This window comes from Glycine max, chromosome 4 (genome assembly GCF_000004515.6).
Source record: "Glycine max cultivar Williams 82 chromosome 4, Glycine_max_v4.0, whole genome shotgun sequence".
Lineage (NCBI taxonomy): Eukaryota > Viridiplantae > Streptophyta > Magnoliopsida > Fabales > Fabaceae > Glycine > Glycine max.
In genome coordinates, this window is record NC_016091.4 from 28,639,887 (window position 1) to 28,711,975 (window position 72,089).

The following is a 72,089-nucleotide window of genomic DNA, read 5'->3' on the forward strand; positions in this document are numbered from 1 at the left end:
GATGCACTTGCTACGTTGGCGTCTATGTTCCAGCTAACACCGCACGGGGATCTACCCTACATTGAATTTTGGTGTCGTGGCAAACCCGCACATTGTTGCCAAGTGGAAGAGGAACGGGACGGAAAGCCTTGGTATTTCGACATCAAGCGATATCTCGTAAGCAAAGAATACCCGCCAGAGATTGCCGACAACGATAAAAGGACATTGAGGAGGTTGGCAGCCGGTTTCTTCATGAGCGGAAGCATACTGTATAAAAGAAATCATGACATGACACTCCTGCGGTTTGTGGATGCCAAGGAGGCAAATCACATGATCGAAGAAGTCTATGAGGGCTCGTTTGGAACGCACGCCAACGGACATGCTATGGCCAGGAAGATCCTAAGAGCAGGTTATTACTGGCTTACCATGGAAAGTGATTGTTGTGTCCATGTGAGGAAATGCCACAAATGTCAAGCATTCTCAGATAATGTCAATGCCCCACCACACCCTCTGAATGTCATGTCCGCCCCTTGGCCTTTCTCCATGTGGGGAATAGATGTCATCGGGGCCATCGAGCCCAAGGCCTCGAATGGTCATCGCTTCATCCTCGTAGCGATAGATTATTTCACCAAGTGGGTCGAGGCGGCTTCATATACCAATGTCACGAGGAATGTGGTGGTCAGGTTCATTAAGAAAGAGATCATCTGCCGATATGGTTTGCCAAGGAAGATTATCACGGACAACGGCACCAACCTGAATAATAAGATGATGGCGGAAATGTGCGATGAGTTTAAAATCCAGCATCACAATTCCACGCCCTACCGGCCAAAGATGAATGGAGCCGTGGAAGCGGCCAATAAGAATATCAAAAAGATTATCCAAAAGATGACCGTGTCATACAAGGATTGGCACGAGATGCTCCCCTTCGCGTTGCACGGTTACCGGACTTCAGTGCGAACGTCAACTGGGGCAACGCCGTTCTCGTTGGTATATGGGATGGAGGCTGTGTTACCATTTGAGGTAGAAGTCCCGTCATTAAGGATCTTGGCAGAATCCGGATTAAAGGAATCAGAGTGGGCTCAAACACGCTATGATCAGCTCAACCTCATTGAGGGTAAGCGCTTAACGGCCATGAGTCATGGGCGCTTGTACCAGCAAAGAATGAAGAGTGCATTCGACAAGAAAGTACGCTTACGCAAGTTCCATGAGGGAGACCTTGTGCTAAAGAAAATGTCCCATGCTGTCAAGGACCATCGAGGGAAATGGGCCCCAAACTACGAAGGGCCTTTTGTTGTGAAGAGGGCTTTTTCCGGAGGAGCCCTGGTGCTTACCAACATGGATGGCGAAGAGCTACCTTCACCCGTGAACTCTGATGTCGTCAAACAATATTATGCTTAGAAGCTGGGGCAATTAAGGATGTCGCTGCGTGTTCTTTATCTTTATGCGTTTTCTGGATTTCCCCCAGGGATTTCCTGTCTGTTGTATCTCTCGTTACAATCTTTCAAAGAAATGAACGTGGATTCGAGGCTTTTAGTCCTCACGTTAGTTTCACACCTTGCGTTAATCTGTGATCACCTGAGCCCTTCCGCTCAGTTCATGGGATCCCCCAAGCGCTTAATTAGAATTGAACCTGAACCAACTTTCCCTAAATTTGCTGCATTTGAAAACATTCATGCATACGCATACGCATGTATATTGTTGTGGTAAAACAGGGGCAGGATCACCTTGGGCTACCTTCTGAGGTAGAGACAAAACGTGAGCGGCGGAAACCAATCAAGGTAGGGTAATGACGCGGTCAAGATTGGCCATACCTGGTTGTTTATTACTTGCAGGTACTTAAGGACGGATGCAAGTGGGGATGGGGTCACGACCGACCGATCGTTGCCCCTTCTCTGTGCGAAACAAGCAGAGAATGTCGCTGCAAGGCAGCCCCGTATCCTTTGTATTTTGCAGCTTTCTTTTACTATTTGTTTGTTTTAAAAAGTAAAAAATAAATAATCAACGCCTAATTCTAACCTAAGTAAGTTCAAGTTAGGCAAGATGCTAATCCATGAGAAGGGAGGGGACATGGTTAATGTTCCCCTCAAAAAACAAAAAAAAAAAAAAATGTGCAGGTTAGCTCGCCTGGGCGAGCCACCCCTGCACCAAATTATAAGAATGACGGAAGGGGGGCGTTTTTGCATTCAAAAACTTCTTTTCCCCCCTTTCAAAAGCCATACCCACGGGATTGACGAGTTTGCAGCCCTAGGGTCATCCTTTTCCGCATTTTTTGATTCCGTTTTGCGCTTTTGTTCATCACCAACAAGTAAGTGTTCCATCCCTAAGCTTTCTAGCTTTTCATTGGTGTATTTTGATCTCCTTTTGGTGCTCTAAATTGTGGGAGTATGATCAAATATATAGGGCAATTTTGGTTTGTTTTCTTGCTTGATTAGGTTGAATTAGGGGTGTGTATGGGATGGCCCTAGGCCTATAATGCATTTTGGAACAATGGGACATGCCACATTGTCCCCGTTCTCTTGCTATTGACGCCTAAACGCGCGCCCACCAAGTGTTCGGTGAAATGCCTCAATGGCATTAGCGCGTGACTTTTGTAAGGAAACAACCCATGGGGCAGTTTGGTTTGTACACATTTTCTTTTTTTTGGAATATGTATTCATTCCTGAAAAAGGCTAGAGTAATTGCCCCGTATATATCCTAGGCCTAGGAATTAAAATTTTATGCAAAAAGAACACAAGAGGAGGTGCATATTGGGTAAAGTTACCCTTTTTGGCCAGCAATCAGCTATGGGCCATGCTACAATAATTTCCCTACGCCTAGATGTTTAGGAATTTTGCTCGTCATGAATGTGTTGGTTTAGAATAGGTAGCAAAATACCTTTGGCAATTTACACTTTGGGTATGATAGCAAAATACTTGGATGTATGTACATATAATTTTTGGTAGTCAAAATGTCTCACAAAAAAAAATATATATATAAATATGTTGCATGTTATGTAAAGAAAATACATTACAAAAAGACTATATACCTTTTAATACAATTTTAGTCAGCAAAGGAAAATATACTTGAATTTGCATGCGGCTTTAGGTAGCAAAAACTTGAGAAGAGCATGAAATGTAGCACTTTATTGTGTAGATAGTCAATATTCATCATGAAGTTTGTGTATGTATAGGTGTTAGAAATACCAAGATGTGCACATGTGCAATTTTTGGTACCCCAAAATGCTTTGAGTATGCATGTATGTAAATTTAGCCAAGGAGATGTGTGTGATGTAAGTAACAAATACACCTTGGAAGTACATGTAAATAATCTAGGTAACGAAGCTGCCTTGATTGTATATGGGTGCATTTTTCTTAGTTAACAGAATGTCTTGTGCAAGCGAACGTTCGTAAGGAAATATGCGCATAAGCTTGCTCTAAATTTACATTGATGTTTATGGGAAGAGGTTGTACGCCATTTTTGTTTTAAGAGTAGTGTCCCACTGGTAAAACTAACTTTCCAAATGTTTGCCTTCACAGGAAATGGCCCCAAGGAAGCTTGCCTCAAAGAGGTCCAGGAAGGACAAGGCAGCCGAAGGAACTAGTTCCGCTCCGGAGTATGACAGTCACCGCTTTAGGAGCGCTGTACACCAGCAGCGCTTCGAGGCCATCAAGGGATGGTCGTTTCTCCGGGAGCGACGCGTCCAGCTCAGGGACGACGAATATACTGACTTCCAGGAGGAAATAGGGCGCCGGCGGTGGGCATCACTGGTTACTCCCATGGCCAAGTTTGACCCAGAAATAGTCCTTGAGTTTTATGCCAATGCTTGGCCAACAGAGGAGGGCGTGCGTGACATGAGATCCTGGGTAAGGGGTCAGTGGATCCCGTTTGATGCCGACGCTATCGGCCAACTCCTAGGATATCCGTTGGTGTTGGAAGAGGGCCAGGAATGTGAGTATGGCCAGAGGAGGAACCGGTCTGATGGGTTCGATGAGGAGGCCATCGCCCAGCTGCTATGTATACCGGGGCAGGATTTTGCCCGGACTGCTGCAGGGAGGCGAGTGCGAATCATGCGCACCAACATGACCACCCTGACCCAGATATGGATGACGTTGCTCCTCAGCAACATCCTGCCCACCGATCATAATTCCGACATTCCCATGCCGAAGTGTCAGTTGGTGTACGCCGTCCTGACACGAATGAGCATCCATGTGGCTCAGTTGATCGTTGATGCCATCTATATTTTTGCAGGTATGGCGCCCACTAGGCACCCTTTGGACCCAGATAAGTCCAACAGGGCCCTGGGATTCCCCGCACTGATCACAGGACTCTGCCAGTCGTTCGGAGTCCCCGTTGCACCTACCAAGGTGATTCGGCCGCCCATCACCCGGGCTTTTATTGAGAAGTACTGTACCCAGAGACAGGCTCAGGGTGATGCTCCACAGGCCGCAGGCGCGCCACCACCACCTCATCAGGCTGGCCAGGCTGGGGCATTTGACATGGAGCAGTATTTACGGCATTTGGTTCGCCAGCAGGCGGCCAACCACCGAGCACATGTACGGACCCATGATTGTCTATACCAGATGAGCCTTAGCATGCAGAGCCAGGGCTTCACTTCTTTTTCATGCCCTACTCCAGACCAGTTCAGGGCAGAGGTTGCATGGCCCGGAGATTGGCCCGAGGCCCAAGCAGGAGAGGCACCCCCAGGAGCTCCCGGCGATGGAGAAGAGGCCCACGAGGATGAGGAGATGGCCGATTTGCTTGACTTCTTGGGAGGGAGTGGAGATACGTGACTGGGACATCCCCAGATTCATGTTTTCTTTCATATTTCTTTTGTCACTTTTTATTCTATGTTATTGTTTTGACTTGAGAGACTAATGTTTGTTTTTGTTGTCATTTGTACAGCGCATACATTTTTGTTTAGATTGTTGCGTTAGTGTTTATATATCATTACTATTGATGATGTTTGAAATTCTGGAACCGTGTAGAGTTCTTCGTTTAGGAACATCGTCCAAAAAATAAATGTGTAAAATAAACAAAAAAATCATGATAAAAATAAAAAAAGAAAAGAAAAAATGAAATGAATGAAATGGAAAAGAGAACAAAAAGGAAAGGAAGAAAGCAAGTAAGGAAAAAAGTGGAAAAAGAGAAAATAAGTTGTCTAGCTAAAAACCGACATGCTTTTGAAAAGAGACGATTTCCAACTTTTCTTTGGAAAAAATTCATTCATTGATCATAACCGATTTTTGAAGAAAAAACGTGTCTACACCTGAAGGGTGAATGCTGTGAAAATTTCCCCGGACGCCCAAAATGACTTGGAGGAATGCACAAATTGATAAAAGAACATATTTTGGAAACATTGGGTTGACTAAAATAGAGGAAATGAGTCCTGAGCCCTAGCATCACATGACCATAAAAATTTGACACTTGAGTGTCCGCATAGGTGCATGCATGACCAGTTTTGCATAAAATTTCCAAATCATCATTTTTGCATTTGTGTCATGGAAATAATGTGGGGCATCCCTTTTATCCTTGAACCAAACCAAGCCCTGACATGTATCATGTCTAGCCATTCTACGAGCTTTGAGCCAAAATCCCGACTCACCATAAACCTTGACCCAGGGTGAGAATGTCAATCCTTACCCTCGGAAGCAAAAAAGAATAGAAGGGAAATTTCCAATCAAAGAAAAAGAGAAGGAAAATTTCCAATGAAAGCAAAAAAAAAAAAAAGAAAAGAAGAAGAAGAAGAAGAAGAAGAGAAAAGAAGGAAAATTCCCCAATCAAAGAGTGGGAGAAAGCAAAAGAAAAGAAAGGAAATTCCCAATCAAAGAATGGGAGAAAGTAAAAAAGGAAGAAGAAGAAGGAAAGAAAGCCCCTGATCGGGGATCGAAGGAAAAACAGAAGAAATGTGTAGAGAGGTCTTTGGACCGGACAATATCTGAACAATACAGAATTGTCACCAAATAAACAAAAAAGAAAGAAAGGAAACCACGACCTAAAATGGTCTTCTCCCTTTAATTGCCAACCAAAATCAGTGCGCTAGCGACTTTTTCGCCCCACACTAAACAAAAACAGAAAAGGAAAAGCCAACAAAAAATCAAAAGCCAAAAACACACAAAAGCCGAAAAAAAAAAAAAAAAAAAAACCGCCAAAAGAACCCATTCCCAAGGGAAGTCCTATTTGATCCATGATCACGCATGTAATTTTTGATTTGATAGGAAATAATTTGCAAAGTCAAGTCATGACATATCTATGGTTCGGAATTAGGATGAAACACTTACCTGTGCGAGATTGATACACTTTGAGTGGATTTCTTCTATTTTTGTCAAACCCAGTGTTTCCTCTAAATGGTCATTTAGAAACAAAATGCTAACATCCAAAATCTCATTTATGGTTATGGGAGATTTCATCAGCAGACTCTCCTTCCCCGGTAGACGCATTGTTTTTCACTCAAAAAAGCATATGCTGCTCTAAATCAGTTGGAATATTTGTCTCTTTGCTAAAGCATGTTGCATTTTAGTGGAGAAAACACCGAGACTTTTTCAAGTCTCACAAGTTATCCAGAACTACGTAGGTCTGAGTTCCTCATTAGAGGATACGTAGGAGCAAGAGCCTCGCTTTTGTCGACCACACCGCCTTTTGTTGCCATGACCCAAGAGCTGGTAGCCCGCGGAGACACCTTACGGTTATCCGCACCTCGTCATTCAGTGACCCCAAGTGTGATTGATGAGCAGAGGCCAATGTGGTCATCTGCGCCTTTTCCGGAGATGTCAGCATTTTCCGATGGAGACCTTTCAAGTCTCACAAGTTATCCAGAACTACGTAGGTCTGAGTTCCTCATTGGAGGATACGTAGGAGCAAGAGCCTTGCTTTTGTCGGCCACCCCATAATCTTTGTCATACTGACCCTGAGGTCATGTGACATGCACCCTTGTATCATCCAGAGGCGGCGGGCCCGATGATACGCGGAGATACCTTACGGTTATCCGCACCCTTTTGTCATCCAGAGGCGGCGGGCCCGATGACAAGCAGAGACCAAGTTTGGTCATTCTGCACCCTTGCATCATCCAGAGGCGGCGGGCCCGATGATACGCGAAGATGCCTTACGGTTATCCGCACCCTTTTGTCATCCAGAGGCAGCGGGCCCGATGACAAGCAGAGACCAAGTTTGGTCATTCTGCACCCTTGTATCATCTAGAGGCGGCGGGCCCGATGATACGCGAAGATACCTTACGGTTATCCGCACCCTTTTGTCATCCAGAGGCGGCGGGCCCGATGACAAGCAGAGACCAAGTTTGGTCATTCTGCACCCTTGTATCATCCAGAGGCGGCGGGCCCGATGATACGCGGAAATACCCGAGTGGTTATCCGTATAAACATTCTTTTGCTATCTGTAAGACAGAACGCTTGATAGCATGCAGAGGCTGACATAGTCTTCTGCACCTTTTGTTCCTCCGGGAACAGCAAGTCATTTACATGCGGAAATTTCATGGTCACCCGCGACTCTCGTCAACCGAGAGGAGCGAAATTAGTGTCATACACTAATTTTCGTCCGGGTACCTTTGCTTGATGACATATGACCTTTCTTTGGTCCTTGTGAGGTGCTTGGCACCCATCATTAGGCAATTTGTGAAAATCCGGGAACGACAAGTCATGGTCACCCGCGACTCTCGTCAACCGAGAGGAGCGAAATTAGTGTCATACACTAATTTTCGTCCGGGCACCTTTGCTTGATGACATGCGACCTTTCTTTGGTCCTTGTGAGGTGCTTGGCACCCATCATTAGGCAATTTGTGAAAATCCGGGAACGACAAGTCATTTGCATGTGGAGATTTTATGGTCACCCGCGACTCTCGTCAAATCGAGAGGAACGAAATTAGTGTCTTATCTTTACTTTCCTTTTATCTCCAATAAAAGACAAGTAAAGAGGGGCAACTGTCATACCCTAATTTCGTCTAGGGACCTTTGCTTGATGACATGCGACCTTTCTTTGGTCCTTGTGAGGTGCTTGGCATCCATCATTAGGCAATTTGTGAAATTCCAGGACATGCCGAAAAACCAAAAAATATTGATGCACAATCCGTAAGTTTCCGTGACACACCGGAAATCAAATGGAAGCATCGTTGCATAATTAAGTGAGGTTCCGTAACATTCCGTAAGTCAAAAGGGGGATGATTATGTAATCCGCAAGGTTCCGTAACATTACGGAAAGAAAACAAGTATCGTTACGAAATTCGTAAGTTTCCGTAACTTTACGAAAAAAGAATCACCAAAAAAAAGCAGAGGGGGGTGTACTTAGTAAAAATGGGGGTGCAAATAGCACCCAGGCCCACTTGGGCCCTCCAGAATATTCCTCCAGAAGGCTGTTGCTTCTGGAGGAAGCAACCTGGCTCGCCTGGGCGAGCTGGGCGGCAACCACCTCCCCTATTTTGCTATAAATTGGGGAGGAAGTGAAGAAGAAAAGGGTTCAGCCCCTTTGGCACTTCTCTCTCTTTCGAATTTGCTTGGAAAAATTGTTTCCGTGAAGAAAATCTAAGCCGAGGCGCTTCCGAAACGTTTCCGTAACGTTTTCCGTGAGGAATTTCGCAAAAGTTTCAGCCGTTCTTCGACGTTCTTCATCCGTTCTTCATCGTTCTTCGATCTTCAACGGGTAAGTACCTCGAACCAAGCTTTTCGATTCATTCTATGTACCCGTAGTGGTCCACATTGTGTTTCGTGCATTTTTATTCTCGTTTTGTTTACTTTTTATACCCCCTCTTGACGTGCTTAAGCCATTTTACTTAAGTCATTTCTCGCTTAACTAAAAAAATAAAATAAATTTCCACCGAACGTTTGAATTGTATTATCCATTAACTTCGGTTAAAATGAATTCCGACCATTCGGTCGTGCCGTAACCACGTTGGAAATCAAAAAAGAGGTAAAAAATAATATAATAATAAAAAAAACATCTTTTAGTAAAATAAAGCGGAAAATCAAATCGGATGTTTCCTCTTTGGGATTTCTCATTCTTAATCGAATTGATTAATAACTAAAGTGAAACTAAGGCTAAAATTAACTCGCCTAGTCAAGCTCGTCCATAAAAAATAGGTTTTTGAAGTTTGTCATTTCAATTTCTCACTAAGTAAAATGGATCATTTTTTAAGGTCCAACGCCTTAAAATGATCACCACTTAAGTATAAAAGAATCATTTGATAAAGAAAGAACTACGTAGGTCTGATTTTCTCATCTCAAATTGAGGAATACGTAGGAGCAAAGGGAAACACCCTTGTCGACCACAAAAAGAGAAAAAATATCAAAAGGGTATAAAGGATATAAAGACATAAAAAGGGAACATAAAAATCAAAGTCACGTTTGCACATTCGATTAAAGGCTTCCGTCCCTCGGGACGGACGTGTGGGGTGCTAATACCTTCCCCGTGCGTAAATACAACTCCCGAACCTTTCACTTAAAAAATTCGTAGATCGCGTCTTTTCCGGTTTTTCCGACGTTTTCCTCAAATAAACGTTGGTGGCGACTCCGCGCGTATTCCTTTCGTGGAACACGCATCCCGCGAGTCTCGCGTCGCCCTCCCGCCGAAGGGTAGGTTGCGACAGTTTCCACATTGGAAGGAAGGCAAGGAAGGAGTTCTTTTCTCGTGTGGGGACTACCCTAATGTTCCACTGATAGGGACTAGGGGTTGTATTAATTATAATCCCGCACTCACTATAAGACAGCTAGGGTATCCCATGAGGGGAGCGCCAACCAAAGAAAGTCTCTCACCTTTCCTTGTGAGGGATCTAGGCACGCAAGGTCTCAAGGTTATACAAAGAATCCACAAGGCGTGGAGGAGTCCGTTGAAGAAAGACAAGGAGCTTAGGGGCATCCGAAATGGCGTCATCGGAGGTTATCATGGATGGCTAAGAATTCATGCGTGAGGGTTAGATTGGCTCTCCAAATTGAAAGTTATCGATGAGGAGAACTTCGAAGCTCCGAAGGAAGATGAAGAAGTCCGAGCTCTAAATTTAGAGTTAGGGAAGGCAAGACTCGCCAAGGAGAAGTTCAAGTCAGCTGCTACACACATCCGGAAGGAGTGCACTGAGTTACAAGAGGAAAACGCGGCCACTGCAAGAGCCCTTGAACAAGAAACCAAAAGGGCCTGCAAGGAGGAATATGGCCGAGAGAAATTCCGAGGAGCATTGTGGGGTAGCAACAATGAGCTCAAGCTTCGAAGAGAGGAGAGAGATCGGTCACGGGTTCATGGCATGATCTTAAAAGAAGAGTTAGTTGCTTGCGCGAGGTCCAAAAGGAGTTTGGCTCAACACTTGGAAGCCACGGAGCAAAGCATGCTAGCTATCATAGGGAAATACAAGGAAGAATTGAACCAGTCCATGGCCCATGAACAAAAGCTAGTGGAGGATTTTGCACAAGTGTATGCCAAAAAAGAAGCAAGAGGGAGGGTGATTGATGCACTGCATCAAGAAGCGACTATGTGGATGGATAGGTTCGCCTTGACCTTGAATGGAAGTCAAGACCTCCTGCGTCTATTAGCCAAAGCAAAAGCCATGGCCGAAGTGTGTACGGCCCCCGAGGAGATTCATGGGCTAATCAATTACTGTCAACACATGATAGATTTGATGGCCCATATAATTAGGAATCGTTAGGTTCTCTTGTAACACCTTTTGTATAATCTTGGCTAGATGAAAGCTTTGTTCTTTTTATAAAATGAGAAGTTCTGAACTCATCATGTTGTCTAAAAAACCTTGGGGTGGATCCAAGTGCTCCGATCATCCATTTGCATACTCGTGTTTTGGTGGCATACACCGTTGTTATTTCTTTAGGGATTTCATCATAACTAATAAAACACCAAGGCACCCCTATAACACTCGATCCAGAAAAATGGATAATGAAGAGGGCGTGCAGGAACAGATGAAGGCCGATCTATCGGCCTTAAAAGATCAAATGGCTTCCATCTCAGAGGTCATGTTAAATCTTCAGAAAACCATAGAGGATAAAGCCACCGCAACCACCTCCAGTACAGTTAGGGAAGCGAAGCCGGTGCTGCAGCCCGCCTTGAATCCGGGCCTAGACAGAAACACGGCCGTGTTCAGTCGAAGGTATAGTCCGCAAGCTTATCCTTATGGTCTGCCTCCGGACTTCACCCCCGTGCCACCCCGAAAGAGTTAAGCCAAGCCCCTACTTTCGAGGGACAACTCCCACCTTATGAAGACTATCCCGGGCAAGACAATGAGGAAGGAGATACCCATCTTGGCCCCCTGCTCCACCTCAAAGATCCGTCCCCCCACGAACTACCCCAACCAAACATAGTCCGCCATATCCCGGCTTCACCCACACCTGTAAAAGAATCTGTTCCCTTCACGGAAGATAAGGGGAAGATGGAGGCGCTTGAAGAGAGGTTAAGAGCAGTCGAGGGCCTTGGCAATTACCCATTCTCGGATTTGGCAGATTTATGTCTCGTGCCCAACATCGTCATCCCTCCCAAGTTCAAAGTACCAGACTTTGATAAGTACAAAGGTACGACATGTCCAAAAGGGCATCTCCGGATGTATTGCCGGAAGATGGGGGCGTATTCCGCGGACGAAAAGTTGTTGGTCCATTTCTTTCAAGACAACTTGGCCGGGGCAGCTGTAGCATGGTATACCAATCTGGAAGCTTCCCAGATCCGATCATGGAAGGACTTGGCAACTGCCTTCATTAGGCAGTACCAGTACAATACGGACATGGCTCCTGATTGGAACCAGCTTCAGGGTATGACTAAACGAGAGCATGAGTCCATTAAGGAATATGCCCAGAGATGGAGAGATCTCGCAGCCCAAGTCGTACCGCCCATGACGGAGAGGGAGATGATCACAATTATGGTAGATACGTTACCCACGTTCTACTATGAAAAGCTGATAGGCTACATGCCAGCTAACTTTGCGGATCTCGTCTTCGTCGGAGAAAGGATTGAATCCGGACTACGAAAAGGCAAGTTCGAATATGCTGCCAATATGGCCCCCAACAACAACAGAAGAGCCCCAGTAGTGGGCGCAAGGAAAAAGGAAGGGGACGCCCACGCGGTCACCACCGCCCCAACATGGATGAAAGCACCCCAAAATATCCAAAGCTCATACCAGCCCAATCCCCCAAATTTTTTTATTCGAGCCGGGAATTCCCTCCTGACTCAAGTAAAAGGACCACCCGCGGCAGAAAGAGCGCCGGCCCAACGCACAGCTCCAGCCGCACCCCGGCCAGTTAATAATATAGCCCCCAGCGTGACCTATAAATATGCACAGCACCCGCCCCCGAAAGACAACTTCCCTCTTATTCCCATGGCATACTCCAAGTTATGGCCTTCATTATTGGAGAATCATTTGGTGGTGGCCATTCCCGGGAAGGTTCTCCAGCCACCCTACCCCAAGTGGTATGACCCGGGTGCCAAGTGTGTGTATCATAGTGGAGTTCTCGGGCACAATATTGACTCTTGCATCCCGTTCAAGTATAAGGTGCAGCACCTGATTAGTGCCGGCTGGCTATTGTTTCAGGAGGAAGGCCCAAATGTTAGAACCAACCCGCTAGCTAGTCATGGAGGGGCTAGCATGAACGTCGTCGAAGAGGATGGGCCATCGCGAGCAAAGAGATTAGGAGAGGTAGCTACTTCTAGACGCTTCATCTATCAATCACTGCAAGCGGCGTGCATGGTCTCCCGTGGCGGAGGCGAAAGGGACGAATGTTTGTTTCACCTCGGGGAGTCGCACGACATGGAAACCTGTCCCGCGGTAGAAGAATTGCTTCAGCGGCTCATGGATTGCGGGCAGCTTGAAGTGTCCATAGGAGGGAGGGAAGAACCACAAATTTGCATGCAGTCGGAAGAGAAGAAGGTTCCTCTAACCCCCAAGGCCCTAGTGATATCCTTTACTAGGAAAGGGACCGGCTCCAAACCCATATACCCCCGGATGATGCCCAAGCCAACGCCATTTGCATATCAAAGTAATAAGGTCGTTCCGTGGAAGTATACCCCTCCCGCGTCCAGCAAAAGAGTTGCAACCGAAGTTGACTCCCTATCAGCTAAGGTAACAACATCACCGGCCTCAGTGGCGTAACCTGCAGTGGTCGGGTGTTCGCTTCCCCTCACCCGGCGGAATTGCCCTCCAAAGGGAAAGCGCCCATGGTCCAAGAGCCCACAGACATAGCCACCCCCTCGAAAGAAGTAGATCCTCCAGTAGGAAGAGGGGCCGAAAAGAAAGAAGGTCTTCAAGGAAAAACAGTGACCTTGGAAGAGGCCCAAGAGTTCCTCCGCCTCATCCAACAAAGCGAGTTTAAGGTAGTCGAGCAACTGAATAAAACTCCAGCAAGGATCTCTTTGCTTGAACTACACATAAACTTCGAGCCTTATCGTGCGCTGCTGATGAAGGTCCTTAACGATGCCCATGTAGCACATGATATCTCAGTGGAGGGTTTCGAAGGCATCGCTAATCATATAACCACCAACAACTACATCGCGTTTGCGGAAGAAGAGATTCCCGTTGAGGGGAGGGGACACAACAAGGCTCTACATGTGTCGGTGAGATGTATGGACCACGTTGTCGCAAAAGTACTTATCGACAATGGATCGAGTTTGAATGTAATGCCGAAGACCACTTTGGAAAAACTTCCTTTTAGTGCGTCACGTTTAAAACCGAGCTCGATGGTGGTGCGAGCCTTTGATGGTACTTGGCGGGAAGTAATGGGGGAAATCGACATTCCCATTCAGATAGGCCCCCACACTTGCAATGTGGTGTTTCAAGTAATGGATATAAATCCCGCCTATAGCTGCCTCTTGGGAAGACCGTGGATTCATGCCCTAGGAGTAGTCCTATCAACGCTTCACCAGAAATTGAAGTTCGTAGTGGGTGGAATTTTAGTGATAGTGTCGGGTGAAGAGGACATGTTAGTGAGCTGCCCTTCCTCCGCACCGTACGTAGAAGTGACAGAAGAATCGTTGGAAACGGCTTTCCAATCCTTTGAGGTTGTGAGCTGCGCCTCTGTGGAACCAAGTCCGTCGCTACCTTCTCTCTCCAAAGCGGCCATAATGGTGGCGCGCGTTATGCTCAGGAACGAATTTGAGCCTGGAATGGGTCTAGGCAAAGACTGCCTCGGGAATGCCGACGTGGTCAATATCAAGGGAAATCCATACAAGTATGGATTAGGGTATGAACCCGGGATGCTGGGGAGGAGGAACGTGCCGTCAAGATTTCGGGCGGATAGGGTATGGCCCGGCCGTATTAGCCAGTGTTTCACCAGTGCTGGAATGGTGTCCGAGGAGGAGGTGGCTGCAATAGAAGAGGAGTTCCCTCAAGACCCACCAAGTTTTGTGCAACCATGCCACCCCGATTCCCAAGTGGGGAACTGGCGTGTGATAAGCCAGTCAGAAGTCTATACCGCTGATTCAATGTAATTAGAGCCTATAGATTTCCTTTCTCTTTTGTTTTGTGAAACCTACCTTATTAAATAAACAAAGAGATCTTGTTTCATCTGTTCCTGCAGCACCACCCTTTCTCATATCATTTTGCATGTTTTTGTTTCTTTTGCCTTGTTTGGTATAGATATGAGGGTCGATTCGTTGAGGATCCTAACAACGAGGGTTTGACAATCGATTTCGATCGAGATATAAGCCAAACGATAAACGAGGAAGAGGAAGAGGACGTCCTGTCACCAGAGTTGGAGAGGTTGGTCGCTCAAGAAGAACGTGAAATGAAGCCTCACCAAGAAGAAACCGAATTGGTAAACTTGGGGACCCCGGAGGAAAAGAAAGAGGTAAAGGTAGGAACCGGTATGACCGTGCCTATCCGCCAAGGCTTGATAACCCTTCTTGAAGAGTATCAAGATGTCTTTGCGTGGTCGTATCAAGACATGCCCGGTCTGGATTCCGACATTGTGCAGCATAAGTTGCCTTTGAATCCTGGGTCTTCTCCGGTTAAGCAAAAGTTACGAAGAATGAAACCCGAGATGTCTTTAAAAATTAAAGAAGAAGTAAGGAAGCAGTTTGATGCAGGATTCTTAGCTGTGGCACGGTACCCGGAGTGGGTGGCCAACATTGTCCCAGTCCCGAAAAAGGACGGCAAGTTTCGAATGTGTGTAGACTACCGGGACTTGAACCGGGCCAGTCCAAAGGACAATTTTCCCCTGCCACACATTGACATATTGGTAGATAATACAGCCAAGTTCGCCCTTTTCTCATTTATGGATGGTTTCTCGGGGTATAATCAAATAAAGATGGCGCCCGAAGATGTAGAGAAGACCACTTTCGTCACCCTATGGGGGACATTTTGCTATAAAGTGATGGCCTTCGGGCTGAAAAATGCTAGGGCAACCTATCAACGTGCCATGGTGGCGTTGTTCCATGACATGATGCATAAGGAAATAGAGGTCTACATAGATGACATGATTGCCAAGTCTCGGACTGAGGACGAACACCTTGTCAATATGCGTAAGCTGTTTGGAAGGTTGCGGAAATACCTATTAAAACTAAACCCAACCAAATGCACCTTTGGGGTGAAGTCGGGGAAGCTGCTAGGATTTATCGTAAGTCAGAAAGGGATAGAGATATATCCCGAGAAAGTGTAGGCCATCCTTGAAATGCCGGAACCCCGCACGGAGAAGCAGGTTCGGGGGTTTTTGGGCAGGTTGAATTATATCGCGAGATTTATCTCGCAACTCACCCCTACCTGTGAGCCCATTTTTAAGCTTTTACGTAAGAACCAAGCGGTCCTATGGAACAGTGACTGCCAAGAGGCCTTCGAGAAGATCAAACAGAGTCTCGCGAATCCCCCGGTGCTCATGCCACCTGTAACAGGAAGACCTCTTTTCCTGTACATGACCGTGTTGGACAAATCTATGGGGTGCGTGTTGGGTCAGCATGATGATTCTGGGAAAAAGGAGCAAGCCATCTACTATCTGAGCAAGAAGTTTACCGCATGTGAGATGAATTACTCAATGTTGGAAAGGACATGTTGTGCCCTGGTATGGGCATCACATCGGCTTAGGCAGTACATGCTCAGCCATACCACGTGGCTTATTTCCAAAATGGATCCCGTGAAATACATCTTTGAAAAATCGGCCCTCACGGGACGAATCGCTTGGTGGCAGGTATTATTATCTGAATTCGATATTGTTTACGTCACCCAAAAGGCGGTAAAGGGAAGTGCCTTAGCAGATTATTTGGCCCAACAACCCCTCCAGGATTATCGGCCGATGCACCCCGAGTTTCCAGATGAAGACATCATGGCCCTGTTTGAAGAGAAGCGGACGCACGAGGACATAGACAAATGGATTGTTTGCTTCGATGGGGCATCCAATGCTTTGGGCCACGGAGTAGGGGCATTCCTTGTAGCCCCGGATGATCAGTGTATTCCTTTCACGGCTAGGCTAGGTTTTGATTGTACCAACAATATGGCCGAGTACGAGGCATGCGCCCTCGGGGTTCAGGCGGCCATTGATTTTGATGTAAAACTACTCAAGGTGTATGGAGACTCAGCTTTGGTCATACGCCAGTTGAAAGGAGAATGGGAAACTAGGGATTCGAAGTTGATACCCTATCAAACTCACATCTTAAGGTTAGCCAAGTACTTTGACGACATTTCCTTCCACCACACACCTCGGGAAGAGAATCAAATGGCTGATGCATTAGCCACCCTGGCATCCATGTTTCAACTCGCCCCACACGGGGATCTGCCGTACATCGAATTCAAATCTCAAGGCAGGCCGGCATATTGTTATGCAATAGAGGAAGAGCGGGATGGGAAACCATTGTATTTCGACATCAAGCAGTATGTCGAGAACAAAGAATACCCACCAGGGATTTCCAACAATGACAAAAGGACGTTGAGGAGGTTGGCTACTGGTTTCTTTGTAAGCGGTACTATCCTTTACAGACGAAACCATGACATGACCCTCCTACGATGCGTAGATGCCAAAGAGGCAAACATCATGATTGAGGAGATCCACGAGGGTTCCTTTGGGGCACATGCCAATGGGCATGCTATGGCCAGAAAAATCCTCAGCGCCGGCTATTATTGGCTCACCATGGAAAGCGATTGTTGCGCTCATGTCAGGAAATGTCATAAATGTCAGGCATACGCGGACAACGTCAATGTTCCGCCACATCCTCTGAATTTTATGTCCGCCCCTTGGCCTTTTTCTATGTGGGGAATAGATGTCATTGGGGCCATAGAACCCAAAGCGTCGAATGGTCACCGCTTCATTCTTGTGGCGATAGATTACTTCACCAAATGGGTCGAAGCAGCCTCTTATACTAACGTCACAAGGAATGTGGTAGTTAGATTCATAAAGAAGGAGTTGATTTGTCGATACGGACTCCCCAGGAAGATCATTACCGACAATGGCACCAATCTGAACAATAAGATGATGCAGGAGATGTGCGAAGACTTCAAGATCCAGCATCATAACTCTACCCCTTATCGGCCAAAGATGAATGGGGCTGTAGAGGCTGCGAATAAGAATATTAAGAAGATTGTTCAAAAGATGACAGTGTCATACAAAGATTGGCATGAGATGTTGCCTTTCGCCCTACATGGATACAGAACCTCGGTGCGAACTTCTACTAGGGCAACGCCGTATTCCTTGGTTTATGGGATGGAAGCAGTGCTCCCATTTGAGGTAGAGGTTCCTTCTCAGAGGATAATGGCGGAGTCAGGCCTAGAAGAGTCAGAGTGGGCTCAAGCACGCTACGACCAACTTAACCTTATTGAAGGTAAGCGTTTGGCCGCCATGAGCCATGGGCGTTTGTATCAACGAAGGATAAAAAACGCATTCGACAAGAAGGTATGCCCGCGCAAGTTCAACGAGGGGGACCTTGTGCTGAAGAAGATGTCCCACGCTGTTAAAGATAATCGAGGCAAGTGGGCCCCAAATTATGAAGGGCCTTTCGTGGTGAAAAGAGCTTTTTCTGGGGGTGCTCTGATACTCACCCACATGGATGGCGAAGAATTGCCTTCGCTCGTGAACTCCGATGTAGTTAAACGATATTACGCTTGAAGTCTGGGGCAATCGAGAGGACCATTGCATGGTCTTTTAATTCTGAGTTTTTGTGCTTCCTGGTTTCCTCCAGGGATTCCCTTCCTCTGTATTTGTCTTGTTCTTTTAAAAAGAGGAAAAGATAGGCGAGGTTTTAGTCCTCCCTTTGGTTTCAAACTTTGTGTTTTAGATTTGTTATAAGCATGAGCCCTCTTCGCTCGGTGTATGGGGTGCCCCAAACGCTTATTTAAAATTGAACCTAACCAGCCTTCACTAAAATAAAATCATCGCATTAGAAACATTCATACATGCACATGCACATGCATATCTTGTGATAGTAAGGAGCAGAATCATCTCAGGTCACAGTTAGAAGTCAAGACAAGTTGACTGCGGAAATCAACCAAGGTAAGACGATGAACGGACACGATTGGCCACGGATTTTGTTTCCTACTTGCAGGTACATGGGGACGGATGCAAGTGGGGATAGGGTCACGACCGACCGATCGTTGCCCTTTCCCGGCGCTAAACAAGCAGAGAACATCGCTGCAAGGCAGCCCGGTATCCTTTGCATTCACGGTTTCTTTTACTATTGTTTGTTTTAAATAAGTAATCAACACCTAATTCTAGTTTTAGTAGGTTCAAGTAGGCAAACGCTAGCCCGTAAGGGAGGAGGGGACATGGTTAATGTTCCCCTCAAAAAAAAAAATATGGCAGGTTAGCTCGCCTGGGCGAGCAACCCCTGCACCCAAATTATGAAAAACGAGGGAGGGGAACGTTTTGGCATCCAAAAACTTCCCCCCCCCCCCCCTCATTCAAAAGATAAAGAACACGAAGGCTTGCGGTTTATTGCTCCCCTAAGCCACTTTTGATCGCGTTTTGCTTTCGTTTTTGGTGTTTCTATTCACTCCAACAAGAAATGGCCCTGAGGAAACTTGCCTCAAAGAGATCCAGGAAGGATAAAGCGGCCGAAGGAACTAGTTCCGCTCCCGAGTATGATAGTCACCGCTTTAGGAGCGCTGAACACCAGCAGCGCTTCGAGGCCATCAAGGGATGGTCATTTCTCCGGGAGCGACGCGTCCAGCTCAGGGACGACGAGTATACCGATTTCCAGAAGGAGATAGTTCGCCGGCGGTGGGCATCGCTGGTCACCCTCATGGCCAAGTACGATCCAGACATAGTCCTCGAATTTTATGCCAATGCTTGGCCAACAGAGGAGGGCGTGCGTGATATGAGGTCCTGGGTAAGGGGTCAGTGGATCCCGTTTGATGCAGATGCTATCGGCCAGCTCCTAGGATATCCTTTAGTGCTGGAAGAGGGCCAGGAGTGCGAGTATGGCCAGAGGAGGAACCGGTTCGATGGGTTCGATGAGGAGGCCATCGCCCAGTTGCTATGTGTACCGGGGCAAGATTTTGCCCGGACTGCTGCCGGGAGACGGGTTCGGATCATGCGCACCAACATGACCACCCTGACTCAGATATGGATGACTTTGCTGCTCAGCAACATCCTGCCCAGCGATCATAATTCCGACCTCCCCCTGCCGAAGTGTCAGCTGGTGTACGCCATCCTGACGCGGATGAGCATTCATGTGGCTATGTTAATCGCTGATGGCATCTATATATTTGCAGGTATGGCGCCTACCAGGCACCCTCTGGACCTGGATAAGTCCAACAGGGCCCTGGGATTTCCCGCCTTGATCACAGGACTCTGCCAGTCGTTCGGTGTCCCCGTCACACCTAGCAAGGTGGTTCGGCCGCCCATCACCCGAGCTTTTATTGAGAAGTACTGCATGCAGAGACAGGTCCAGGGTGATGCACCATAGGTCGCGGACGCGCCGCCACCTCATCAGGCTGGTCCAGCCGGATTGTTTGATACGGAGCAGTATTTGCGGCATTTGGTTCGCTAGCAGGCGGCCAACCACCGGGCACATGTACAGACCCATGATTGTCTTTATCAGATGAGTGTCAGCCTGCAGAGCCAGGGCTTTACTTCTTTTCCGTGCCCTACTCCGGACCAGTTCAGGGCAGAGGTCGCATGGCCTGGAGATTGGCCTGAGTCCTAGTCGGGAGAGGCACCAGCAGAGGCTCCCGACGAGGCAGATGAGGCCCGCGAGGACGAGGAGATGACCGATTTACTTGATTTCTTAGGAGGAAGCGGGGCCACATGATTGGGAGATTCCTTGATCCATATTTCTTTTTGTTTCCATTTGTTTTTTCTGTACATATCATCTTCTTTTTGTTTGACTAAGGGACTAACGTTTGTTTCATGTTTTGACTTTTGTTTTGTACATACATATCGTTTGAGTTTGTTACGTCGGTACTTGCTTCATTGTTGTCAATAGTGTTTGTTGAAATTCCGGAACCGTGTAGGGTTTTTCATTTAGGAACGTCGTCCTAAAAATAAAATGAACCCAAAATCCTAATAAAAAGAGAGAAGCGTTGTGAATAAAGTCATGTTCATAAAGAAAAGAAAAAGGTTTTTTATTTATACATGTATGTGAAAGCAAAATGTTTATAGAAGGTTTTTTGTGTAAATGATGCGTGGAAAGGAATTCTTGTGTGTGTAAGTAACAAGTGTATATGAAGGAACTTTTGTGTGAACCATAAGTGCGTGTTGGGAAAAATGAAAAAATCTTTGAATGTAAATAGGGTTTGCATATAGACCGTGTGACGTAAAAAGAAGAGTTCTAATGCGTGTACATAAAAAGTTTGTCATATAGATGTACAAAGGAAGGTTTTCCTCATAACGGGCCACAGGTGTATGATTTTAGTGAACATATATAAAAATAAAACAAAAAAGTAAAGAGAAAGAAAGATCGCGAAGGTCGACATGTTATAGTTAAGAAGTATAAATCATTCGTAAAGAGCAAACGCATCTTCTGGAAACAAGGGACTGATGCTAAGAGTTTATTTTCCAGAATGAACCGAGATAAGAATGGATGAATTCATTGAACTGATAAAAGAACATAATTTGGAAATGTTGGGTCTGTCTGGGTAAATTCCCAACCATAGTGTCACAATGCCATAAACGGGATGCTTGAGAGCCCACCTGGCTGTAGCCATGACTAATTTTGCACGTTGTTTTCAAATCATCATTGTCACGCGTGCCTTATGGAGTGATAGGGGAGTTCGGCCCGAGACCAACACCTTGACACCCAAATTTGTTTCGCCCCAGATATCAAGATTGGGTTCCCATAATAAAAGACCCCGTTGAAACACAACCTTAGACCTTTTTGAACCTTGAAAGGAATCCTCATTCTTTCCCCCGAAGCAAAGGACAGCGGAATCTCCTCAAGGGAGAACAAATAGAATGCTAAACCCGATTTCCCAAAGAAAGGGATGGGGGAAGGAAAAGTGAAAAGAAAGAAAAGGAAGAAAGAAGAAGAAAAAAAAATGAAAATAAAGAAAACAACAGAAGAAAGGAAGGAAGGATTCCCGATCGAAGATCGAAAGGAAGTGAAAAGGGGAAAAGGAGCAATTCTCGATCAATGAAGGAAAGAGGGCAAAAATTCTTCAAGCCAGATTGCCACTCGAAATCATTTTTCGACTGGCAATATCCCACCCCACATGAACAAAGAGGAAAAGACTGAAACACCCAGCTTCCTCTCCAAAAACACTACCCTCAAGAAATTCCTATTGGTCCGTGATCGTATGTTTGATCTTTGATTCGATAGGAAGCCGTTTGCAAAATAAAGTCATGGTGCAGTTATGGTTTGGGAATAGGATAAAACACTTGCCTTGTGAGTTTCATACACTATGAGTGATTTATTTTCAGCTTAGTCCGATGTTTCCCCTGCATGTTCATTTAAAAGCTAAAAGTTGACATCCTGCCCTTCATTCTCGGTTACAAGGAAGATTACCCTTGGCACAAGTATATTGTTTCTCTAAGATGTGGTGCTCTCGCGAATGATTTATTTTTCTTTGCAAAAAGCATGTTATCCTTTTAAGTGGGATAACTCGGTGGACCGTTCGGTCCCGCCATCACCCTTTTCCGGAGCCACATGAACGTTATTGCTTAGGGCTGTTCATGTGTCCTCCACCTTCGAGTTTGGAGCTGTGTTTCATGATTGCCTAAGTGAGGACCCTCAAGGCAATCCTCCATTCTCACCCTTTTTCGAAGCCACATGAACGTTATTGCTTAGGGCTGTTCATGTGTCCTCCACCTTCGAGTTTGGAGCTGTGTTTCATGATTGCCTAAGTGAGGACCCTTAAGGCAATCCTCCATTCTCACCCTTTTTCGGAGCCACATGAACGTTATTGCTTAGGACTGTTCATGTGTCCTCCACTTTCGAGTTTGGAGCTGTGTTTCATGATTGCCTAAGTGAGGACCCTCAAGGCAATCCTCCATTCTCACCCTTTTTCAGGAGCCACATGAGCGTTATTGCTTAGGGTTGTTCATGTGTCCTCCACTTTCGAGTTTGGAGCTAAGTTTCATGATTGCCTAAGTGAGGACCCTCAAGGAAATCCTCCATTCTCACCCTTTTTCGGAGCCAGATGAACGTTATTGCTTAGGGCTGTTCATGTGTCCTCCACTTTCGAGTTTGGAGCTGTGTTTCATGATTGCCTAAGTGAGGACCCTCAAGGCAATCCTCCATTCTCACCCTTTTTCGGAGCCACATGAACGTTATTGCTTAGGGTTGTTCATGTGTTCTCCACTTTCGAGTTTGGAGTTGTGTTTCATGATTGCCTAAGTGAGGACCCTCAAGGCAATCCTCCATTCTCCCCTTTTCCGGAGCCACATGAAGGTTATTGCTTAGGGCTGTTCATTTGTCCTCCACTTTCGAGTTTGGAGCTGAGTTTCATGATTGCCTAAGTGAGGACCCTCAAGGCAATCCTCCATTCTCACCCTTTTTTTTCGGAGCCACATGAATGTTATTGCTTAGGGCTGTTCATGTGTTCTCTATTTTCGAGTTTGGAGCTGAGTTTCATGATTGCCTAAGTGAGGACCCTCAAGGAAATCCTCCATTCTCACCCTTTTTCGGAGCCACATGAATGTTATTGCTTAGGGCTATTCATGTGTCCTCCACTTTCGAGTTTGGAGCTGAGTTTCATGATTGCCTAAGTGAGGACCCTCAAGGAAATCCTCCATTCTCCCCTTTTCTGGAGCCACATGAAGGTTATTGCTTAGGGCTGTTCATGTGTCCTCCACTTTCGAGTTTGGAGCTGTGTTTCATGATTGCCTAAGTGCGGACCCTCAAGGCAATCCCCCATTCTCTCCTTTTGCGGAGCCCCATGAATGTTATTGCCTAGCGCTGTTCATGTGTCCTCCCTTATCAAGCGCGAAGTCTCTGGTGACTGGGAAACACGTTATTCTGTTGTTTTTCGGATCGGTTCCTTCGCCAAATATGTTTATATGTGTATATGTATATTATGTTCGTTATTCTTGTTGTTGTTTGTATTTTGCTTTGTGCAGAAGAAAAAAAGAAGGAGTAGAGACGAGAGTCGTCGTCACAGAAAGGGCAGGACGGACGAAATCAATGTCCTATCTTTGCTTTCCTCTTATCTCCGATGAGAGGTAAGTAAAGAGGGGCAACTGTCATACCCTAATTTCGTCCGGGGATTATTACCTGATAACATGCAACCTTTGGTTAGCCGCTTTGAGATACTTGGCGTCCTTTTTTGCACAATAAATGAAGTCCCAAGACGTCTCAGAAATCAAAAGGAAGCAGGCTTGCGCGATCCGTGAAATTCCGTAATGTGGCGGAAGTCGAAAAGAGGTGTTTTTGCGCAATCCGTGAGTTTCCGTAACTTCTTCGAAAGCTAAAAAAGAGTAAATACATAATCCGTAAGGATTCGTAACCTTGCGGAAGGAAAATAAGTATCGTTACGAAATTTGCAAAGTTTCGTAACGTTACGGAAAAAGAATTACAAAAAAAATAGAAGGGGTGCATTTAGTAAAAAGGGGGGTGCAAATAGCAACCAGGCCCACTTGGGCCCTCCAGAAGATTCCTCCAGAAGGTTGTTGCTTCTGGAGGAAGCAACCTTGCTCGCCTGGGCGAGCTGGGTGGCAAGCTTCTCCCCCAATTTTCTATAAATAGGGGGAGAAGTGAAGTAGAAAAGGGTTCAGCCCCTTAGGCACTTCTCTCTCTCTCGAAATAGCTGAGGAAAATTAGTTCCATGAAGAAAATCCAAGCCGAGGCGCTTCCGTAACGTTTCCGTGAGTAATTACGCGAAGATTCTCAACCGTTCTTCAAGATTCATCGTTCGTTCTTCGTTTTCTTCAGTCTTCAACGGGTAAGTACCTCAAACCGAGCTTTTCAATTCATTCTATGTACCCGTGGTGGTCCACATTTTGTTTCATGTATTTTTATTCTCGTTTTCATTTACTTTTTATACCCCCTTTTGACGTGCTTAAGCCATTTATTTAAGTCATTTCTCGCTTAATCTAAAAATAAAATAAATTTCTACCGATCGTTTGAATTGTATAATCCGTTGATTTCGGTTAAAATGAATTCCGACCGTTCGGTCGTGCCGTAACCATGTTGGAAATAAAAAAAAAGAGGTAAAATAATAATATAATAATAAAAAATGACTTTTAGTAAAATAAAGCGAAAAAAAATCAATCGGACGTTTTCTCTTTGGGATTTCTCATTCTTAATTGAATTGACTAATAACTAAAGTGAAACTAAGGCTAAAATCAACTCGCCTAGTCAAGCTCGTCCACAAAAATAGGTTTTGAAAGTTTATCATTTCAGTTTCTTACTAAGTAAAATGGATCATTTTCAAAGGTCCAACGCCTTTAAATGATCACTCTTCAAGTAAAAGAATCGTGTGATTCACCCTTAAGAAAGAACTACGTAGGTCTGATTTCCTCTTCGATGGAGGGTACGTAGGAGCAAAAGCCCTGCTTTTGTCGACCTCAAGAAAATAAAAAGAAATAAAAGGTAACATAACACAATTCCACAATTCTAAAAAATAGACTGTTGTCCTTCGAGACAAACGTGAGAGGTGCTAATACCTTCCTCAAGCGTAAATATAACTCCCGAACTTAGAATTTTCATTTTGACCGGTTTCCTTCGGTTTTTCCGACATTTTCCACAAATAAATGTTGGTGGCGACTCCGTGCATCTTTCCTCCTTTGGAAAGCGCACCCGTGAGCCTTGCCCTCGCTCGCCCGCGAAGGGCACATTGCGACACCTTAAACAAAAGATTTCAAAGGACTAACCGCCTGGGATATCTTTTTTTTCCCCTTCACAAAGTTTTAAAGGACTAACCGCCTGAGAACTTTGTCTTAACACATTGGAGGGTACATCCTTTGTGGTACAAGTAGAGGGTACATCTACTTGGGTTGTTGTAACTGAGAATAAGAGAGGGTACATCTCTTGTGGATTAGTTCAAGTGGAGGGTACATCCACTTAGTTGTTCAAAGAGAACAAGGTAGGGTACATCCCTTGTAGATCTTTGCTTGTAAAGGTTTTTACAAGGTTGAAAGAAATATCAAGGACCGCAGGTCGCTTGGGGACTGGATGTAGGCACGGGTTGTTGCCGAACCAGTATAAATTCTTGTGTTTGTTTTCTTCTTCCCTACACTCTTTAATTTCTGTTGTGCACTTTAATTATCGCTTTTACTTTTAGTTAACTTTCTATTTTTGTTCTTTACTTTCTTAACATTATAGTAAAAACCTAATTGAATCTAGTAACATTAAGAAGGATAGATTTTTAATTAGTAAAGGTTCATTAATAATTAATTCAACCCCCCCCCCTTCTTAATTATTCCGAGGCCACTTGATCCAACAGACTTGGGAGGAGATTTTGATACCAAGAAAAGCACCACAGGCTACATTTTTACTTTGGGAGGTACTGCTATGAGTTGGAAGTCTAAACTTCAACATAGAGTTGCTCTCTCAACCACAGAAACCGAGTACATAGCTATCTCAGAAGCAGCTAAGGAGATGATTTGGCTAAAGAATTTTCTCAATGATTTAGGGAAAGAACAAGATAATGCTTCAATGTTCAGCAACAATCAAAGTGCTATAAGTCTTGCTAAGAATCCAGTCTTCCATTCTAGATGCAAGCATATTCAATTAAGATACCATTTTATCAAGGAGTTGATAAATGATGGAGACTTATCTTTGCTGAAGATCTTAGGATCAAAGAATCCAACAGATATGTTGACTAAAGTTGTTACAACTGACAAGCTGAGGCTTTGCATTGCCTCAGTTAGCCTTCAAGAATAATTGAAGATGAAGGCGCTACACTAGGTAAAGAGTCGATGAACTCATTTCTTACAAGGAGCTGCTAGAGTTTGGAACTTAGACGCCAAGTGGGAGAATTGTTAGAGTTTTATGGTCTAAGTTCCTTTGTCCCACATCACTTGGTTTGTAAAAACTTGTGTCTCATTAGTGTTATATATAGAGATACCTTGTAAGCTTTAAAATGTGCAAGTAATAAAAAGTTCTCTTAGTGTAGCCGTAGACGTAGGTACATACATTGTGTGCAAAACCATGTTAAAACTTTGTATCTTCTCTCCTTTCTCCTTATTCCTTTCTCTTCTTCTTATTGCTCTATACAAACAACAAGGTTAGGAACTTGGACAAGGTTATCTCTGTACTCCTTTTGAAGTATCTAAAACTTGTATAATGGTCCCAATTTGTGGTTCCAACATTAATTCTCTTAAATTAACACAAACAGTACCTAGATTAAAACTACCCCTGCACCAAATAGATTCAACATGTCCCACCAAAATATTCATCAAATACTCTAGTTAACTCCAAATATTATGGGATCAATTCAGTTAACAAGAAGACATTTGAAACTAAATTACTATAAAAGGATTTAGCTTAACTCAACCACAACAGCTTAACTCAAAATCATAGGATTTAAGTCATTCTTTCACTCCTAACTTCCTTCCTATTATTTAGATGGAAAAGCATGGTTTTATTCAGAGACACCTAGGGAAATAACTAAATCAAGGAATCAAGCTTTGCATACCCTATACACTTCACCTTCAATGAAATTCACAGAACACTTAATGTACACATGCCTAAGAGTCTAAACTTTCACATTCCTTACATTAGTGATTCATTAACATATAAATTGATTGATTCATTAAGGCACTCATAGAGCATTAATCAAGTTAAATATCCAGCAAGCTATTTGTCTGGAATCACGAAATCATAATCTGCAAGCCACATGTTACATTGTTGTGCTTCTGACATAGTAGGCAAGTGTACCTAGTCTAGTTTGTAGAAAAGAAATAGTAAATATTAAGAGTTATTGTATCCACAAAGACCATGTGTAACATAAAGGAAATTAGCAAATTTTACACCCATTCGTTGCAGCGAGTGTTCAATTCGCTATGGCAAATGCATGGTGTTTTAGTTTTTAGAGAAACAATATTTCGCTGTAGAGAAACAATATTTCGCTGTAGTGAGGCGTCAATTCATTATGGTATAACTAAACTATTTTTTGGTTTTCAAACACAACTTTTGGAGTGAAACTAAAATCAAATAGATCAAAATGTTACTCAGATGAAATATGTAACATGCTAAAAGTATTATTGTAATTATGATTATGATTCTAAATTATGAAAATTTAAAATATTTATACAACAATCTTATGTGAAAGCTAACATATAAATATTACAACTTGATTCCACACATAATATAAATACAACTTAAATATATAATAACTAAACTACATCTTCCATGACAAGGCTACATGCTCCAACAACACATCACTTGTTTCCTAGCTAAAAAGGAGAGAACTTAAAAGGGGTGAGACATAATGTATAAGTGAGTGTTATAGGGACTATAAGGTTGAAAAGTTTCTAGTAAAACTACCAAACTTTTGTGCCTTGAAAAGTTTCTAGTAAAACTACCAAACTTTTGAATGATAGTTAATTTTATAGCATTTTAAGTTGTGAAATAATTGTTTTTGCGTGTGTGATATCCTTGAATGGATAAGTGCTCTAGAATTTTAATTCTAGGCTTAAGAAGATGTGTTTTAAGACTAAAAAGTCTTGGTCAACATCTAGTCAACTAGTCAAAGTAAAGGAATCTTCTTATTAAAGTCATTTTCATTATGCAGTTTTTTAGGTTAAAAATTATTTAAACATTGATAAATTTTTTAATTATAATTAAGAAATTCATGTTTTTATTTCAACAGAAATGCAAGTAATAAATTCTCCTTAAAATATTCAGTCGAATTAAAATCTAATTTTTAATACTAATTTTTTCAATCAAAACAAATATGTTAACAATTTAAAAAAAAAACAATTGTTTAAAATAAAATTATTTTTATATTAAAAAAAAAAACTAAAACAAGCGATGGAATAACTTGTTGCCATGTAATGTAACCGGATAAATCAACTTTTAACATACGAACAGCTACTTGCTTGAGGGAGGGAATAAAACCTGAAATATACTCTTGTTCTTATTGGATATCCTAAAATACCCACGAATATTCTCTTCCTAGCTACCCTTATATGACCCAAACAAGTCCCCCCCCCCTCCCCTCCCTCTTTCCTCCTCTTTAATTTAACCCCACCATTTCACCCTTCTTTCACTACCATCCATATATTCACATTTTTCTGAAACTTTCTTTCTTGTCATCACTTTCCTTAGTTTTTGTTAAAACATGAAATTCGGAAAGAGCCTGAGCAACCAGATCGAGAAAACGCTGCCCCAATGGCGTGACAAGTTCCTGTCCTACAAGGAGCTGAAGAAGAAGTTGAAGCTCGTGGAGCCCAAACCCATTAATGGCGTGGAAGAACGCCCCACCAAACGCGCAAGGCACGAGGGAGACATCATCATCATGTCCAAGGAGGAAACTGACTTCAGGAACTCCATCGAACAAGAACTCCACAAATTCAACACCTTCTTTGTCGAGAAAGAGGAAGAATGCATCATCAAATTGAAGGTACCATTCATTTTCTTTTTAAAGTTACATTTATTTTGTTACGTTGATATTATCACCATTATCGTCAATTTTATTATTAACTAATATCTTTCAGAAAATGTGATTAATTCAATCACATTTTTTTCTTATGTTAGACTTGAACAAATTTAAGGTTACATTTTAGTATTACTATTACAACTAAGAATTACTGGTTTTAATTTCTGCACATACATTAAATATATGTAGGACTAAAACATGTAGAAGCTAAAATAAAAAAGGACTCAAACATAAAAGATTATGTATATGTGTATACGTATAGTAATTAAACATTATTTGTTGACAGTAGTAATTAAACATTTATTTAACAGTGTTTTGATTTTCTTTTTTCTTATTATATAATAAGTAAAGGCTTTGGAATCTGATGCGAATATACCCTGCATAAAACCGCTATGCTATTTCAAACAAAAATTTATTTGGAATCTGATGCGAATATACCCGGCATAACCGGCTATGTTATTGAAGACGCGTCTGTTACTGACGGCGACGCTAACTTTATAATTTACTAATGAACCATCAATCGCGGTTATCTCTGTTTGCGTTGCGTCACAGACTAGAATATTAAATGCGCTAGCTAGCTACCTAACTTACCTAATGTAGTCAACATTAACAAAAAAAGGTAGTAACATTTTTTTCAATTCTAGGTAAAAGATTAATTTAGTTATTTATTACACCTCTTTTCCATTTTTTTTCACCTCAAAACAATTTATGTTTTATAATTTCAAAAGAGTCTGATTAACTTCCAAATATGATCTTATTTAAGTATCTATCATTAGGATAACTTACAATTTTGGTGCGCGAGTAACAGTTTGTTGTGGTTGAAATGTGCAGGAGCTACAGGATAGGGTTGCCAAAGTAAAAAATTCTAATGAGCAATTGATGCAAATTCGCAAGGAAATTGTGGATTTCCATGGAGAGATGGTCTTGCTCGAAAACTATAGTGCCCTTAACTACATAGGTACGTTCAACTATTAATATTATGTATTCAAATTAGATTTCCGGGACATTATTTATATTTTTATTGACTAATTATAATTGTTAATTTATTAGTTTTTTGGTCAACAATTAGGATTGAACCCTAGGCTTTTCTCTCATTTTCTTCTTTTTTAACCACCCAAACAATCTTATATCCCCAAACAATTAGGAACAAAACTAGAATGTACCAACCATGAAAATCAACTGTTAATAAACAATCACAGTGGACAAAGTATAGATGAACATGAATATATATAGGGAACAAGTCCTGGGCACTATTTATAGACTTCTGAACTGTTGCTTACTATGGAACTTACAGTGTGATTCAATACAATTGAAAATGTAGTAAATCAGAAGGGAAAAAAAAAAGATTCATTTACCCTACCTTCAGGTTTTCGTTTTCTATTCATCCTGAAAATTCTCTTGGCAGCTAGGTAAATCCATGAATATGCTTCCATTTGAATGGGACATCTACTTGGAATATTTGTATTTTCTATAGCAAGCAATTGAATTAGTTCTTGAAAGATAATACCTCCTCTTCTATAGTAGTTGTATTTACACCCATTGTCTTTGAGTATCCATTTGGTCAGTCAAGTTAGTCTTTCAATGTGTATTATTTAGTTGGTCAAATTAGTATTGAGTTTTTGATGTGCCTACTGATTTGAACAAAAAAGATACAAATTTATCATGCACAATTTTCATCACTCAATGATTAATATGGTTGAACTAATATCTTTGGACTAACTTGACTATTTTCTAATGTTTTAAATTGAGCATTCCTCCCTTTAGATATATCACTTGAGTGACTTCTTATTCTTCTGTCTACTTTGGTAAATCCAATGCATGTGTCCTCAAATATTATAAGTAATTATCCTAATGAATTCCACAAATATTCCCTTGTTGTAAAGTTTACAAAGATCACATCACCTAAAACTAAAAGGCACAGCAGTTGAACACACCAAATTGATATTCTCCCTTTAAAATTCGAAAATGCTCCTATAACCTAAGGCATATATAATCCAGATGTTTTTGTTAGGGTAAGAAAAACTGTTATTTAAGATTGAGTAGCTTTATAGAGATATGCCTAATGCCTCTGTGACCAGTCTAAAGTTGATATTTTGTGCTAAATTGAAGATTGATTCACCTAAGAATTAAGATTCACATCAGCAACTAATATATCTAAGTATTTCTTCAATTTTCCGTGTACAGGATTAGTGAAAATACTAAAGAAGTATGACAAGAGAACTGGTGCTCTCATTCGCTTGCCTTTCATTCAGAAGGTCTTGCAACAGCCTTTCTTCACCACTGACCTTCTATACAAGCTTGTGAAGGAGTGTGAAACAATGCTTAACCACCTTTTCCCGGTGAACGATCCTTCGACTTCTGGCGAGGCACCTCCCCAAGCTGAGGAGGGATGTGATGCTTCAACTTCAACCAGCACAAAGAGTAGTGATGATCTGCTGATGCCTAAGGAGTTAGCAGCAGCCAACCATCACATTGAGAGCCTTTATATGAAGAGTACCATTTCAGCTTTGCATGTTTTGCAGGAAATTCGAAAGGGAAGCTCAACAGTTAGCATGTTTTCATTGCCACCATTGCAGATAAGTGGCTTGGAAGAAACATGGAACAAAATCCCTATTCTGGAACAAACAGCCAAGTAATGTGCTTGATTACATTGGGGATTGAAAACTAGCTAGTTTTAGTGGCTTGGGAGTTTCACCTTTATTTTATTTTTTTTTACTTTTCAAAATCTAGCGTCTCTCTTTTCTGGCATGCCACAGATAACAACACAGATGTAAGATGCTAAAGATAGTGAAAATAGTGAGATTATAGAATTATAGGCTTAATCATATAAGAAAGAGCAAAACACTCTTTTCCAACTTCGAGTCATGTGCAAAAAATGTCTCTATACTTTGAAGCTCACATACACAACACTTTTGCTAAACTCCACAAATTGATATGTACTGAAAGGTTGCAGACATGTCTCATAGTGAGACAGAATTCCTTGCACTTTGCCCCGTAATAAAACTTGAAGTTGATAGAAGTTTGTGATGTTTTGACATTTTGCTAGCCTAATAAATTTATTGTTATCGGTTCCTTCTGAAATCTTTGCAAGCATTTATCAATTGTTTTAGTGTAATGACAAAATGTCGGTTCATATACATGAGACAGAAAATGGGCAAAAAGTGCTACGATATAAGGCGAACTAAAGATTAAGGCACTCTCCTGGTGGATCATACATTATAGTGACATGTGCAATTGCTATTAGCGATCATGACATATATATTTAATTATTTCGTTACCTAAATAAAATATCATTATCATCTATAAAAGAAAAATAAAAAAGAAAAGCTATGAGCTTATAATTGGACGAGAAGATCATTTCATGGATCATCAAATAAAAGAAAAAACCTGTTCTCTTTCTCTCTTCTATGTTAGAATATTCTGTGGTGCGAGAAGCATATAGTACGTGAAGATTTTGTAGATCATAGATATATTAATAGACATCGTGAAGTTGATTTTATCTTTTGTGATGACACACAACTGCCATATGTAACTTATGTAAAAGACCATGGAAAGACAAGTCGGGGTTTCGGACTAGATTTGAGAATTTAATTAGTTAAAAAAAACTATTTATAACAAACGAGATTCTTGAGTTCATAAACTGGTGAGGAGTGTGCATTTTTCATACGTAGAGAAGGAACTCTAGAAGGAGAGAACAGATAAGAGCATTCACTAGGGTGCTTTTGCATGTGGCTGTAGACATCTTGATTGCTTTCTCTTGAGAGCGCTGAGAATTTTTGGAGTGAAGAGTATACATGGTGGTTTAGAAGTTAACTTTGAGGCACAATGAAGAAAAAATGGAGGGAGAGATCAGAGATGGAAGAAGATGGTTCCTTGCTTTGTTATTTTATGCTTTAGAGCAAAGTAGTTCTCTTTTTCTTTGTTCTCCGTGTGTGCAGGTGTGTAACTGAATGATTGGAGATGGTAGAAGTGATTGATAGATGAAGGTCAAACTCACATTTAAAGAAGTTTGATAATGTCTCGCCATCTTTTGTCGAGTTCCAAGTTGTAACAACATTTAGATGAAGTTGATTTGACAGCATAGTAAGCAGAGTGTTTTAGTTACTGAAGATTGTGATGCCAAAGATCACGAACAATCGGAGTCGAACAATGACTTCAACCTATGGTATGCGTTAACGCTGTCCTAATTCCTAAAGGATTTATCTGCATGATATGCACAAGTCTACTAAAATATGGACTTTTCAAAGTTAAATAGTATTTGTAATTGTAAAATATGCACAAGTCTTAGTAAAAGTGATTTTTGTAGGTAATAGTATATATCAAACTGTAAAATCCCAATTTTTAAAAGAGAAATTCTACTGTATCCTTATAAATTTAGAAGTTTTGAAACAGTTAAGTTTTAAATCAATAGTTGGGCTTCTTCTTTTCTCATTCTACATCTTCTAGTTTTCATAATAATTATGGTTCTTAATTATTTGCACTATTGGTAAGTTATTCATCCTTATTCCTTGACCAATTGTGTCGTCATTTTGTAAATCACTTGGTTGCTTGCAAAAAGTGATTCATCTAGAGGACAATTTGATGTTGGGCCGTCACAAGAGCAAGGATCTTTGGGCCATGTGAGACCCAAAAGGAAGAGAGTGTTGCTAGGTGCACCCAGCATTATTGCTGGTGCACCCAGCATTCTTGAAAAATGTCAAAATTGTCCTTGCTTAGTTTTCCACTTCCGGATCAGCTTGATCCGTAAGAGGAAAAAAAATTATAATATACTTTTAAATACAACATATTTATTTCTAATATAATTAAATCTATTTTTTATTTTATTAAATATAATATATTTATAAATATTGATTTATTATAAATAATTAATTTTTTAATATATTTTTTTTTAGAATAAATTTGTTTAGAAAATGATATTAAAATACTTACTCAGTTCCATTATAATTATTGTTTACGGTTATTTTATACATATTAATAAAAATCAATAAATACATAAAAGATGATATTATAAAGAATTAATCATATCATTATTAATATTTATAAAGAATATAAAAAAATAATTAGTATTATATAAAAAATTAAAATACTAACTATTTTACAATACATTTTTTTACATGATCATTAGTATAAGTGGGAAAATTATAATTATAAGAGAATTTAAAAATATTAGTACGTTATATACGATCTTAGATAACGAATGATGTCCATTTTTTGGTTAATTATTTTTTTTACACCCTTTTCAACTTCTTTATTTCAATTATATTTAAAGTTATAACACACGTGTATATAGACACAAATGAAATACACAATCAATGAAAATAAATAAAACTAACATTAGTAATGAAAATAAATAAAATCAACAATACTCATGAAATGAGTTAATGTACAATATCTGCATATACAAGGAATATCAATGTAAAATATGTATATAAACTAAGTCTGATCAGTGCGCCGCCTGCGTCTACACCTAACGTATACTAGATGGTCTTGTGTGACACTCCTGGCCAATCTGAGGCATTCTTCAATCACCTCATGTGTCGATGAGCCAGGAGTGACCACCCCTAGACTCAGATGGCGCTCCAACCGCTCAGCAATGTCATCACAAACTTCCTGTTACATACAAAACAAACTAATTACACAAATTATTATGCAAATATTGAGGTAAATGACGTAAATTATTAGTATTACTTATCACTGCATGTCTGGGCTCCTCCGTAGATGTCGACGATGCTCCTGGCTCCGGCACGCGAGGGATATCTGTCTGCGGGGCCTGAGGGACGACTCGGGGCTGCGGGGCATGACCATGAGGCAGAGGATCTACTGCGTGGCCTGGTGTCATGAAAGGATGGGAGATGCGGAAGAACCAGTCGATGTAGTCATTGAAGCACGCCCCTGCCACGACGCACACCTCACCTGTAGGTACAATATGATCCTCGTAGTGCATCCACCTGTCATGTATATCATCATACGAGACCCATGAATCGACAGGAGGAGCAGGAATGGTCTGCGTGTAACCAAACTGCCGCACGACCCTCTCTGGTCGGTAATACACAGCAACAGGCCCCCAGCGCAAGAGACCGGAGTAGCATGATCTGACGTGGAAGTCCCGGACCTCCCGATGCTCCCCATACGGGATCCAACAGACATCCGAAATCCGGAGTCGGTCCAGGCGCTCCCTATACGACGGCGTGCGAATGCTCTTCACGGTCTTCTTCGTCGCAATCGACCTGCACGCACGCGGAGAAGCCTCGTCGTAGTCCTGATCAGCGGTGGACTCTGCAACTGAGGGAAAGTGCTCGTAAATCCAGCACTACATATGTAACATTCAAATTATAAACATTAATAATGAAAGTGTAACAAAATTTAAAGTTGAACATTGTTTAGCCTAAATGAATGAAAAACATATTTGTTACCTGCAGTAGTGTGATGTAACCGCCAAGCTGTCGACTGTGGCTCATGGATGCATCGTTCAGCTGGTCGTACATATGAACCAAAGCAGCCACTCCCAAACCGTACCTATCTGTCATACTGAGGTCCCGAATGGCCTCCAAGTAGACAACATGGACATTGGTTGCACTCTTGTTAGCAAACAGAGTGCAACCCAGCAGGTGAAGAAGATATGCACGAGCCGCAGCTGTCCAATGACCTGCCTGGCATCGGCACTGATATACATCACGTACCCATTGCAGGCGTACGTATGGTCCGCGACATTGGACTGTCTCAGCCTTAGCAGACTCTGGAGACACCATCAGCAAGTCCACCAGCATCTGAACCGCATCATCCACGTGCAAGGGCTCAAATGCGTGAAATTCGCCTATAACGGGAAGATGAAGAAGAGAGGAGACGTCGTCCAAAGTGATGGTTAGCTCACCCATCGGGAGATGGAAACTAGACGTCTCCCGGTGCTAGCGCTCCATAAACGCGGACAAAAGTCCCCGATCGCCGGTGTCTACCGAACACGCAATCAGAGGACTTAGTCCTGTACCGGCGATGAGTCCCTCAATGGCAGGGACAGGCCTACCTAAGCCATGGACCTTCCTCCCATGCGAGGATAACTTCAATTCAGGACGCTCCTGAATTGAAGTATAAAAGGAACGCAAAATTCGTTAAAATTATCATTTAAAGGAAAACTAATAGTATAATTTACAAGTAACTAAAAATAAATAGTATAAATACCTCTCCCGTCCATACGCTGCAAGCAACGTGATCCGCATACGCTATCAGCATAGATGGGTCGCTCCGACCACCCGGAAATCCCTGAGGCTGATCCTCAGTCGCCTCTACGCCTGCGTCTGCAGGAATGTCCTCCACAACAGCTGGTGCCTCCATCGGGTCATCCTGAATGTCTGGGTCAGGGATGATTGGCTCCTCAACGTGATCCGCAGTCACAGCGACTCGCTGCCTCCGTGCGGATGCAGTAGGTCGTCGACACTGTGGACCATCATTGGAATCATCATGATCTCCTCTGCCCACACCTCTACGAGTGACCTGACCTAAGGCACGACCTAATCCTCTGGTCCTAACCATGATCTGCAAATGAGTACCGCAAAATCCATCACTCATTTCATTTTCTCAAATTTCATGCGTCTAACGCATATAGGACATTGATTTGGGACATCATGGTTTTGGTTGTGTTCGTCTCATTGATACTAACATCAGTAGAGTATGGACAATTTAATTCTGGCCAAAGAAGGCACAGAATTCAATGGATCAAAGAATTTAGGACTTTGTTGCGAGAGTTAAGGGTAAAATTTTCCTTATGAGGATTAAATGGATTGTTTTATAAATGTCTCCATGCATTAAATGGATTGAATGGATTGTTTATCTCTTCATTAAATTTTCCTTTTCGTCTATAACATTAATTATATTTGTGTATCAAGACTTTGATTGGCCAATGTTGAGCCAATCAGGAAGAGAGAATTGACATGTAGAATGATTTATTCCATAGGTGTTGAATGAATTCACACATGGGAAGCAGGAACGGTTCAGGTTATGAAGCTGAAATGGTATCCATATTCTCTCATATTGAGTCCCCTGACAGATCACTTCATGACCATGTAATTGAAGCTCTTGGCAAGCTCACTGTTGAACAAGGAATTCCTTATGTTAAAAAAGTCATGAGAAATTAAAACAAGTTTTCATTTGTTGCTAAGAATGTTTAGTGTAGCCCAAAGTCAATTCAAGGATCTCGAGGTTGTGATTAAATTTAAAGTCCCTTTTATTAATTGAGAATTTTTGTTTTGTTTCTCTACCTTTTATGTTTTCAGTTTTTCAAATTTAATTGATGATTATGATAGGGTTTTGGGAATTGAATTAATATTAGCATTAGGTGATAGAATGGTTGCTTAATTGATGACCAAAATGCTTATTGCTCTAAAGTTTGATATAAAACCATTTGTATGGAATAGTTGGTTCATCATTTGTGATATTATATTATAGCCGACCATGTGGCTTAGAGTTCTAAATAACTTAAGGTTTTGGGATAGTTGGTTCATGATTCCAAATGCATTTCTTCACATACAGGCTCAGAGGTTCTAAGCAAACTACCATCATGCCAAATTCCCAGTTCTATCATGGAAAATTCCTATTTCCTAGTTTAATCCATTAATTGCAAGTATTTGCATCTATCTAAGGTATGAATTTAGGTAGAAGAAGCTGCAGATTGTTATTCATTGTTGTTCTCCTCTAATTTGGATTTAGGTACAAGAAGCTGCACATTGTTATTCATTGTTGTTCTCCTCTAATTTAGGTACAAGAAGTTGCAGATTGTTATCTAAGGTATGAATTTAGGTACAAGAAGCTACAGATTGTTACTCACAAGTATTTGCATCAATCATATTGGTCATAACTTAGTTAAAGGAAGTACATGGAAGTTGGCTTATATGGAAGCACATGGAAGTTAGCTTATAGCGATATCAATCATTAGCATACATTCATGGCAATTTGTATGAAACAGTAGATATTCATGACACTATTTATCAAATATTTAGCATACATTCAGAGGTATCAAATAATATTTGGCAATTTTTGAATTAAAATCAAACTGTGAGTTTTACGGATCAGGTGATCCGTAAAGCTCCCAGCGATTTCCGACAGTGTTTTCCGCCATCGCCGACAACATTGGAGCAAAAAAAAGTCAAGTTCACGGGCCTGACCTCGACGGTGGACGCAGGAAGAAGAAGCAGCAAGAAGAAGCAGGAAGAAGAAGACGCAGGAAGCTTCCTCGCACCACCACCGCACCTCCTCAACGAAGAAGAAGAAGAGCTACAAAGAAGACGTAGGAAGAAGAAGGCGCAGGAAGAAGAAGTAGCAAGAAGAAGCAGGAAGAAGAAGAAATGTGATGAAGCAGGAAGATGAGGAAGATGAAGAAGCAGGAAGAAGAAGGAGAGAGCTGATCCGAAAGAAGAAGAAGGGAAGCGCAAATGTGGGGAGGGAGAGAGAAAGGTTATGTTTTTTTTTTTTTAAATTAACAAAGGGCATTTTTGCCTTTTCACACTAATTGCTGGGTGCACCAGCAAAACTGCTGGGTGCACCTAGCAGCACTCAAAGGAAGACTCTACAATCAGTGTGGCTTAGGAACTATGTTTAAAATTATTATTTCAACATTTTTATTAAAGTGGATCATTATTATTTCAGTTATGTTGATGTTTGTTGTTGTTGGGGTCCTGATGCAAGCTCCATTGGAGCTTGTAGGCCTAGGATCTTCTTCATCAATGGATTCCTTTGCTTCTTGGAAGATAAATGGCAGCGGAATGGAGAAGGAAGAGAGAGAGGAGACGCCACTTCAAGGAGAAGATGAGTCTAGAAGAAGCTCACCACCATAGGAGGCCATGGATAAGAGCTTGGAGGAAGAAGGAGATGAATGAAGGGAGAGAGAGAGAAGAGCACGAAATTTTGTGCTCAAAAGGAGCTCTGAAATCTGAAGTTAATATTCAAATGATCAAAGTTGAAAAAAATACACACACATGACCTCTATTTATAGCCTAAGTGTCACACAAAATTGGAGGGAAATTCAAATTTCACTTGAATTTGAAATTGAATTTGTGGAGCCAAACTTTGGAGCCAAAATTTCACTAATTATGATTAGTGAATTTTAGTTATGGTTCAGCCCACTAATCCAAGATCAATTACAAGATTCTCCACTAAGTGTGCTTAGGTGTCATGAGGCATGAAAAGCATGAAGGACATGCACAAAGTGTGACTATATGATGTGGCAATGGGGTGTAGTAAGCAAATGCTCACCTCCCCCTCTAAAATTTAATTGGATTGGGCTTCTACCAATTCAATTAAATTTATTTCCAACCACACACATCAAATATCCACTTAGTGCATGTGAAATTACAAAACTACCCCTAATACAAAAACTAGTCTAGGTGCCCAAAAATACAAGGGCTGAAAAATCCTATATTTCTAGGGTACCCTACCTACAATATGGAGCCCTATATACAAGGACCAAATATAATGACATCCTAGTCTAATATGTACAAAGATAATTGGACCCAACCTTGGCCCATGGGCTCAGAAATCTACCCTAAGGTTCATGAGAACCCTAGGGCCTTCTTCAGCAGCTCTAGCCCAATCTTCTTGGAGCCTCTTGCTCATGGTTCTAGTGATTGGTCCCTTCCTAGGGAGGATTGCATCATCCCCTCCCCCTTGAAGAGGATTTGACCTCAAATCTGTTAGTTCTTCCTCCTCAATATCAGCTCCACCTGCAAAAGGAGTTAAATCAGAAATGTTAAAAGTGGTGCTGACTCCATACTCTTCTGGGAGGTCCAACCTATAGGCATTGTTATTGATCCTCTCCAAAACCTGAAAAGGTCCATCCCCTCTAGGGCTAAGCTTGGATTTCCTTTTAGTAGGGAATCTATCCTTCCTAAGATGGAGCCAAACCCAGTCACCCTCATTAAGAACTAGCTCTTTTCTTCCTCTATTGCCTTTAGTTGAATACACCTTTGTTTGGTTCTCTATTTGGTTCTTAACCCTCTCATGCATCTTCTTTACAAATTCTGACCTAGATTCCCTTTCTTTATGTATAAAAGAAGTGTCCAGTGGGAGGGGAATGAGGTCTAACGGTGTTAGGGGATTGAACCCATAGACAACCTCAAAAGGGGACTGCTTGGTGGTTCTATGAACCCCCCTGTTGTAGGAAAATTCTACATGAGGAAGATACTCATCCCAAGACTTATGGTTGCCTTTCAGAAGAGCCCTTAAAAGGGTGGATAAAGACCTATTCACTACCTCTGTTTGCCCATCAGTTTGTGGATGACAAGTGGTAGAGAAAAGAAGTTTAGTTCCTAACTTAGCCCATAAGGTTTTCCAGAAGTGGCTAAGGAACTTAGCATCTCTATCTGACACAATGGTCCTAGGCAAACCATGGAGTCTCACAACTTCCCTGAAAAAGAGTTTTGAGATGTGGGAAGCATCATCCACCTTGTGGCATGGTATAAAGTGTGCCATCTTGCTAAACCTATCCACCACCACAAAGATAGAGTCTACACCTCTTTGGGTTCTAGGAAGCCCAAGGACAAAGTCCATACTAATGTCTACCCAAGGTGCAGATGGGATGGGTAAGGGTGTGTATAGCCCATGAGGCATCACCATAGACTTGGCTTGTAAACAAGCCACACACCTAGTGCAATGCTTATGGACATCTTTCTTCATATGGGGCCAATAAAACTTTTCTTTGAGTAAGACAAGGGTCTTGTCTATCCCAAAGTGGCCCATGAGCCCACCCTCATGGCTCTCTTTCACAAGTAATTTCCTAATGGATCCTTGGGGTATGCAAAGCTTTCCCTCTTTGAACAAATACCCCTCAGCCAAATAGAATCCATCTTGGGCCTTTTTCCCACAACTCTCATAAATGGGAGAGAAATGTTCATCTAAAGCATACAAGTCCCTAATATTATCAAATCCTAAAATTCGAGCTCCTAGGGAGCAAAACAATGTGTGTCTCCTAGAGAGGGCATCAGCTACCACATTTGTTTTTCCCTTTTTGTATTTGATAACATATGGAAATTGCTCTAGGTACTCTACCCATTTTGCATGCCTCTTGTTTAACTTGCTTTGCCCTCTAATGTACTTAAGTGATTGATGATCACTATGAATGACAAATTCCTTGGAAACAAGGTAATGTTCCCAAGTTTGGAGGGCTCTTATTAAGGCATAAAGCTCTTTATCATAGGTGGGGTAGTTGAGGGTGGCACTATGAAGTTTTTCACTAAAATAAGCAATAGGGTGCCCACCTTGTAACAATACAGCTCCAACTCCCACTCCAGAGGCATCACATTCTAGCTCAAAAGTTTTAGAAAAGTCAGGAAGAGCTAGAACAGGTGCCTTAGTAAGCTTTTCTTTGAGCAAAGCAAAGGCTTGCTCTTGTTTTTCACCCCAGGTAAATACCACATTCTTCTTCACCAGCTCATTGAGAGGTGATGCAATTGTAGAGAAATTAGGAACGAACATTCTATAGAAGCTTGCTAACCCATGGAAGCTCCTAATATCTCCCACACTTTTTGGGGTGGGCCATTCTTGGATGGCCTTGATTTTCTCAGGGTCCACTTGGACCCCATTTCTACCAACTACAAAACCTAAGAAAACTATATTATCTACACAAAAGGTACACTTCTCTATATTTGCATAGAGGGTGTTTTTCCTAAGGACTGAAAGAACTTGTCTGAGATGTCCTAAGTGATCATCTAGGCTCCTACTATACACTAAAATATCATCAAAATAAACAACTACAAATCTACCTATGAAATCCCTTAAGACATGATGCATAAGCCTCATAAAGGTGCTTGGTGCATTAGTGAGCCCAAAAGGCATCACTAGCCATTCATACAAACCAAACTTGGTCTTGAAAGCAGTTTTCCACTCATCACCCTTTTTCATCCTGATTTGGTGATAACCACTTTTAAGATCAATTTTTGAAAAGATATTGGCACCATGCAACTCATCAAGCAGATCATCAAGTCTAGGAATGGGGTGCCTATACTTTACAGTGATGTTGTTGATGGCCCTGCAATCTGTACACATTCTCCACGTACCATCCTTTTTGGGCACCAACAACACTGGCACAGCACATGGGCTTAGGCTCTCTTGGACCCAGCCCTTCTCCAACAATTCTTTAACCTGAGACTCTATCTCCTTAGTCTCCTGAGGGTTAGTCCTATAGGCTGGCCTATTAGGAAGGCTTGCTCCTGGGACTAAATCTATTTGGTGTTCTATTCCCCTTAAAGGAGGTAACCCAGGGGGTATCTCTTTGGGAAATATATCACCAAATTCATGTAAGAGTTCTTGGACCTTTGGGGGTAAGGTCTCAAATGTAGGAATTGTGGCAGTGCTAAGGGATGTTTCCCTTGATAGGAGAAGGTAGAAAGATTGTTTAAGAAGGAGTGCTCTTTTAATATCACCTTTTGTTGCAAAATGATTTTCCTTCTTAACAATCTTCTTGGAGGAATCCTTTCCCTCTTTTTCCTTCCCCCTGGCCTTTGAAGACAAGACCTTACTATCCTTCTTTTTCTTTTGTTTTTCTAATTTTTCTTCCTCATCCCTCTTATCTTTCATAGTTAGTTGATCTTTGGCCACCTGTGAAGGTGTTTGAGGATGCAACACAAATTTAGTGCCAAGATGGGTGAGGCTAATCTCATTAGTTAGGCCATTATAAATGATCTTCCTATCAAATTGCCACGACCTTCCTAACAGAATATGTCCTGCCTCCATGGGAACTATATCACAATTAACTTCATCCTTATATGTCCCAATGGAGAAAGGTACCTTCACTTGTTGGTTAACTATCATTTCCCCTTGCTCATTGAGCCATTGAAGTTTATAAGGTTTTGGGTGGGGAATGATAGTGAGGTTCAACTTGGAAACTAATCTTGTGCTACAACAATTGCAACAAGATCCACTATCCACAATGAGAGAACAAGTTTTATCTAAAATTTTGCATCTTGTATGAAAGATGTTCTCTCTTTGGGATTGAGATAGATCACAAGATTGACCTCCAAGGAGCCTTCTAACCATTAAGAGGTCACCTTCTTCATGAGGGTAGACTTCCTCACTAGACTCTTCACCCCTTACTTCATCTTCACTTCCACTAGAGGAAGGGCAAGAAGTAGTCTCCTCTTGACTACTATAAATGTCTTGACCCCTCATGATCATGGTTTTCTTTGTGGGGCATTGAGAGGCAATGTGACCTCTCCCAAGACATTTGAAGCATTTAATGTTGCTAGTCCTTTCTTGGGAACTAGTCTTAGGGGTGTATTTCTCTATGGTCTTACCCTTATCTTCCTTGGGTTTTGAAGGTGCAGCCCCTAAAATTCCATGGGATTGGTCCTTCCTTGGATAAGAGTGAGAGCCATAAGATTTTGAAGAAGGCTTTCTTTTAAGTTGTTGCTCCACTCTTATACAAAGTTGGACTAGCTCATCTAGGTCCCTATATGGAAGGAGTTCAACCTTGTCCCTCACTTCCATATTGAGCCCACTAAGGAACCTAGCTATGCTTGTTCTTTCCTCCTCCCTAAGTCCAGCTCTTAAAAGGAGTAGTTCCATTTGTTGTCTATATTCTTCAACACTCATACTCCCTTGTCTAAGCCTTTGGAGCTTGTCCATAAGCTCCCTTTCATAGTAGGAGGGAATGTGCCTCTTCCTAAGGGCACTCTTAAGATCATTCCAATACTCTACTGGAGGATCCTCATGAATCCTTCGTTCTTTAACAAGGGAAGTCCACCAATAGAGGGCATACCCTTGAAAGCTAAGGGTAGCCAATGGAACTTTTCTCTCTTCGCTAATATGATGGCAAGCAAAGAGTTGTTCAACCTTCATTTCCCAATCTAAGTAGGCCTCAACATTATCTTTTCCGTGGAAATATGGGAGGCTAATGTTAACCTCTTGAGGCCTTCTATCCTTTTCTCTTCTTTGGGAGTGATGTTTAGTATGTGAACTATGACGCCCTCTATAATAGTCGCTAAGTTCTTCACTTAAACTCTTGCAAGAGTCATGACTACTATAGGAGGCATGTTTTTCTCTTTTCATTTCTTTCATTATTTTTCTTCTTTCTTCCTCTCTTATTTTCTCTCTTTCATCTTGACTTATTTCTTCCACTCTTTTTTTACCTTTTTCTTTTCTCTCTTGTTTTTCTTTCCACAACTTAAGGGATCTCAACTCATCTAATATCTTATACAAGGGGTCCTTAGGAGTAGAACCCTCACCATTAACACTAGATGAAGAATGAAGACTCATGTTGGTTCCTAAGTTATGGTTCTTTCTTGTTGGGGGTTTGAAAAAAAAGGTAAAAGAAACTATGGTTGAAACTAGCCAAAATAAACACTAAAAAAGGTGTGAAAGATAAGGTAAAAACTAATTGGTAAAAGGAAAGCTATCTAGGCGGTTTGACAATGGAGGGTAAAGGAAATAAGCTATGAAAGTAAGCAAGAAATTAAAGTGCAAGAAATGCAAACTAGGCGGATCCTAAGAGTGTTTGGATGACCTCATTTAAGGTTCCCAACAAAACACTCACTATCCTAAGGGAAAATTGCCTAAAATTATTACACACAAATGGAAGTAGGGTGACCTAGCGGAGGCTCCCAACTTACTTCCAATGAAAGGCCTTTTTGTTACAAAATTTGAAAGCAAAGCAAATTGCCAATTACAAAATTACAAAGAAAAAAGTCCTCAATTGTGGTGGCTATTCTCTCTTTAGTGTTTCACTCAATTTGGAGTGCTTCTTAGTCCAATAGCTCTTAAGGTGGTTGGCCCCTTGCTTCTTGACTCAAATTCTTCAAGATATGGCACCAATCCTCCTTTCCAATTCCCTATATGGCAACTCACAAGCAAGGAAACAAAGAGACAAGCAATAACCAAAGACCAAAAAAAAATGAAATGAAAGCTAAACCAATAGAGTTTTAACAAGACAAATTTCCAAGGATTATTCAACAACTAAAGCAATGAAAAGCACAAAAAAGCAAGCTAGGACTCAAAGAGAAACCTAGAATGGCTCTAGAGTAGAGTAGAAAAACTCTAAAAAAAAAAAAAAAGACTCAAGAAACCTCTAGTTTTGGCACTTGTTTTCACAATAATTTTCAATTGAAATTTAAGAACTAGGATTGGTATAAAATAGGCACCAATTATAGAACAAATTTTGAGCCAAAACAACAAGCACACTTTCCTTTCACTTTTCTTTTTTTTTTTTTCCCTGGACACTGATTTTTCTGCCAACTTGTGAGATTTTTCTTATTTTTTCCTTTACTCAAAATCGCTTGGTTCTTTTTTATAATTTTCTTCCAGATGTATAGAAAATTCAGTAAAAGTTTCAGCTCAAAAAACGTAGTGACCAATTCCCAGTAATTTATACAAGTTCGTATGTTCAAGCTGCCAGCACCAGCGATTTCAACCTAGAAATCAAGAGTAGTGTTTATGTTGCTTAAGGCTTGGATAGTTACAATTTGTGTTTGCTTATGCTCAATTATCTTGAATAACACAATTAAAGAGAGCTTAAGACTTATTTTGATTCACAAATCCAGCCACAACTCAGCACCACAACTCAACTTCATCATAGGCATCATGTAGGAAACTTAGAAAGCAAAAAAAAAGTTCAAGAACAAGACTACTTCTAGGAATTGATTTAGAACATGTTATGAACTAAATAACATGCATGAATTAGACTCAAAATTCAAAAGATAGGCTAAGAATGACAAGAATACATGAACAAATGTATCTAGAATTCAATTAACAAAATAAAATTCAACACAAACTTAGAACATAATGTGACAATTACTATGACTAAACATGACTCTAAGACAACATGGATTAAGTGATTTACACTTAGATTTTTGTGTTTTTTTTTTCTAATCAATATTTTGGAACAAAATTTAGATCTAAAGGTTCAGCACAAGAATATTATGAATGAAAATTGATAGAACCTAAAATCAACACAAAAACAAGATTCAAGAGTAGATCTATAAATTTTGAACCATAGAAATGCAAGAACAAGTGTAGATCTAAGATTTAATCGGTTAATTTTTTTTTTTTTGAATCTACTCTAAACAGCACCAAACCACAAGACAATGGAGGATATACATGGAGAATAAGATGAAGAACAAGGAATTAAAGAGAATTCACCGAACAAAAAGATAGAGGAAGCAAAAGAACATCACCTAGATGAAGATGCTCTTGATACCACATGATGCAAGCTCCATTGGAGCTTGTAGGCCTAGGATCTTCTTCATCAATGGATTCCTTTGCTTCTTGGAAGATAAATGGCAGCGGAATGGAGAAGGAAGAGAGAGAGGAGACGCCACTTCAAGGAGAAGATGAGTCTAGAAGAAGCTCACCACCATAGGAGGCCATGGATAAGAGCTTGGAGGAAGAAGGAGATGAATGAAGGGAGAGAGAGAGAAGAGCACGAAATTTTGTGCTCAAAAGGAGCTCTGAAATCTGAAGTTAATATTCAAATGATCAAAGTTGAAAAAAATACACACACATGACCTCTATTTATAGCCTAAGTGTCACACAAAATTGGAGGGAAATTCAAATTTCACTTGAATTTGAAATTGAATTTGTGGAGCCAAACTTTGGAGCCGAAATTTCACTAATTATGATTAGTGAATTTTAGTTATGGTTCAGCCCACTAATCCAAGATCAATTACAAGATTCTCCACTAAGTGTGCTTAGGTGTCATGAGGCATGAAAAGCATGAAGGACATGCACAAAGTGTGACTATATGATGTGGCAATGGGGTGTAGTAAGCAAATGCTCACCTCCCCCTCTAAAATTTAATTGGATTGGGATTCTACCAATTCAATTAAATTTATTTCCAACCACACACATCAAATATCCACTTAGTGCATGTGAAATTACAAAACTACCCCTAATACAAAAACTAGTCTAGGTGCCCAAAAAATACAAGGGCTGAAAAATCCTATATTTCTAGGGTACCCTACCTACAATATGGAGCCCTATATACAAGGACCAAATATAATGACATCCTAGTCTAATATGTACAAAGATAATTGGACCCAACCTTGGCCCATGGGCTCAGAAATCTACCCTAAGGTTCATGAGAACCCTAGGGCCTTCTTCAGCAGCTCTAGCCCAATCTTCTTGGAGCCTCTTGCTCATGGTTCTAGTGATTGGTCCCTTCCTAGGGAGGATTGCATCAGGTCCTTAGTGGGCTTTGTAATGTGTCTTACCCTAATATATGAACCACTGTGCATGCGAAACTATGGTAATGAAAAATGATGAATTAAGTATTTCCTTTAATGTTCTTTGACGTCATTTATGTAGGGTTTCCCTTTGCTCTTGGTTTCTTAGTTTAGTAGTAGAAGTTGCCTAACAAATTTGGTGTTTTCATCTACATACTCAATGCCTCCTCGACCAAACAAGGAAGTTGATGACCCTCTTAAATCCATACATGAACTATTGGCCAGTATACAACTACAATTAGCTGCCCAAGATGATCATCAAAACCCATAGCCATTTCCCACTAGTTATGTGCCTTTCACCACCACCCATAGCCATTCCCCACCCATTTCTTCTTTTATGGCCAATCTCCCCCTGTTATCACATCTTTCACAACCCCAAACACCACACCTGTTTCCCAAATTGTAAAATCCTTTTTTTACATTATGTCGACCTCCACACCTTCCATATGCCCCCCTGAGCTACAACTAGATGCATTTGATGGCTCATATCCTTTAAATTGGCCATTTCAGATAAAACTACATTTTTCCTCTATCAAATACCCATTGATCAATTCCTTTACATGGCTTATTTCTATATGAAGGGTGATGCACTTAGCTGGTTCAAGTGGATGCACCAGTATTCATAATATCCAAATTGGGGATCCTTTACTAAAGCCCTAGAATTACGGTTTGGGCCTTCCTCTTAAAAAAAATCACCAAGACAATTTGTTAAAGTTACAATAATGTGGATATGTGAATGATTGCCAAACTACCTTTGAGAAAAATTTGTAACCAAATTGTGGGCCTACACCATGAGGTTATTTTAAATGGCTTCATCTCAAGACTTCTCCTTAAAATTAGGAAGGAATTATCCATTCATTACCCATTTTTATTGCTCAAGAAATTGGTTTACCCAAACTTATTGAGTCCAAGATTAAGGATTCGAGAACCAAACCAGTCCACTACAACCATACCATCCAAATCCGCCACACATTTCACCTAATCCTATCGAAACATTTTCTTTCACGTCCAAACCTGTCACTTATTCTCCTAAGATACCCCATTAAATATATTAATTCTGCCCAATCCCAAGATATGCGTGCTCCGAGCTTATGCTTCAACTATGATGAGAATTTTTTTTAAAAATGACATAATTGCAGCCATAATCATTTCCTTTTACTCCAAATTGGGGATGACAACAATTCCCAAGTTGACGAACCTACACCTCCTAACCCCCCTCCCATTGATGATATTACCCAAGCTATCCATTTTCACCTATCTCTACAGGCATTTACATATGTGCCTTCCCTTAAAACCCCCAAATTCTAATATTCTATTGATAATCTCATGTTTACTATTTTAATTGATTTAGGCAGCTCACATAACATCATTTAGTCAACAATAGCTCATCACCTTCAATTATGTACCACCTTAACCTCTCCATTTTCAATTATGGTTGGCAATAGTGACCATATCCAATGCTAAGGTATTTGTCCTACTATTCATCTTCGTTTACAATAGGCCATTTTTCAAATACCATTCTACTTACTACCTATTGAAAAAGTTGTGGTTCTTAGTATGGAATGGTTGCAAACCTTGGGTCCTGTCATAGTTGAATTTTCCATTCCTCGCTTTTCTGTTACCCATCAAAATGCTAAATTCACTCTTCAAGGTGACCCAAAGTTACTACCCACCCCTACCACCTATAATCAGCTATGTCACTTACACCACAATGACTTTATTGCTTCTCTCCACCTCATAACCTTCCACTCTGTTGACCACCAGCGTTCACCCAACCTACCCAATCATTCCATCACACATCCTAATTCATCTTTACACTCCTTACCAGCCTTTATTCATGACATTATCGTCACCCATGCCTCCATTTTCAACAACTTTGTGGATTACCGCCAACCAGACCCCATGATCACCACATGCCACTCTTTCTAAAGACAACCCTAGCACCAGTCCTTTTTCATCAACAATCCTTTTGTTTAGAAAGAAAGATGGTTCATGAAAATTTTGGGTTGATTATCATTCTTTGAATGCAGTTACTATTAAAGATTGTTTTCCCATTCCCACTATAGATGAATTACTTGATGAGTTAGGTGTTACTACTATCTTTATTGAGATAGATTTGTGCTCGTGTTATCATTAAATTAGGGTAGTCCCTCAAGACACCCACAAAATGGCTTTTAGAACTTCAGATGGTCTTTACAAGTTTCTGGTCATGCTATTTGGCTTGACTAGTGCACCATTGACCTTTTAGTTAGACATGAATGATATACTTGGGCCTTATTTGGGTTGATTAGCAATAGTATTTTTTTTATTTTTGTGATATTCTTATTTATAGTCCTACTTTTTTTGCGCATTTAGATCATTTAAAATTAATTTTTAACTTACTACTCACAGTATTTTTCTAAATTCTCTAAGTGTACTTTCGTTGTAATTACAATGCAATACTTGGGCCAAATAATTTCATTCAAAGGTGTGGCCTCTAATTCTGATAAAGTGCAGGCTATCCTAGATTGGACGGAGCCACATTCTGAAACAACTACGTGAGTTTTTAGGCTTGATAGGTTTTTACAAAAAATTTGTCTGTCACTATGTCACACTCGTCACTCCTATCAATGATTTCCTCTATTCAACTACTTTTACATGCAACTAAGGCCTTTACAAATTTAAAAAAAACACATGGCAAGCCTTCTTGTCCTCACTTTACCCATATTTCCAGAATTATTCATGTTGGAAATAGATGCCTCTATAACGCTTGTTGGAGTTGTGTTGTCTCAAAAAGGTCATCCTCGTGCCTTCTTCAGTAAAAAATGTCATCTCCAAGCCTTTTCGATTTACATTAGGGAGATGTATGTCATAACTAAAGCTATAAGGAAATGATGTCAATATCTCTTGGGGAGCCATTTTCACATTTATACTAACAAAATAAAACCCAATACATTGTTGTCTCAAACAATACAAACTTCTAAACAGTAGAAAAGGAAAACTAAATTACAAAGGTTTCAATTTGAAATTTTTTACAAACCTAGGAAAACAACTGTGGTTAATGATGCACTATCACACAAATTTTCAGAAGAGACTCCCTTATTTGCTTCCCTTTCCTCACTAGTACTAGATTTGATCTCTACCTTATATCAGTGCTTTGCCACCTCAAAAATAGGGAAGGAAATACTTAGAAAATTTCAAATAGATGACTCTCTTAAGGAGGTTTATACTATTACTAATGGGTTGCTCTATTACAAAGATATAATCTTTCTAATTGATTATTCAAACCTACGCAAGATCCTATTTTTCAAACCTATTCATGATTAAGGCCTACTATGGCATGCATTATAGCTTCTTTTTGCTGGCTAGATTTATACCAGGATGCAAAAAGGTACATAAAAGATGCTCCATTTAATAAAGTAAGTAGTACATTTAAAAAAGGTTGTTACAACCTCTACTTATTATGATCCAAGTCTGGGAAAAGTTAAGTATGGACTTCACTACTAACCTTCCAAGTTCTTTTGGTCATAGTGTGGTACGGGTCGTCTATGGAAGATTTACAAAACATGCCTATTTCTTAGCCTTGCCATCACAATTCATTGCTCTAGTCATTGCTAAGTGTTTTTCTATGGAAATATGTCATCTCCATGACATGCCCAAGTCTATTGTCTTTGACCGAGACCTTGTTTTTCCCAGTGATAATGACTGTCAAATTGATTCAAAATAAATAAAACATGGAAATTCTACAGTACTGGATTAACCTAGGTCGAGTCAGAGATACGATTCAATATGCTTCTTATTTTAATTCACTTATAAATAACAAGGAAAATTTCAACAAACAGTTGGTAGGCACTGGAAAGAAATGCCAAAACACAAAAAAAAAATGAGAAATCTAAATTGAAACAGAATTTAAGTTGCATAACACAAATAGAATTGCACAGACAGGTTGTAGAAAAAATTCAAAATCATCAATCCTATTCACCAAACCAATGCAAACGAATTATCATAGTTCTAAAGAGAATGATCATGTTATGAAAGTCCAATCAATGCCATTAGAGTTAGTTCAATCGAATTAATCCCTGAATTCATTGAGATCGCAAATTAGTTGGAATATAATCCAAACAACCTGTGATTAAATTTTGAAATTAGGAAATGAATCGATAACCTAATTAGTTTTCAATCCCAAGCCTATTCATAATCATGAAAATCGAAAATATGATTGAAGAAAAAGATGACATTCACATAGAATTGAAATACTAAACCAGAACTCAAATTCAACCTTACTTGGAGTGGATCCTAGGATTGATTGAGTGTTTAGCCTCCCATGATCATCACTATTGAAATTTGTGCAAGAAAAAGGAAGAACAAAAGTGAAAAGAGGGAGAAAAATGAAGAATAGTTGAGAGAAAAAGAGAGAAAAGATTTTGATCCTAAAGCTTGCACAACAAGTAACTAAATTTGTTTTTGTATAAAATGAACTAACTAATTAACTAACTTCCACTAATATATACAATTACTACTCAGAAGGAAGGGATGGGCCTTGATTAGGCCCATATAATCAACCTAATTAAACTAATTACACAAAGAAAAACCCTAATTCGCAGTCCAATTATTCAAGTGTAGAGGTTCTGACTTTCAAGCTCAACTTAACCCTCGAAATTGCTGAATTGGCCCAAGCTTATTTGTGACAAATTGAAGATGTCTTTCTTAGCTTTCCAGGGACTACTCACATGCTCCATTGGGAGTTCTGTATTGTCCTATAGGCGTTGCACAAGGAAGATAGATCAAGTAAGCACAAAAATCCAAAAATAGAACACAATTATCAATTAAGCTCAATCATTTTCCTAAGACCAAAACTAAGTTAAAGTGAGAAAATAAGGGTCAAAGAGAGGTCAAATAACCTAAGAAGAATAGAAAAATATTAAACTACAAATTCTCAATCAAATTCCCCCACACTTTATCTTTTGCACTCCTGGGCAAAACTAAAAGAAAGACTAAGAAAAAGAAATCAAACTAAAAAAATAACCACAACTAAAAGAATGTATGAACAAGACACATATATTTTTCAGTGGATCCTAACAATGCACAAAAATGAGAGAGATAGAAAATGGAAGAATGGTATCAAGGTAGCAAGCAATTCATGAATACATGATCACAAAATGCAAAGTGAACTAGTAGTTAAGTCAAAATTAAGAATGTACCATGGTGATAGAAATCTCTCAAAGAACAACACTCAATCTCACCAAATAGGGAGTATGTTAGCAAGTAAAAAAAAGGGCAAGAAATAAAGAAACAAAGTGGAGAACAACAAAATTGAAATAACAAGATCCTACAAGAATGAAAATGAACCACAACACATTTTTTTCATTCAAGGTCCCTTTTCTTCCTAAAGTTTAGGATAACATGGTTTTCCACTTTTTGGCTTGTAATGAGCTACAAACTGAAAGAAGGAGATAAATGCTAAAAAAGGGTGACAATGGATATCAATGCAAGGTAGGCTTATTTGGCTAGTGGCTAAAATAAAGAAGGCCTAATTCATCTTAATCAATGTATGTTCAACAAGGAATGACAAAAGAAGCAAGGCAAAACCTAGAGTAATCTAGCACAAGGGTGAAATCACACATGAAAGAGCATGAATGGAATAATGCAATCCATCCACAAATCCCAAAACTCATAAGGTATCACTCTATCACACATGATCCACCTCAAAAAATTTTCAAGCCTACTCATCACTTCCACAATTGCAACAATGGTTCACATCAAGCATGAAACTTCTCAACTAAAAAATGGTACATCTCTCACAATTTATACAAGTTAGAAAACCTATAAAAAACATGTAAAAGTGCTTAAATTCAATTAAAACATTAGAAAACAATAACTGCAAAATCTTTCCCTTTTTATTTTTTGTATGTAAAACAGTAAAACAACAAAACAAAACAAAACAAAACAAATATAACAAGAAAAAAAAACAAAAAAAAACAACAAAAATAGAACAACATACAGGTACAAATACAGAAAAACAAACAGAACAAAATACAGCTGAACAGAAACAGAAAACATATATAGACACAAAAACTAAAACAAAATACATAAGCAAAAATAACAACAGAAAAACAAATACATCAAATAGAAAATAAAGAAAACAGAAAATAGAAAAATAGAAAACTGACAGATTTTTCCTAAACCCTCCCCCCACACTTGAAATGCAAACAAAGAGACAACATATAAAAGAAAAGGGAAGGAAACTCCTCCAGTGTCATTCAAGGGACATCATCACATAAAATTGGCAAGACCAAAGATAGGTCTACCACAAATTCCTCTTCCACTTGGGGGCTCTCATGAAAAAGCTTGAGTTGGTGACCGTTCACTCTGAAAGACTTTGTCGGCAACTTCATTTTTAATCTCAACTACACCATGGGGAAAAAATTAGTAATAAGAAAAGGACCATTTCATCTAGATCGAAGTTTATCGGAAATAAGATTGAGGCAAGAGTTAAACAAGTGCACTTTTTGGCCAATATGGAACTCCTTCCTAAGAATCCTAGAGTCATGAAATCTCTTCACTTTTCTCCTTGTAAATCTTGGAGTTCTCATAGGATTCTAAGAAGATCTCTTCAACTTCTTGCAATTGAAGCTTTCTTTCTATACCCACTTCATCAAATGCCATGTTACAACCCTTCACCGTTCAATAAGCACAATACTATAAGGGGATCCCTAAAGGTGTTCGGTAAGTAGTCTTGTGGGCCCATAGAGCATCCTCAAGTAGCTTGCTCCAATCATTCCTGTTGGGTTGCACTACCTTCTGCAACACTTGCGCTATCTCTCTATTAAAAACCTCCACTTGCCCATTAGTTTGGGGATGGTAAGCTATAGCAACTCTATGCATAACCCCATACTTCTAGAGCAAGGATGCGAATGACCTGTTAGATAAGTGGCTCCCCTGGTCATTAATAATAGCTTTAGGCACACCAAACCTGCAAAAGGTATTAGATCTAACAAAATCCACAACAACTATAGAATGATTAGTTTTGGTGGCCTTAGCTTTAACTCGCCTAGAAAGATAATCAGCAACTGCATCAAATGCTCATTAGGGAAATTATCCCTAATAGGAAGGGAATGAACAGGTCCCTTAATCCTGCTCAAATGATCAGCCACCACATTTTCTACACCACTATTGTCTCTGATCTCAATATCAAACTCCTGAAGAAGAAGCATCTACCTGATCAATATGGGTTTAGCATCAGGCTTCTTCAATAGGTACCTCAAAGTTGCATGGTTAGCAAAGACAGTAATATGGGAGCAAAGCAAATAATATCTGAATTTATCTAATGCAAAAACAATAGCTAAAAGCTCTTTTTCAGTGGTGGTGTAATTGACTTGGGTTGCATCCAAAGTGCGTGAGGCATAAGCAATAACATGTGATAGTCTATCAACTCTCTACGGAAAAACAACCCCAAGTGCATAATTGGAGGCATTACTTATGAGCTCAAATGGAAGCTCCCAATCTGATGGCTGCATGGTGGGAGGGGTGGTAAGCCTCCTCCTCAACTCCTCAAATACCTCTCTATAAGGCTGGTCAAGCACACAATCTATGTCCTTCTGAAAAAGCCTGGACAACAGTAGGGCAATCTTGATAAAGTCCTGGATGAATCTCTTGTAAAAACCTATATGTCCAAGAATAGAACATACTTCCCGCTCAGAAGCAGGGTAAGGAAGATAAGTAATAACATCGATCTTGGCCTTATCAACCTTAATACCTCTACTAAAGACCAAATTCCCTAAGACTATGATGTGATCCTGACTAGGAGCAGATCGCTTGATACAGGCTACGGAGATTTGGATGACGCCACTTCTGGAGAGGGAAGATAAGTCAGGGTAGACGCCACTTCCGATGAAGGAAGATAAGTCAGGGTAGACGCCACAAGGATTACCTTGATAAGTTTGAGATTGGTTCAACAAGGAACGCAGAGAGAAGCTCTCACCAAATTTTATGAAAATGCCAAAAGTTTTTTTTATTGAAAACAAAAACCAATACTTATATTGTATCTGAACAAAAAGATAAAAATAGACATAGGCCTTCTAAACAATTTGGGCCAAAATTACAATTTGTCCTTCTCCACTTGGGCCTTCGACCCTTCGTCCTTCTCCACTTAGGCCTTTAGCCTGTATTTGGCCAGTTTCAGGATAATCATCATTCCCTCCTTCTTGGAAAACATTTGTCCTCAAATGTCCAGGATCATCATCGGGTTCAATTACCACTTCCTTCCTTTTCTTGTTGGTTTGCTTGGTATAGCTTTCATTCTTCTTTGCAATTTGCACCTTCACTTGGTCATACAATTTTTTCACATACTCAACTTTGGCCTGTGCATCCTTATGTTGAGTCTCTTAGGGCTTGTTGTTGTAAGTTGGCCTGTGAGGCAATGAAGCTTCTAAAAGGAGATCAACTTGATGTTCTATGCTTCTTGAAGGTGGCAGTCCATGAGGAATCTCCTTGGGAAAGACATCTTTAAATTCCTGCAATAAGGGTTGAACACTAGGAGAAACATAAATAGTTAACTAATTAGAATTATCACTCTCTCTCTCTCTCTTGTGTATCACTCCATCTCTCAAGTGTATCCCTCTTCCTTTTTCTATTCCTCTGTGGTGCCTCTCTATTGTCTCTCTCTTGTTCTCTCTTTTCTCTCCTTCTGATTTGGTCATCACACACTTCTCTGAGGGATAGAGGTTTATGAATAATTTTCTGGTCATGGTGCTGGAAAGAAATCTTGTTGGTGAAGCCATCATGCACTGCTTTGGTGTCCTCTTCAATGTTGGCCTTCACTAGTGCAATCTCCATCTCCTTGTCCTCAACAATCAAACTTCCCTGGGATAACCTCTGGAGTTTCTGTCGCATGGTTCTACTGTAGCTAGTTGGAACATACCTCTTTCACATAACCCTTTTCATCTCAATCCATGTATCTATCTCCCGCCCTTCTTCTCTCTTCATCTCTCTTTGATATTTCTTCCACCAAACAAGGGCATAGTTTGAGAATGTAGCTGCTGCTAACTTCACCTTCTGCTCTTCCGGATAATCATTGTAGGAGAATGCATGCTGAATCTTCATCTTCCAGGTAAGGTAGGCGTCTGGGTCACTCCTACCTTTAAAAGAGGATACATTGAGTTTTACTCCCTCAATTCTGTCTTGCCCCTCTATTCGGTTCGATCCATCATTGACCCTTCTGTTGCCACCATAAGGTCTCCCAGGATTTGGATTCATTTGGTGCTCTAGTCCTTCTATTCTCCTGTAGAGCTCTTCATTGTTACGTTTCAACAAACGTTGCATTTATGTAGTCATCGCGTCCAGTAATAAGCGCTGAAATCCGTCCAATTGATGATATACACCACCATTGTCACCAGCTCCTGCCATGATTAAGGAACAAAGAATTTTGCAGTAATTTAAAAAAAAAGATTCAGGACCTCACCACACTCTACTCACGTGTTTCTCTCTTTGATGGTAGTTCACTCGTGTTTGATGCTCTCAATATAGGCTTTAGTGTAATGTATTCCCTCTTGCCTTTTACCACTCGTGTTCACTCTTAAGTTCTTGGATGGACCAAATTAGACACACAAGGTAATATAAAATAAAAGGAAATACAATATAATTATCACATACTGAGTAACAGATTTGATTTGGGATAGCAACTTGGACTTGATTTGGATAGCAAATTGGATTTGATTTGGATAAAAGATCATATTTGATTTGGATAATATATTAGATTTGATTTGGATAACAGATTAGATTGGATTTGGATAACAAATTAGATTTAATTTGGATAACAGATATGATAACAAATAAGATAACAGATAGGATAACAGATAAGATAATAGATAAGATAACAGATATGACAAGTAAACTTCAAATGCTCATAACTTTTGCTAAGATAAGTCAGGGTAGACGCCACTTCCGATGAAGGAAGATAAGTCAGGGTAGACGCCATAAGGATTACCTTGATAAGTCTGAGATTGGTTCAACAAGGAACCCAGAGAAAAGCTCTCACCAAATTTTATGAAAATGCCAAAAGTTTTTTTTATTGAAAACAAAAACCAATACTTATAGTGTATCTAAACAAAAAGATAAAAATAGACATGGACCTAAACAGTTTGGGCCAAAATTACAATAAATAAAAATTATTAATAAAAATAGAACATATTTATTTTGGGCCTTCAAATTAATCTGGGCCTTCAGCAACAATTAATAGTCTTGATAATGTCTCTGCCTTTGGGCCTTCATCCTTCTCCACTTGGGCCTTCATCCTTCTCCACTCGGGGATTTGTCCTTCTCCACTTGGGCCTTCGTCCTTCTCCACTTAGGCCTTTAGCCTGTATTTGGCCAGTTTCAGGATTCTCATCAGACTATACCTTCATGGACCATAAAATTATATTTTTCAAAGTTAAGAACAACGTTGGTTTGGAACTCTAGAGAGGATATCCAAACACGCATCAAAGGAAGAACCATAAACAACTAAATCATCCATAAACACCTCCATGCAACTCTCTAATAAATAAATAAAAATACTCACCATACACCTTTGGAAGGTGCCAGGAATGTTGCATAGGCTAAAAGGCATCCTAGTGTAGGCAAATATGCTGAATGGACAGGTGAATATGGTCTTTTGTTGGTCCTCCGGTGCTATATGAATCTGCATGTAACCTAAAAAATGATCAAGAAAGCAATAATGTGATTTACCTGCCAACCTCTCTAGAACCTGATCAATGAATGAGGGAGGGAAGTGATCTTTTCGAGTTGCGTAGTTCAGTCTCCTATAATCAATGAAAACTCGCTAATTATTGGCCACTTTAGTCGGGATCAACTCATTATCCTTGTTCCTCACAACAGTAATGCCCAAATTCTTAAGGACCACTTGGACAAGTGAAACCCAAGTGCTATCTGAAATGGGATAAATGATCCCTGCAACTAGTAGCTTCATCACCTCCTTCTTCACCACATCAAGGATGGTGGGATTCAACCTCCTTTGTGGCTGCCTTATAGGTCTAGAATCATTCTCCAAGAGTATCTGATGCATTCATATGGAAGGATTTATTCCAAGAAGGTCAGCAAGTGTCCACCTAATGGCCTTTTTGTGGCCTTTCAAAACCTGTAGCAACTTATCCTCATGCTCAAGTGAAAGGCTACTGGATATGATGATTGAGAGCTTCTGAGCATAATCTAAATAGGCATATTTAAGGTGCTCAGGTAGTGGTTTTAGCTCCAAGGAAGGTGGTTGAATGGTGGAAGGCAAGGGAAGGTTGACTGTTAGTGGAAGAGAAATAGGAGGATTAGAACCTGCACCTGTATCACAATCAGAGTGAATTATAAAGAAAATATTTGCACAAATACTACATACAACAACTGAATCATCAGAATCATCACATGCATAGTCAAAAGAACCAAGATCAAAGTCATAAAAATCAAAAAAGTCAGAAAATAAATCTATACAAATATCTACACTATCTACTACATCATCAATGATATCTACAAGGAAAACAGAATGTTCTTTCGTAGGATGTCTCATGGCCTCAAAAATGTTGAAATGCACAACATCATCACCAAACTCCATGGAAAGAGTTCTTGCATGCACATCAATTTTGGTCTTGGCTATCATCAAGAATGGTCTCCCTAGGATCCTAAGTGAATATTGAACTCCTAAAACTATGCTAAACAAGCCTAGTGAGTTCAACATACATAGGAAGGGCGAAAGTAAGCCCAAGGCAATCAATATTCCATGCTTAAAAGAAAATTCAAAGTCTAAAATTGCTGGTGCTGGTAGCTTGAACATACAAACTTTTAAATATTACTGAGAATTGGTCACTGTGAATTTTGAGCTGAAATTTTTTACTGAATTTTCTAGACATTTGGAAAAAAGTTAGAAAAAAGAACCAAGTGATTTGGATAAAAGGAAAAAAATATTAAAAATCACACAAGTTGGCAGAAAAATTAGTATCCAGAAAAAAAAAAGGTGAAAGGGAAGTGTGCTTGTTGTTTTGGCTCAAAATTTATTCTATAATTGGTGCCTATTTTTATACAAATCTTAATTCCAAAATTTTAATTGAAAATTAGTGTGAAAACAAGTGCCAAAGGTAAAGGTTTGTTGAGTCTTTTTTTTTTTAGTTTTTTTTTACTATACTCTAGAGCCATTCTAAGTTTCTCTTTGAGTCCTTGCTTACTTCTATGTCCTTTTCATTTCTTTAATTGTTGAATAATCCTTGAAAAATTGTCTTGTTAAAACTCCATTGGTTTAGCTTTCATTTCATTTTTTTTTGTCTTTGGTTATTACTTGTCTCTTTGTTTCCTTGTTTGTTAGTTGCCATATGGGGAATTGGAAAGGAGGATTGGTGCCATCCCTTAAAGAATTTGAGTTAAGAAGCAAGGGGCCAACCACCTTAAGAGCTATTGGACTAAGAAGCACTCCAAATTGAGTGAATCACCAAAGAGAGAACAATCACCAAAATTGAGAACCTTTTTGTAATTTTGTAATTGACAATTTACTGACTTTCATTGCTTTCAAATTTTGTAACTAAAAGGCCTTTCATTGGAAGTAAGTTGGGAGCCTCCAATAGGTCACCCTACTTCCATTTGTGTGTAATAATTTTAGGCAATTTTCCCTTAGGATTGTGAGTGTTTTGTTGGGAACCTTAAATGTGGTCATCCAAACACTCTTAGGATTCACCTAGTTTACATTTCTTGCTTACTTTCATAGCTTATTTCCTTTATCTTTCATTGTCAAACTGCCTAGATAGCTTGCCTTTTACCAATTAGTTTTTACCTTATCTTTCACACCTCGTTTAGTGTTTATTTTGGCTAGTTTCAACCATAGTTTCTTTTAACTTTTGTTTTCAAACCCCCAACAAGAAAGAACCACAACTTAGAAACCAACATGAGTCTTCATTTTTCATCTAGTGTTAATGGTGAGGGTTCTACTCCTAAGGACCCCTTGTATAAGATATTAGATGAGTTGAGATCCCTTAAGTTGTGGAAAGAAAAACAAGAGAGAAAAGAAAAAGGAAAAAAAAGAGTAGAAGAAATAAGTCAAGATGAAAAAGAGAAAATAAGGGAAGAAGAAAGAAGGAAAATGCTAAAAGAGTTAAGAAAAGAAAAAATGCCTCCTATGGTAGTCATAACTCTTGTAAGAGCCTAAGTGAAGAAATTCGTGACTATTATGAAGGAAGGCATAGGGCACATCTTAGACCTCACTCCCATTGGAGAGAAAAGGAAAGAAAGCCTCAAGAGGCAAACATTAACCTCCCATACTTCCATGGAAAGGACAATTTAGAGGCTAACTTAGATTGGGAAATAAGGGTAGAGAAACAACTTAAAAGAAAGTCTACTTCAAAATCTTATGACACCTTCTAAGCCCAAAGATTATAAGGGGAAGACAATAGAAAAGCAACCCCTTAAGGCTAGTATGCAAGAGAAGACTAGCTCCATAAAGTGCTTTAAATGTCTTGGAAGTGGGCACATTACTTCTCAATGCCCCACCAAGAAAACCATGATTATGAGGGGCCAAGACATTTATAGTAGCCAAGATGAGGCTACTACTTCACCTTCCTCTAGTGAAAGTGAAGAAGCAAAAGGGGAAGAATCTAGTGAAGAAATTTACCCCCAAGAAGAAGGACAACCTTTAATGGTTAAGAAGGAGTGAAAGGAGGTAAGTGTCTCCTCCAAGAGGTTAGCTAAGAAGGAAAGTCATTTTAAAATAAAGACAAATATTAAAGAAACTTTCCCTCTTAGACAACCTCCACATCTTCTCCTTCGTAAAAAGATACTTGTTAGCACTGCCACACCTCTTGGGCTTAAGGTTATTCCTTAAGTAAAGGAGTTGTTGGATGAGAGTTTGGTTCGTAAAAGCTTAAATCCTTATGTTTTGTTGGTGCCCAAAATAGGTATTATTCGACACCAAATCCCTAAAATAAGAGATATGATGAATGTGTTGAGTGTTACAACCCTCTTTTGTAAAATCAGTCATGCACTCAACATCTTCATGATTCATGTACATAGGGACTCATTAGGTAGGTTTGTTCCTATTTTTTGGTTTTAATACAAACTTAGGTGCTCATATGGGACACCTTAGGTTTGTCGTATTTTTTTTGTAGGAATAATCAACATGAAAATACAGAAAAAGGTACGCTTTATTGCATTACTTTCCTTAATTTTTTAAATAAAGATCAAGGGGTTCCCACGAACCCTAAGAGAATAAAGGTCATTCCTAATTGTCCCACTCCACCAAGTATAAGGGAAATCTGGGGTTGCCATGACTTAACAAACTTCTACAAAAGGTTTGTCCCATATTTTTCTATACTTGTAGCACCATTCATTGAGTTGGTGAGGAACCATATTCCCTCATGGGAAGTTGTCTATGAAAGGGGTTTTCAGACCTTATCCTACTCTAACATACCCAACACCACTAATACATATGTTTTTATTCTTTTTACAAGTTTTGATGGAAGCTTGCTTGTGGGGCTTTTATGGAGGTTGGATCTTTGAGCTTCAATGGTGATTTTCCACCATGGAGGTGCAGTGAAAGACAAAGGAGAAGAAGTTAGAGGAGGCGCCAACCACTAGGGAATAAGCCTTGGAAGAAGGAGCTTCACCATCAAGAATGTGTCTTGGATAAGAACCTTGGAGAGGATTCTTCAATGGAGGAAAAAGAAAGAGAGAGGGGGAGCACGAAATTGAAGGAGTAAACGAGGGAGAGATGTTGAACTTTGAGTTGTGTCTCACAAGACTCTCATTCATCAAAGTTACCACAAGTGTTACACATACTTCTATTTATAGCCTAGGTAGCTTCCTTGAGAAGCTAGAGCTTAGCTACACACACCCCTCTAATAACTAAGCTCACCTCCTTGAGAAGCTTCCTTGAGAAACTTCCTTGATAAGCTTCCTTGAAAAGATTCCTAGAGAAGCTAGAGCTTAGCTACACATACTTCTCTAATAGCTAAGCTCACCTCCTTGAGATGAGAAGCTAGAGCTTAGCTACACACCCCTTATAATAGCTAAGCTCACCCCCATGCCAAAATACATGAAAATATAAAAAAGCCCCTACAACAAAGACTACTCAAAATGCCTTGAAATACAAGGTTAAAACCCTATACTACTAGAATGACCAAAATACAAGGCCCAAAAGAAGGAAAAACCTATTCTAATATTTACAAAGAAGAGTGGACCCAACCTTAGCCCATGGGCTCAGAAATCTACCCTGAGGTTCATGAGAACCCCAGGGCTTTCTTTAGCAGCTCTAGCCCAATCCTCTTGGAGTCTTCTATCCAATACTCTTGGGGGGTAGGATTGCATCATGATCCCTATTTTTTCCGTGAGTTTTAATGTGAAAAGTATCATTAGAAGTTTAGAACAATTAGGCTTTCCTTATAAGCCAAAATGCTTTGTTATTTGAACAAATAAACAATGATTTTCTCATGAACAGAGACATTGTTTATCCCTATTGAGCAAAGGCATGATTTATTGATATGGATATGTTACTAAATATTCATACACGTAACTAATATAGAAAGATGAATACTAGAAATCTAGAGGACCTTTATATGCTTTTTGTCTGATAGGATATTGATAAAGAAAACATTTTGTAAAACACCACTCTATTTTTATCCTGAAAGCTTTTCCTGTCAACTGCAATTGAAGAACTGTCTTCCTTATGATGTTAGAGGTGGCATTGACTCATGATGTTTCTATGTCACTTAACCCAACAGTGCTAGAGTATCTACTAAAGTACTCGAGTGAAGAAGAGCTTTTTAGAGAATATTATCAGAGAATAGAAGTCGCTTCCATAGAACTAATCACACTATCTTAAGATTGAAGAATCTTTATCAGTTCATGCTTATCCATCATGGTTCTATCTCTCTTACTTTATTTACTATATTGTCTAATTCTCTAATGCACATATGCATATTGGTTGTGATCCCTAGTCTTACTCTTAGGTCTCATGTCTTTACCATGAAATGTATTTCAACATCAGGCACACACACACACACACACACACACACACACACACACACACACATATATATATATATATATATATATATATATATATATATATGTATGTATGTATATACACGTTAGATCAATTATATTTTCTTCATATATTGACATGATTTGCTATTTGAACATGATCAATTTTTGTTCTTACTAAAAGAACAATGATTTCTCATGAATAGAGACTAGAGATCTAGAATATTTTTACATAAATTAAAACAAACCCACAATAACAACATTCAGGAACTGATCCCACTATACAACTGTCTAGTGCCAACGATTATAGTTGATGACAAACACTTATGAAAGCCTTAAGCAGTAACATGTTGTTGTTTGGGGTGCGACTGTAAGTGTAACATGAAAGGTACAAGGTTAAAAGGTACTTTGCTATTTACTTAAAATAATGTGATTGACTGACATCATTGTGGAATTTCCTAAAGATATGGCCTTCTATCTTGACAATAACGTTAGACAAGGCTTTGTGAATTCCTAATCTCTTATCTTATTGAGAATTGATTTTGTTATACACATTATCAATTAGATGAAAAGGATACTCCAAATTTCAAACACTATTTGTTGAAAAGCTATATCTTATTGTAAATGACTAAGGAAAGTCCCTTATACAATTAATTGATGTCTCAGATGTATGTTGTTCTGGGAGGAGATATTTATGATTTCGATGTAATGATTACATAATGATATCATACTATATCATCATAATCATGTTATTGGAGAATTCATTTCATATTTAAATTTGTGAATATCTGATTTATTGATCTTACTTGGTTATATATTCACTACTAGCTAGAAAATAGGCTTTTTACATCGGTTATTAACCGATGTTGAAACTACCAACGTTAAAAGTATCAACTTTAACATTATTTTTTAAAAAACCTGTGTTGTTTTACCAAAAAAACTGATGTTGTTTTCTTGTCACCAAAAACCGATGTTGTAAGTAAACAACAACATCGATTTTTAACAACATCGGTTTTTCTAAAAACCGATGTTTTTTTTAGATTTTTTTAATATCCTATTTGTTTTTTTAATTACCAACCTGTAACTATTCATATCATAGCTTACCATTCAAAGTTGTAAAAGAACTCATAAAATAAGCCATGCACCAAGAGTTATAAATAAAATATATCATGCACCAAGAGTACTTATAAACAAAAATTTCCCACAAACATGTCCAGGATGTTCCAATTCCCACAAAATATACCACCAAGACTTATAAACAAAAATTTATAGATTGATAATAGTATGGTATAATGTACTTTAATTACAAACAAATCCAAAATAAAACAAAGTTAGAAGTTGCATTTGGAAACTCAAATATATTTTGAGTTCCAACTTGCAAATTTTGTGATTGTGCAAAATGTGGAAGCAATGTCTTCCAAGGTTATTTTGATGATGCCAAAGAATCAAGAGTTAAGCAAAGTTTCAAGCAAAGATTCAGGAATCAAGTTTCAAGTATCAAGATTCAAGATTCAACAAAAATCAAGATCAAGATTCAAGACTCAAGATTCAAGAATCAAGAGAAGACTCAATCAAGATAAGTACTAAAAAGTTTTTCAAAACATTGAGTAGCACATGAAGTTTTCACAAAATCTTTTGCCAAAGAGTTTTACTCTCTGGTAATCGATTACCAGAAGGTAGTAATCGATTACCAGTAGCCAGCATTGTTTTTCAAACTTATTTACAAAGCTATAATCGATTACCATAATCATGTAATCGATTACTAGTGTTTTAAAACGTTAAGATTTTCAAAATTCAAAATGAAGAGTCACATCTGTTGATGTGTAATCGATTACACCTTAATGACAATCGATTACCAGTGACTGTTTTCGAAAAATTCATTTCCAAAAGACACAATTCTTCAAGTGACTTGTTTTTGAAGATTCTTTCAAAAGTCATAACTTTTTAAGTAATTAGTTTTAAAAGAATTTCCAAGAGTTACAAGTTTTGACTTGAGTCATCAAGAAATTATAAATATGTGACCTTGGCATGAAACAAAAAAAATTGATCATAATCATCTATCTTTAAAACTACCTTTTAATCTTCTCTCAACATCATTCAATATCTTTCAACTTTTTCTATAGAATTTTCTGATTCTTTTTTCTCTTCATCTTTCTAAAAGTTTTTGTTCAAAAATTTCTCTTCCAAGAAAAGCTCTTTGTTCAAAAACTTGTGCTATTCATTTTTTTCATTCTCTTCTCCCTTTGCCAAAAAAATGATGGACTAACCGCCTGAATTCTTTTGTGTCTCTCTTCGCCCTTTCCAAGAGAATTCAAAAGACCCCCCCTGAGAATTCTTTTGATTCTTCCCTTCCCCTTAAACAAAAGATCTCAAAGGACTAATCGCCTGAGATATCTTTTGTTTCCCCTTTACAAAGATTCAAAGGACTAACCGTCTGAGAATTCTTTGTCCCAACACATTGGGGGGTACATCCTTTGTGGTACAAGTAGAGGGTACATCTACTTGGGGATTGTTATACTGAGAACAAGAGAGGGTACATCTCTTGTGGATCAGTTCAAGTGGAGGGTACATCCACTTGGGTTTTCAAAGAGAACAAGGGAGGGGACATCCATTGTGGATCTTTGGTTTGTAAAGGATTTTACAAGGTTGAAAGAAATCTCAAGAACCGCAGGTTGCTTGGGGACTGGATGTAGGCACGGGTTGTTGCCGAACCAGTATAAAATTCTTATGTTTGTCTTCTTCTTCCCTACACTCTTTAATTTCCGCTGTGTACTTTTTTTTATGCTTTACTTTTTTTTTTAAATTACATAACTTAGTAGTAAAGCCTAAATTAAATCTAGTAACATTAAGAAGGTTAAATTTTTAATTAGTCAAGGTACATTAATAATTAATTCAACCCCCCCTTCTTAATTATTCCGAGGCCACTTGATCCAACACAAAAGTCCTTCATCCATTTCCAATTTTTTCAGTCTTCCTCCAATGATTATAAACAATCATGCACTCTGTAATGTTAGACAAGTGGCCTCAGTTATCTCAAGAATGGGGGTTGAATTAAGATACAAAGACTATTTCCCAATTAAAATTTCACTCTCTCTTTTTGGATTAACAATGCACCCTTAACATGAATTACTCAAAAGACAATTCAAAACAAACTTCTTTAAAGCAAAAGATAAATAGCAATAAATAAAAGAAGTTTAAGGGAAGAGAGAAATGTAAACTTGATTTATACTGGTTCGGCCACTTCCAGTGCCTACGTCCAGTCCTCAAGCAACCCTCTTGAGATTTTCCACTCTCTTTGTAAAACTCCTTTCACGAAGTCTGAACCACACAAGGACAACCCTTCCCTTGTGTTCAGGAATCCTTTACAACAAGAGACCCTCGGTCTCTTAATCCCTTTTCAGAAGTAAGAAGAAGAGAAGAAGAAATCTCTCTTGAAAGAGAAAGATATTACAATTGAAGATCAATCAAGATTCCTTATTGAATATAAAAGTGTTTTACCAAAGAATCCTTTTTGAGAGGATAAGACATTTCAATTCAGAAAAACTCTCTTAATCTTTTGAGAGGATAAGACTTTTTGGGAAATAAAAACTCTCAAGAATTTTCGTATCCCAAGTCACTTATATATAGGCCTTTGATGGCCATTCAAAAACATTTGAAAATATGTGACTGTTGGGAGTTATATTCGAAAATCCTCACTGGTAATCGATTACAATAATGGTGTAATCGATTACACAGTTACTTCTGAAGAGTTATGACTCTTCTCATTTGAAATGTGAATATTTAAACACTGGTAATCGATTACCACTTACTGTAATCGATTACACAACTTTGAAATTTAAATTCAAATTTCTTATGGCTATTTTAAAATGTTCCAAACCTCTGGTAATCGATTACAAGCCATGTGTAATCGATTACATGCTTTCTAAAATATTTAAAACCTTTTAAAACCTTTTCAGAAATCATATTGTCCACTGGTAATCGATTACATCCTTTGGTAACCGATTACCAGAGAGTAAATCTCAATTTAAAATGCTTTAAATAAAATTCTTTGGCCAAACCTTTTGCTTTTTCAATTTGGAAACTTCTTCCTAAGATTCTAGAGATCAACTTGATCATATATCTTGATTTTCTTGGATTCTTGGATTCTTGTCTTGAATAAAACTTGAGAAGCAGTTGATCCTTTGGCATCATCAAAACATCAAAATATCTTGCTTCTACAATCTCCCCCTTTTTGATGATGAAGCACTTAATCCTTTGGCATCATCAAAACATCAACATATCTTGCTTCTACACGTAATCCCTTCCAAATTCAGATGGGTGAATCATGTAGCTTTCATAAACGAGTACATGGTACTCGGCACATCCTGGAATTAACGTTAAATTCATATTAGATATGTATATGATTTTAAAATTTGACAGACATAGGAGTGTTTAATTACTCACCAAGCTACTACAAGTCACTTTGTACTCACTCAACAGGACTTTAAAAGTGATTGAGTTAAGAACTTGGTGGTACAAGGAGTGTCATTTAGGATAAGGTTTTGGTTTAGAGCTACTTTTGAAGATGGTGAGGAAGAAAACACTCTATCCAAAATGGGTCATGGTCACTTGATGATTTTCAATGAGTCCATAGAAATGTCTGTGTTCTATCCATCTAGCCAGTAGAGTTGAGTTCACCAGATCTTGGTTTATGTAACAGAGTACATGTTGCCATTATTGTCTAGCAGATGCCAAGTATGCTCTAGTTCGTCCTTTCATCTTACAACAAAGGACCTACTGATTTCACCATAAGGCTACATTTAACAAGCAAACTAATATAAACAAATGTGTTATATCATGTCATGTTTATTTGAGATTAGTCTTGAAATTTCTAACCTGATCCATAATATGAACTATGTTGAACATTTCCTCTGGTTTTTTTTTGTTAATCTTCATCATTGGCTTAGCCATTTCCTTCAAGTTTTGTTGATCTTCATTCATTATTTGTAAACTCCATTTACAATATTAAAGTTACTATTAAAAATAAATATGCATTCCTACCTACTAGTAGTAAACCAAGACATATGAGTTTGGTCAAGTACATGCCACGGAGTTGAAAGACATAGTGCATATACCTATTTTTGAAAACCAAGAATGATATTCCTATTTTGAAAAAAAATTGGGGGCCTAAGGCTATGGCAGATTCTCACACCAGTACAAAGTCTTATTAACAAACATTTTCATGTTAGTAATATGCACAAAGTCCAATTATCAGTATTTGTATATCCAAAAAATAACACATGTTGTCAGCAACATACATAGAAATAAGCATTTTCATGTTAGTAATATGCACACTAACAAGAAGCAATACACACATCAAAATGAGAACTAGAAATCATCAAAACCAAGAACTTGCCCTAGCTTACCATCACCATCAAAACCAAACACATAAACAATAATTTATAGAAGACTAACCTTTAGTGACCGAGAATGAGAACGAGAGTGAATAGAGCTGTGAGTAAGAGTGAGAACGAGAGCATGAAAGTGATAGCGAGAATGAGAGTGCAAGAGCGAGAACGAGAGTTAAAGATGATAGCGAGAGCGAGAGTGAGAGCAAGAACAGTGTGGTCGTGTCGCCGTGGAGAGTGTGTGAGAGTGAGAGTGAGAACGAGAGCGCGAAAGTGAGAGATGGTTCAGAGTAGGCGCGAAAAGAGGAAGAGATTTAATTTAACTAACACAACGTCAGTTTTCCAAAAAGTCGGCGTTATCATAATTTCATTAAAATCGGTTTTTGGAAAAACCGACATTAACAAACTCGCGTTATTTATGAATATGCCACCGTGTTTTTGTTAACATCAATTTTTTAAGAAATAGATGTTAACATAGCGATATTATATCCATTCTTTCTAGTAGTGATTGGAAGGACATAATGGTGAAGCTAGGCAAGATTACAATTCAATTTTTCTTGATATTGGAGGGACATATTGGTGATATATTTCCGGATTTACACTTTTGACATATTCATGCAATACTATATTTCTGATTTATCCATACACTATCATTTGTCTTCAATTCCATACAAAACAAAATTAACTTGACAAAGCTAAGGAAGTAATAAAGAAGGTGGAGAGATAAGGTTGAACTCTAACATCTTAAAGGCCGAGTCCAAGACATCACATTTCTCAAAAGCCGAGTCTCACATTTCTCAAAGTCTGAGTTCGAGCTATCACATTTCTCAAAGGCCGAGTCCGAGCCTTCATACTTCTTAAAGGCTGAATCCAAGCCATCACATTTCTCAAAGGCCAAGTTCGAATCTTCATGTTTCTCAAAGGTCGAGTCTAAGCCTTCAATAATTCAAAAAGGCCATTGAAATTTAAATTATATATACATATATTGAAGTTGATACCAATTCCTTTTTATTATTATTCCAAAACTGATATTTAATACCTACCAATATAAAACCAATGCTCGGTAAGTTGTGCCAAAGTTGATCAAAACATTACACAAATGAAATTGAGTTTTTATTCAATGTTAGATCAATTCGTACACAACGAAATCGGATTTAGACAAAAGTTCTCAAAGGAAGACCATTGGAATCCACTTCACTTTCCTCCTCTTCTTCTTCCTCAAACATTTGTGACTCCCTAACAAGCTCGTCATTTTTTATGTCCTTGTCTACATTAAATAAATCTATGCCAACTCCAAGAGCTAACACATGTGCTTGATGTATAAACTTCCATAAACCTTCCCAATTATCGATAATAATATGTTTCTTGGCCTTAGGTAGCTCAACATTCGAGTTATCCTTAGTCAAAATGCTCTTGTGCAAATCAACACATAGGTTATCAACACTTTGTTTCAGCTTGGCGATTCTATCTTCAATGATCTTCTTCTCACTCTTTACAACTTTACTTCTTTCATGCTCACACAGCCAATTGAAGAGCAAAGTCATCGACCAACTTTTTGTCAACAACCTTTTTCTTGGATTCCACCAGCCTTTAGTTTAAATCTTCATTTTCCTTAACCTTGGCAGTCACATCAGACTCATACTTAGCCAAATCATCATGTAACTTGACAATTTTTTTTCTTTTCATTAATCCATACACTTGTTATTGTAGGTGAAACTCAATATTTTACTATGTATCTATCCTTACAATTTTGCAATGCTTTATCACATCTTACTGTCTAACAATTTTGACTACTATCTTTATACCATGCACAACCAATGTGTTTGTCATAATACTAAGTGCAAGCAACACATCAGTCTCATTTCAAACCCTATACAACCAATGTAAGTCCCCAAAACCCTACACACCTAGTGTAGGTTCCAAACAAAACCTAAACAACCAGTGTAACTCTCAAAAAGAACTGAATACAATTAGTACATTGGCCAAATCAGTAGCATGGAAGCAGAAGAAATAGGGTTAGCTTAACAACTTAGCCAATTTCATTTACCATTTTTCACACTTACATGTTGAAATCGATACATTTATCACATGAGTACGTGCCTGATCTAATTGGCATAATTCATTAAGTTGGTACATATTTATTACGCTACTATCCATTTTCACCTCAAAAACATTATTGCTTACACTACCTACATTAGCTTTGTAACATCTCAATTTTCCATGTGTGTAGTGTAACACCTTGAAATTTTGCTTACTATAAATCAATGTTTAGATGTATTTATTGTGTTATTTGATTATATGATTGACTTGGATGAGTTGAGGTATGGTGTGAATTAGCCATGTGTTATTTGTTTGATGTGGATATTAAGTTATGTGGAGTTTTATTGACCTAAGTTGAAATTATGAGATATCAAATTTTACCTAAACCTACTCCCGTAAAATCGGGATCCTAGATTCGTTAATCGTTGGATTACCTTCAAATTTGGACTATAGGTTCAAAACCAATGTCTCCAAATTTTGGCCATTGGGATTTGCAACATAAAAATTTTTGACATCTCTCTTAGCACAAGAAGCACGCTAAGTGCAATTGCAACCTGAGAGGGAATTATGCTGAGCCCAAACTGTCACACTTAACGCAAGAGAAATTGCACTCAGTGCGAATTGTCACGCTCAGTGCAAATCCAAAACCGAGAGGGGTTTGCGCTTAGCATGAAAAGTCGCGTTTAGCGCCAAAAGTGCATTGTCACTTAGCGAGACAAGCTCGCTAAACGAGATTTGCAAATTATAAATGCGTTCTTCAGTGTGAAAAACATGATTTCACGCCTCTCCCTCTCAAAAACTCAGTCCAAAATACACTAGAAACTCCTCCTCCACCACCCACGACCACCGGTGGCCACCATGAGCCACCATTGCTTGCCACCGAACGACCACACATAGAGGAACATTTTAATCGGAGCAGAATTCTCAAAATCCACCTCAAGGATTCGGTGGAGAACAAGCTCTCAATCCTTTCTTTAGTAGCTTCTCTGAGGTAATCTTGAAATCTAAGCCTTTCTCGTAGTTAGTTTGAGCTTTTCTTAGTGTCTCTTGTGTTTTGGGTACTATAATAGGGTATTTTACACTTCCTTTGAAAAATCCTTGAAAATGATACGTTGTAAAAGTTATTGTTTTATAAAATTGATGTTGTTTTATGACCTTCGTTGAAACCTGGTCACATTGGCATGTTCGGAATTTCAAAATGACATTTCTTTGTAGCAGAATCCAAAACACCCTTTGGCCCCTTTTTGTTTTGACAAGGGTCATTGACTTTGAATGCTATTATTAACCTTGTTTTTTAAATCTATACTAAATTCCCTTCGATTTGGTATATCGAACCTTGTTTTTGGACTAAAAAACGTGAACGAGAAAGGTCTCTGAGCGACACAGGAGGAGATGACCGAGAGCTCACGATAGGTGAGGGGAGTTTATTATAATTTTATGGCTTTTATACCATAATTGGGGTTAGGGAACCCAATTATGGGAATGTATGCATGTCCTTGTGTATGCTGGTTTTCAAGAAAAATAATATTTTTTACTAATGGGATGCGATACATCTGTTATTGATAAATGACATTATTGTTTTTATTAGACTTGTGTTGTCTGAAGACCTAGGGAGTGTGAATCTTAGGCATGAACTATATATATATG

At 39.5% G+C, this 72,089-nt stretch overlaps 3 protein-coding genes across 3 annotated transcripts; 1 reads left to right on the top strand and 2 right to left on the bottom strand.

Annotated features, from left to right (window-relative positions):
• The first annotated feature begins 28,412 nt into the window (after positions 1 to 28,412).
• Positions 28,413 to 31,918, top strand: SPX3 (SPX domain-containing protein 3). Its single transcript, NM_001353524.1, has 3 exons — positions 28,413 to 28,801; positions 29,669 to 29,795; positions 31,022 to 31,918. The coding sequence occupies exons 1-3, from the start codon at positions 28,520 to 28,522 to the stop codon at positions 31,471 to 31,473; spliced, it is 861 nt and encodes a 286-aa protein (NP_001340453.1). The 5' UTR covers positions 28,413 to 28,519; the 3' UTR covers positions 31,474 to 31,918.
• Positions 31,919 to 34,193: 2,275 nt separating this feature from the next.
• On the bottom strand, positions 34,194 to 35,712 carry LOC121174727 (protein MAIN-LIKE 1-like). Its single transcript, XM_041014650.1, has 4 exons — positions 35,251 to 35,712; positions 34,533 to 35,147; positions 34,316 to 34,447; positions 34,194 to 34,229 (listed from the first exon to the last, which is right to left on the bottom strand). The coding sequence occupies exons 1-4, from the start codon at positions 35,710 to 35,712 to the stop codon at positions 34,194 to 34,196; spliced, it is 1,245 nt and encodes a 414-aa protein (XP_040870584.1).
• Positions 35,713 to 35,742: 30 nt separating this feature from the next.
• LOC106798539 (uncharacterized) lies at positions 35,743 to 36,400 on the bottom strand. Its single transcript, XM_014775139.1, has 2 exons — positions 36,014 to 36,400; positions 35,743 to 35,910 (listed from the first exon to the last, which is right to left on the bottom strand). Exons 1-2 carry the CDS (start codon positions 36,398 to 36,400, stop codon positions 35,743 to 35,745), a joined length of 555 nt encoding a protein of 184 aa, XP_014630625.1.
• Between the last annotated feature and the right edge of the window lie 35,689 nt (positions 36,401 to 72,089).

Coding starts and splice junctions, on each gene's coding strand:
- SPX3 (NM_001353524.1), top strand. CDS start 28,520: ATGAAATTCGGAAAGAGCCTGAGCAACCAGATCGAGAAAACGCTGCCC. Junction 28,802..29,668: donor AATGCATCATCAAATTGAAG/GTACCATTCATT, acceptor TGAAATGTGCAG/GAGCTACAGGATAGGGTTGC. Junction 29,796..31,021: donor TAGTGCCCTTAACTACATAG/GTACGTTCAACT, acceptor TTCCGTGTACAG/GATTAGTGAAAATACTAAAG.
- LOC121174727 (XM_041014650.1), bottom strand. CDS start 35,712: ATGGGTGAGCTAACCATCACTTTGGACGACGTCTCCTCTCTTCTTCAT. Junction 35,148..35,250: donor GTTACATCACACTACTGCAG/GTAACAAATATG, acceptor TTACATATGTAG/TGCTGGATTTACGAGCACTT. Junction 34,448..34,532: donor CGGAGGAGCCCAGACATGCA/GTGATAAGTAAT, acceptor TGTATGTAACAG/GAAGTTTGTGATGACATTGC.
- LOC106798539 (XM_014775139.1), bottom strand. CDS start 36,400: ATGAGTGATGGATTTTGCGGTACTCATTTGCAGATCATGGTTAGGACC. Junction 35,911..36,013: donor GCAGCGTATGGACGGGAGAG/GTATTTATACTA, acceptor ACTTCAATTCAG/GAGCGTCCTGAATTGAAGTT.